We start from the raw sequence: 72,089 nt of genomic DNA, 5'->3' as shown, positions 1-72,089 counted from the left end.
AACCCCCCTTCCCTAACCAGCCTGTCAGACTTCATCTTAACCCCTGGCAACAGTTAAAAACACTGCCTACCCTCCATTTGAAAAACAATCATGGTTCACACTTTAGAAATTAGGCTAAATTTAGGGCTACAATTCATATTCATGGCCTTTGAAAAACTCTCCTGGCCAGTGGGAGCAGTGATTAAGGACAGCCCCTAGTCCCTGTCCTAGGTCCCATTGGGGCAGGAGATCAGTACTGTCTTCTGTGCTTCCCCAAAGCTGAAAGCCTGCCTAAATGTATTTCAAAGGTGATTTTTCAAAAGTCATGCTTACATGGTGATCTTGAGTTTTTGTGGTGAAGAGATTAATTTTGGCCAGTTTGACCCTAAGAGCCAAATGGACTTTACAAGCAGTGTCTACAGTGCTATATAAAGTCTTTGCTGTTCATTTGACTAGACTCACGCTGGCCTGGGAAACATGCACATGAGGCCAAGCGTGCTGCCTGTGAAGAGGCGCTGGGAGCCTCCATGTGAGACTTCCTCTTGCCCATGGGGAACCACACAGCTGGATCAATAGGGGCTGAGGACACCCAGGGAAACACAGCCACTTGCTCTTAAGGAAGACCCTCCAGCCAACCACTGTGGTTACAGCTTTAAAGAAGTTGGAGAAATTTATCTGAATCCACAAATCCCAAGAAGGAGGTGAGAGCTGTGTCATGAAAGAATGGTATGTCAGTTAACTTGCTGACAAGCAGGAGGTGGGAGGACTGGAGAACTGAATGTACTCAAAACTTCCTCGAGTTTCAGGTAAACACCCCCCACTAGCCCAGCCAAAGTGCCTACCTGGGCTCACGGCAGCCCTAGGGGAATAATTAGGAGCTGTTTGGAATGACAGTGTCAGCCCCTGTGGACTCTGTTTCTGCTCTGCTCTCTTCCACTTGCAAAAAAGCAACTGCCTCACCACAGACTGGCTGTGCCCGCTTCCCAACCCTTCTTGGTCCAGCAGAACAGGATGGGAGACAAAAATATGCCTGAGAGGCTCTGGGGATGGGGCTTTATCTGCTGTCTTCATAGTAACAACTATCACTGAGTTCTCATTAGGTAGCAGGCCCTGAGTTAAGCAATTGATCCACAGGCTTGACTAAGGGCAGAGCTAACATTACGCATCAGCCGGCAGCTGCCATTCTTCCATTCCCTTGTTCATTCACTGGCTTGTCTCACAACTGTGTATAGCATCTATCGCTTTTCCTTGGTTACAGGAATCAAGTCTTTTCCACATCTTTATCTCCCGCAGAGATTAACTCAGGGGCTTGCATGTATTGTTGGAAGTGTTAAGTAAAATCCTCCACCTGTGTGCTGGATGTGATTAACTGTCTGCTACGATCACAGGTGATCTTGCCTTTTCCTACTTGATTTCGCTGACCGAGGTCAAAGATTGGTCCCTGAGTCTAAAGAAGCTGTTTCACAGGCTGGCTGTAGCCCATGACATGGCCCAGAGAGGGAGCTTAGCCCAGCAAAACTGAGTAGTGGTTGTTGACTGGCCAGCCGATCAGATCCTCACTCCTGGGAAATTTGAATTAGAGGTCTATGGATGCCAGCCCATCAGCTGGTGGCCGCAAAAGTAGTGGAAACAAGTTGGGTCACAAATGTGGTAGAGTCTCTAAAGTGACCAGCAATGGCTGCCCACATGTAAGTCTGGAGCTGTTATATGCTTGAATGATGTAACCCTGAGGCTTTATCTAGCTAAAATTTCATGCTATATTTAAGAACAAGTTTGTTCTTCTATAACCATCATACAAAGGTATAAATACTGTAAAAGAGTTTGGAAACATAAACCAAAATTAAAAACTGCCATTTTTTAGCTGAGCCCATTATTTTGAAGTCCAGGACAAAGTCTCCTGGACTCTCCTCCCTCTCCTCCCCCACCTAATGCTGTGGTCTCAACAAGATGGACTGAAATGGGATCTCTGGCCATGCCGGCTGCTCTTCCTAGACCATAGGCCACTGCCTTATTCTCTAGAGGAGCTGTGGGTTGAGAAATAAAGCTCTGTTTGGATAAGTTGTCCCTCTGTTTGACCAGGGAGGAGTGTTCTCAGGTTGTGCAGATCCAACATGGGGTCTACCATGCCCACCTAGTGCTAAACAATAAATGCCTTGTAACATGTAGGTGCTTTTTGTCAATATCTAGGTAATTTAATTTTTTCTAATGTGCATTGTCTTTTTCTGTCCTCATTATAGTGTACTTTTTGCAGATGAGAAATTGTGCATATTTAATAAATCTACATATGTCCATACATAGCCATATAAGATGTAAAAATATTTACACAACGAATATTGCCTACAAATGTCACATGATAACCTACATTCTAGAAAACAAAAGAAGTCTTGCATTCAGCTAATACCATGAAAAGCTAATACCATAACACAATTTTGTAATAATACATAATTGTCTCTCCATAATCATTGTGGATTTGAGAACATCCAACCTAGATGCAGTTAGAAGAAGTAAAATGTCATTGAGTTTCTGTTAAAATATTTTTACATAAATGTTGTCCAGAAGACACAGCAGTTCCTGAAAGATCTGAACACAGGTTGGTGGAGCCAGGCTAGGACTTAAAAGTGTGGGATTGTCAAGAAACAAACTTGGATTCCAGCCAAGATGGAGTATCAGGGACCAGATTTATCCTTTCGCATAAAACAATTAAAGAAACAGACAAAATATATGAAATGAAGGTTTTGGGGACATTGGACAATCAGGCAGCAAGACAGGGATTCCTGAGAGAAGGGAAACATAAAACATTAGCCTCATGAACTCCCTCAGCTTCCTGCCTGAGGAGAAGGAGAACCTCAAGGGGCTTGGTGACCTCCCAGTGTTGAGCAGATAGACTTGGACTCTAGGGAAGCCAAGGTCACTAAAATTCTCAGGAGAGAGTTTCTGAGAAAGCTGAAGTGGGAAAGAGCTCTAGAGGTCTTCAGAGGTTCCTACAAGTCTTCAGTGGAGTTCCAGTCAGCACGTGCATGTGAGGAAATGATGTAAGGCCAGGAACAGAACCACCAAGCACTAGATAACAGTAAAAATATTCCACATATTCAGTAGCAAGTTTTATGTGACTTCAGTTTGGGAAATTTAAAAAGTATCACTTTCTATTTGATAAATAAAGATGACAAGTTAATGATGAAACTTCCTTCTGCCCCGGCCACTAGGAAGCCCAAAACCAAGCAAAGCCCGTATGACACGCATTCTATATACTAGCCTTACTCCAGGTTTAATCTTGCTTTTGCTGTTCTTGCTTCCTGTCTTAGTCAGTATGGGCTCCTATAACAAACAACAGTAGACTAGGGGTGGCTTATAAACAATGAAAATTTATTGCTCACAGTTCTGAAGGCTGAAAGTCTAAAATCAAGGCACCAGCATTGTTGGGTTCTGGGTTCTTGGTTGCAAACTGCCAACTTCTTGTATCTTCAATGGTGGAAAGAGAACCATCCCATTCATGAGGGCTCTTATGACCTAATTACTTCTCAAAGGTCCCACATCCTAACACCATCACAATGGAGATTAGGATTTAAACATGTGAGTTTTTATATATGAACATATGAAACATATGAACATTCAGACCAATGCACATCCCTTAGTCCCTATTTTCTCTCTCAAGAATATCATTGGATTACATGTTTTTGAAAACTACCTTTTAAAATAAGGTGTTAAAAATAGTCAAATCAGGACTCATATTTTGAAAAGAAAAAAACAGTTTTGACTTTTGGTAAATCCAATGAAACAAAGATTAGCACTGAAAGTATGTCTAAAACTTTCAGGAATGATGGAAAATAGTAGAAATGTACAAGATGTTAAGAGAGAGAATAAAATACATAAAAGGAAAGGAAGACATATAATTTCAGAGATGGTTTTGATAGCACATTATCAATATCCACTCTACTTGCTAGGGCACATTGTCCAAACTCAAGGCCAAAAATAGGGTAAACTGAGCGAGACAGGAAAGCTTGGGCATGGGTGAAGCCCAGAGATGGAGTAGGAGTCAGAATGGGATGGCAGTCAGTCAAAGGCAAGGCTCAGGACTGGAGTGAGGACAAACCGTGGGTTAAGGATAGAAGTCAGGGATGGGGTGGGATTATGTAGGGCACATGTGTTAATTTCCAAAAAAGCTAAAAGTTGGAAAAGGAAAGGAAAGTCTTTCTTCATAGTAGGACAAAGAAAAGAGTGGAGTTAAAAACTCAATTGATGCTAAAACTGGTGGGTGAGAGTTTGATGAAGAATAGGCTACTTACAGAGTCTCCAATAATCTCCCCACAAATTACAAATTAATTACAAAGGGAAAAACAATGACTTCACAGTGGAGGGGGGAAAAAGCAAGCATCACATTATCCGAGTGATCAAACATCACATCACCAGTAACGTACCTCCTGATGTGAGCACTAAGGACATGACCTCATGTCCCAGTCCTGTGGGGGTTCTGACAAACCTGCATAATCTGAAACTAATAGTGGGGAAACACTAGACAAACCCAAATTAAGGAATATTCTCAAAGTAACTGGCTTCTACTTCTCAGAAGTAGAAAGCATTAAAGGCAAAGGTATTAAAGACAAAGGCGGGCTGAGGAACTGCTCTAGAACGAAGAAACTGAAGAGACATGACAACTGAATGCAATGCATGATCCTGGGTTGAACCTTGGAGTGGGAGAAATAGTGATGCTAGACATTTTGGGGTAATTGATGAGATTTGGATATGGACTGTGGATTAGGTAATTATATTTTATCAATGTCATATTTCCTAACTGTAATAATTTGTACAGTGATTATGTTCTCAGGAAATACACATTGAAGTATTCAGAGGTAAAGAAGTGCAATGTTTCCAACATATTCTCAGATCAGTCAAAGAAAAATATATAAATCTATACATATACATACATCACAGAGATACTCTGGGCTTGAAACAGTAACAGACAATACTTTGTATTGTCTCCCTCTGGAGAGGGGCTAATGCATTTTTGAAAAATGCAGTATGTGAGCAGGAGCATTTTGGGGAGTATACGAATGAAAAGGACATGGATGTGGATGCTGGGAAACCAATAAGATAAATTATAGCAGACAGTTGCCATAAATTGTTGCCTAGCATTCCCTCCCTCTTCCTGTGTTCCAGTTTTCTTTGGGAAATCTCCTATACAGCATTATGTATACTCTTGGTGCTTCACTAAATTTTGGCGTCTGCCCCACTATGAAGCTGTGAAGATACAAGGATAGATCCTTCCTCTCCCTTGGTTCCTACTTGTGTCCAAACCTGGTTTCCAGCCATCCTATATCTTTGTGAGCTTCTAATGGCCTTTCTATAAATCTCACTTTTTGCTTATCAAGAATCAGGATCTATTGCCTGGAAAGAACGAGCCCTAACTGACCCATCCACTGTGTGATAGGCACTGTATAAGGTGTTTTGTATGTATTGTCCCACCAACTCTCAGAGCCATCTACCAGCTTCATGGGGAATACAGGCATATAAAGATTAATTGGTGGTAGCAAGAACCACAGAATCCATTTGTCTTGGTAAATTGGGAATTTAGGAATTAGGATTAATCCTCACCAGCCAGGTAATAAAAGGGGAAGAAGCAGTTTGCAAGTTTTCTGTCTCCAGTGAGACAGGAAACTTCTGTCTGGTGAGACAGGAAGAGAGAAGGAATAGATCAATTCATCATCATAAATTAAACTTAATCTTTATAACAAATTCATGCTGGGAAATCTGTATAACCATATGCCAAAGGATGAAGCTGAAACTTTATGAAATACCATATATAAAAAGCAAATAAAAATGGACCAAAGACCCAAATTTAAGAGCTACATAACTCTTAGAATTAAACATATGTGAAAATCTTCATGACCCTGGATTAGACAATGATTTCATAGAGATGACACCAAAAGCAAGGGCAATAAAATACAAAGAATATTGGATGTCACCAAAAAACCCTTGTGCATCAAAAGACACTAAAGTAAACCATGTAAACATCAACAGAGTAAAACAGCAACCATTAAATGGAAGAAAATATTTGCAAATCACCTGAGATGGTATTAATATGCAGAATATATAAAGAACTCCTACAGCTCAACATACTAAAGGGGGAAAAAAAAAAACTCAAACTATACAATTAAACATGGGCGAAGAACTTTGACATTTCTCCAAAGATGCATAAATAGCCAATCGGCAACATGAAAAGATTTTTAACATCATTAGTCATCAAAATGAAAATCAAAACCACAGTTAGACACCATTGCGCACCCATTAGGATGGCTATTATTCAAACAAACAGAAAAATGTTGATGAGGATGTAGAGAAATTGGAACTCTCACACACTGCTGGTGCGAATGTAAAATGGTACAGCCACTGTGAAAATAGTTTAGTAGTTCCTTAAGTTGAACATAGAATTACAATATGACCCAGCAATTCCACTCCTAGATGTATACCCAAAAGAACTAAGACAGGGACCCAAACTTATATAACTATGTTCATAGCAGTGTTATCCACGATAGCCAAAAAGTGAAAAAAAACCCCAAGTGTCTATATCGATGAGTAAATGGATAAACAATCTCTGACATATACATCATGGGAATAATATTTAGTCATAAAAAGGAATGAGATTCCTACATATGCTACAATATGGATAAAACTCGAAACCATTATGCTAAGTGAAATACACAAAAGGACACATAGTGAATGATTCCACTATGTATATTTATTTATGATTTCACGTATCTACAAAATACCTAGGCTAGGCAAATTCCTAGAAATGGAAAGTAGAATAGAAATTGCTAAGGGCTGAGGGGAGGAAAGAATAGGGAATTATTGTCTAATGGGAACAGAATTTCTGTTTGGGATGATGAAAATGCTCTGGAATTAGATACTGGTGATGGTTAAAGAACATTGTGAACGTACTTAATGCCACTGAGGTTTATGTTTTAAATGGTTAAAGTGACAAATTGTTATGTATATTATACAATTAAAAAACATCAAAAAGTAATAAAGCTGATGAGCTCTTCTCTGAGAACTTAATTTGGGTGGTTAGTGTTGATCAAATATATTTGAAAAAGATAGTTTTTTTCCAGCTTGAGAATTAAAAAAAAAAAAAAACAGGTTATTTTAAATCATGCTGGGAGATAAATCTAGTACATTTTAACCATTAATATTCTTCAACTTATACAATAATTTATATTTTTTCAAATTTCTATTTGCTTTATCTTTTCCCTGCAGCACAAGAACGTGATTGGAACGATTGCCACCAAGTTTGGAGGCTTAAAGTTGTCTAACTTAAAACATAGGCTCTGAGGCAAACATGAAATGTACTTTGGTGCTCTCAGAAGCACCTCAAAGAGATAAGCTATCATTATGCAGAGAGGTTGAGGCCCACGTGTCTGCTGCTGGTGCACAGGAGCAGAAAGGCAGCCAACGGTTTCCACGGGGAACTGCCCACTGAGTCTCAAAGGCAGAAATGCAGATTGCAGGTGTGGATGGCAGTGGAGAGGTCTCTGACAGGGGCGGCTTTAGCATATTTCGGGAGGCGGGGGTGGGGGGTAGGGGGAGTGGGGGGTGGGGGGGGGGTGACAGCAGGGTTTATTTAATATTGGTTAATAATTCTCCCCAGCAGTGTGGGGCAGGATAAGCAGCAGAGCAGCAGAAAGATGAAGTATCCAGTGAGTGAGCAGAGCCCATGCTGCTGGGTTTGGCTTTGCTTTTTTTTGCTCACCACTTACATTCAGATAATTTTTCTGCCAAAGAATCACATTTACTAAAAAGAAAATATGGTATGGTTTTACCTCGTGTCCTAGCCACAATTGGTAGAAGTTGCTACTTTAGAATGAGAGCAGAGCGTCATGGGTGAAGGGAAGATTTCTGAGAAGACAAAGGGTCCTGCAGTGTTTACATCTGAATTATATAACAAATGGACTTTAGAAGCAGCTCAAAAATATGCACATGATGATGATACATCTTAAGACAGTCATATCAGAAACAAGCTGCTGTTAAATCGGAGGCTCTATTTTATAATGTTTTTGAATTATGAAATATATGTCGTCCACCATAAAGACTTGGAACATGATGAACTATCAAATACTTGACTGCTTTCAGCTCTAACTTTGCCTCCTGAATGTTAGTATTATTTTGTTTTGGCTCGGAGGGTGGTGATGGCAGAGGAGGTAGAGCAAACAGGAAACCTCAAACAGCATTTCATGTGGTCCCCGCCTCTCTGCTCCCATGCGCTCGCCTTTAAGTGCACAGTTCATATTAGACCACAGCTCCTGGCTCATGCTGGCCAGGTGCTAGCCAGGCCAGCTCCGTGGGGCTCAGCCAAGTTTATGAAGGACGTCTTCTACGTGGATCCATGGGTCTGCCAGACCACTGCCAAGGCACTTCACAGCCCGTATCTCTTTCAGAAGCTCCCGAACACTCCACTCAGGTGGGGTACATAACACATTTTTCTGACTGGGCACCATCAGCCAAATTATTTAGACTGTTAGGCTTGGGGCAGCACTACACTGGGGGGTGTATGAGGGAAGGACAACTTCTCCATGTTACTGAAAGGCCACTGGACTTGAGAGTAAAGCTGATTTGAGGTAAGAAATGTCACATAACGTAGAGAACACTTGAATAGCAAAGATCAAGAGCAGGCTTTCTTAGGGATATACAGTTCTCAGCCCTCTTAAGGTGTCTGAGTGTGGGAAATCCCTGCTAAGACCAACATCCTCTGTGGCTTCAGCCACCTTGCCTACCTTGTTCACCTGTATGTTCTGCTTGGAATTCTTCCTACTTAGTTCTGCCTATGCAAATCTAACCTATGCCACAATACTGGGCATTTCACTTCATCCGCAAAGATGCAGGAACATTGACCTCTTCCTAATGTTTATGAGTACTTACAATAAGGCCACCTCATGTCCCTGCACATCTGCTACCAGCACTTGTTCAAAGTGCACAGTTCAAGTTAGATGGTCTCCTGAAGCATACATAGGGCCACCTCATCTTCTGCAGGAGCACACCCATCACAGGCTTATTCTGCCATGGAATGCATATTGGACCCCATGGTAACTAGGGTTGTTCGCAAGTATTCTGGTTTGTTCCTTTCAGGTCACCTTGAAGTTAGTTAGATGTGACTTGCTTTGACTAATGAAAACAGTCCAGGTAGAGGGAACAGCTAAAGCAAGAACCTGTTAAGTCCGCAGGATTTGAGAGAGAACAGGGAAGTTCTGGGTACAGCCAGGAACCAGTGTGGCTAAAGCAGAGGAAGGGAGATGAGTCCGAAAGGTCAGAGGGACCAGATCATACAGGGGGCTTTGTAGACCACTGTAAGGACTCTGGCTTTTATTGAGTGAAATAGGAACCATCCCAGAGATTTAAATAGAAGATCTGAGGAGGAGCACAGGAGGATGCAGGCATTCTCTGGGGGTGGAGAGGACACTTTCAGTATGAACCTTCCAACTTGATCTTTAATGCTGAGGATTTTTTAAAGCTTCTCAGGTCATCCTATTTTGCTGACAGGTGGCATGTTAAGAACCAATGCTTCAGAGAATAAAACTAACGGATACTAAAAGGGAAACTTGTAATCCTCACCTTAAACCTTTTTCATTTCTTCCTAATTGAACATAGAGGTGACAACTGGCAACTGAGTTAGATCATCTCCTTTCCCTCATACTTTGGGGGGACATAATAGAGGGAGAACAAAGAGAGACTTGACTAATCTACCACCCAGGGATGCATTATTGACTGCTATACAACCCAAGGGTGATCTGTGGGGACTAAATTGGTTAGTTCCAATTGAATTTCAGAAAAATAGAATTTTCTTAACTTAAAAAATACATTCTTTTTTCACTTTAAAACTGCCTTTTTGCCCTTAGTATTTATCTCCTTTTCTTCCCCTCCTCCATAGTCTTTTCTTCTTCCTTGTCATAAATAAATAAAAATACCAACTTCATTAAATGACTTCAAGTTAAAGTCCAAGAAAATCAGATTCTAAGATTAAAAAGTACAACTACTTTCACATTCAAATTTTTATACCTGAACAAATGATTTTTGAACATGAGTTTGATCTTCCGCCCAAGAAAACTATCAAGACAGTTCCGGTTCCAGCAGATTTACAGAACCAACTATGTGATCTTCAAAAATTGGTACTATCTTCTTATCTCAAATTATGGAGACTTGCTTTCCAGGAAGTTTCCTTCTTGGAGCCCTGCTCCTCCTGAGGTGAAGCTTTTATTGATACTGTGATCCCTGTCAGATGCCAAATCCATCTGGTTATAAAGTTGGAAAAAACTCTCTGAAGGTCAAGTTGAACCAGGAAGACTAGTGACAGGTACTGTGGAGCTGACCTCGAACAAGGATACTTATACATGCATCTGTAATACACTTTTAGTCATATTGTCATAAAACAGTCCAGTTGTAAAACTCAGGACAGAGAACATGGCAAACCCTTATATGGTATCCAAGGATGCAGAATTCAACACCCTCACATTTTTATAACAAATGTTTGCAAAAGTCCTAAAGCAGAATGTAGTCTGGGAAGTTATATATTTAAAACAAAACCAAAGGGAAAAAACAAGGTGAGCATTCTGATTTCAGATATAAAAGTAAATACCAAGAAAGGAGAACACCAAGCAAGCTTCCTTTCTGTGATCTAGGCACAGAATCAGTTTCATTGCCCTTTTTAAACACTAAGACCTCTCTCTTTTTATTTTATTAAGGATCACTACAGCAAAGAGTCTGTCAAAATACATCAAGAATAGCAGCCAGTTATAAAAGTTGAATTTACAAAATTACATGAGACTTTTATTTGCCTGAAATGACGTTTCAAAAACCACTTCCCATCCAATCACTAGAAAATTTTAGTTATGTTAGGAATGTTCTGGAGACTTTGTTTTAAAAAGCCTTTCAATTTTGTTAGTAAGCAGTTAATATATCATTGGCTAAAATAATTAAGAATAATTCTTTGATAAGAGTAAAATAGATATATAATAAAACCTTCATTTTCTTCATTAAACAGAATGTTTATCCAAGATGTGTTGAGAATCCACAAGACAGACAGTCCTGGAATGTTTTCAGAATGCTAATGTAAGGTACACATACAACCTCTTTCATCTATAACAGTCACACTCTTCTAGTGAATCCTTTGATTTTTAAATATCAGACAATTTTAGTCAACTGTTACCAACATGAATAGCAAAATATAATACAAAAAAGATCGTTGGGAAGGGTGTAGCGTAGCTACAAGCTAAGTGAGAGTCTGATTGTCATCTAGAACAAAGTTAGAGTACTTAGCCACCTTTACCAAAGAAAGACTTTTCTGAGCTATTAAGTGATAACAAGGAAAAGAGAAAGACGAGTACCTCAGTATTAGTTTCTCTGTAAGTAATCAAGGGGAAAAATAACTGAAATAAAAAATTTTTACTCCCCCCCCCAAAAAAAATCTAGTTTCAACTTTCAAATGAAAAAGTACAAAAAATGAAAAGAATCACCTTGACAAGTGAACAGGTACTAGTTACACAAAAGCCAAATAAATCCTTGTTTGTCTCGACTTTACTTAGTTCTAAGACCTGCTACCTTTGGTTAGGATGCCTCGTTATTGTGTTTTCATTATACATTTTACAACAAACAAAATAAGCTCCTGCGGTTACAGTTCACTTACATCACCAATTCAATGTACTCTAAAACCCCTCTAATTGTGCAAGCCTATGAAATAAGTCACTTTCAGACAAGAATGGACACAGGTAGTACAACCACTTATCAGAATTTGCAACGGAAGGATCCTAAACACAAACACATGCACGTCTACTAGGAAGCAGGCACTATACCAGGGATACTAGGTAGAGAAGTCCTTTTCCAGAGCACTCCCAATTCCCAGTCTCAACTCTTCAAGGGTTTAAGAAATGTACATCATCTATAAGAAGACAATGAGCAGCATTCTTGCCAAACAGGAACTACGTCTGGCTTCTGTATTTCTGGAATGTTTTCATGAAAAATAACCATTAATCCAACTTACTGACTTTTAATAATCTTCCTGAAGTTATAACAGGACAGGTCTAGTTTAGACTGTGACTATTAGATCTACCTTTTTAAACAAATTAACCAAGTTCAATTGAAAAAAATTCTCTTAAGGACTCCTAATAACTAATTTCAAATTTTCCAAGTTTTTAGCCACAACAAAAATACAGCTTGCAATATCAATCATAAATACACACACATTATGCAATTGCCTGTTTATTTAGTGGCACCAGTTTTGCAAACTAGAAATTATTTCTACTTTTCATCTCACATATAATCTGCAACCATTCACAGGCTGAATGCAATTTCTCCAACAGACTTGAAAACAAAAAGTACATTCTTAAAGTTAGAACTGAATTCACATATTTTCTTTGGACCAGGAAATGGTACATAATACAAAATATACATTTAAGGAATTTCTTTAAAAGTTTAGATCGTATAAACTGCAAACAGTGGGTACGTTACTGTGGAGAATTTTGTTATACACTGTTTAGGAAAAATATTTCTGTATTTGTATTAGTTTTACAGTTATAGATTTAAAAAAAATCAATCTATATATAACGCAACATGCTTTTAACATGTAGATGGTCTCTCCACTCATAACATTTATACAAATTAAGTCATTTCAAGAGTGAAACCAACCAGAACTGGGGCATATTACTACAAACAAGATATTCTCCTGAAGGTATGCCATTGACTTAGTCGAGGGCTAACCAGGTAAGACAATTGTTTCTATGTTTCAAAATTCCCACTAGTGGGAATTAAACTGTTAACTGAATGAACATTCAATTTTGGCAACAAATACAACAAGCTGAGTTTTTTCATGGTAGTTATATTTTAGAAATCTCATTAATCCTGTACATTGGTGGCTGTTAGATCCTATATTAACATTCTGTTATCATTAAGTAAATATAGAATTCCTTGGAATTTGAAGTGAATTAAACATTTAATGAACTCTAATACCACGAAGCTCAAAATCTTAAAACCTGAGTGAGATCTGCATTAAATGTGTTGTAAATATATTGTATTTGCACTAGGCAGTTTAGAAACATTCTATTTCCATAACTCTTTTCTGAGTTTCAAAAGTGGCAAAATCAGTGAATGTTATCCTCCAAAACTAGTCCTAATACTTTTTTTTTTTAACCATTAACTACTCTTCTTTTCCCTAATACAACCTTTAAAAAGAGTATTTTAATATCGGATTCCATCACAGGCCCATTATCTAGCTCTTCTATGTTTTAAAATTTTGAAACAATTTCTTAACATTATTTTGATGTCCTTGATATACTTCTTATGGCTTTGCAGGAAAAAAGCTGATGCCTTCTTATTATGCTATAGTATGGGATTTTAACCAGGGGCCCCTGAACAACTGCAATATTGTAAACTTGGGGGAATTATGTACATTATACGCATTTTCCTGGGTAAGGAAGTTCCCAGGATTCATAGGTCTCCAAGAGCCTGTGACCCTAAAAAGGTTATGAACCATTGCTATAATGAATTTATGCCTAGATTTAATTATTACTAACTTTGTTTTGCAGGTACCCAATCTCCCACATAAATCTAACTTCAGATAGTACCATACAAATGCTAATGTTACTAAATGCCCCTTACTGGATCAGGACTATGTAAGAAGAAAGGAAAAACTCTGAACAGATTTTTTAAACATTTAGTTCAATGACAAAGCTCTTAGAACAAAACTGGATTTTGGAGCAATAAAAAGAACAGAAGGGTTGGCATTCATTTTTCTGTCGTTTCCATGCTGAAGTAGTAGTATTTTCTATCATTTCCCTTGCTGGAAAAAGCAAATTATGTGAAGAAGCAAAGGTGGGTTCTTGCTGGTTTTAAGTGATGCAACAGTTCTTAACCGACAGTTGCATCCAGGGAAGACCTTCCTCTGGCTTTAAAAATTAAGTGATCCTCCTCTGTCATCCGCACTGGCATCTCCACACCCCTCCACCTCCCAAGTTTTCTTCTTTCGGGGCTAGTTTTACACAGTTATTAATCAGCTTTAGTGATGTAATGTACTCGGGCTTTTTTGCTCAAGGAAATGGAATTGGCCTGTTTCAGTTTGAAAAAAGAAACAGAAACCACCAAGAGGGTAGTAGAGGAAATGAAGCAATATTTTGTGCAGAATAAGGGCAAAAAAGTTATTTTGTTATTATATCAATTTAAACTAACTTTCCTCCTCGTGTAATACAAGTGTAAGTTGTCAATGACAATTTCAACATATTTTAGTTTTTCTAACTGACACACCCCTCCCTACCTGCTAGTAAATCAGGATGAGAGAAGCCACCATGAGTTTAATATATACAGCAGGTTAAAGGGAAAGAATCTGTGCTGAGGTGAACCAAAGTGGAAATGTTCATTTGACAATGAAGTGGAACCTAATGCCTCTTTATCATTTCTGTACGTAGCATTCTATCAGTAATAACTAACACTTATTATTCTGACCAACAAAACAAGACAGTATGATACTCATAACATTAGAAAATACTCATGGCACATTACTGAAGGAAGTAAAGTAGAATTAGGCTTCTAAACATCTAAACTATAAAGAAGTCTTCCTTAATCTTAAAAAAGAAAGAAACAAACAAACACACACTATTAGAAGACTAGAGGACTCAGTCAAAAATGGTCATTTCACCAGCAGGATCTGCAAGCAAAGTATATGAAACCTTATAAGGTTCTTTCAAAGAAAAACCTCAAATAAGAAACACTTATATACTGCAATATTGACATAACATTTTCTAATACCAAATCCTAATACTGTACAAATGGCAACCAAAACATTTTAAAGGCTTAAACCTCTCATTTAAACTTTATGAATTTAAAGTATACACAACATTAAATTAAAAACAAACCAAAAAAAACCCTAACCAATTTAATCATTTCTTTCAGAAATTACAAATTGAATTCTCATATGAATTTGTCCAGTAAAGACAGGCAGTCAAATTATTTAAATTGGATATTAGCACTGGCAGTGTGTTTTTAAGAACAGCTTTACTTAAATAAGATACATTTAGCTATATATATATATATATATATTTTAATGCCTTAATCTCAAATTCTACCAATATTTTCAAGGTTGGAGAATTCTAAGAAGTCCATTCCTTATTTCTCTGACTTGCTGCTCTCAGCAGGAAAAGTAAAGGCTGTTTGCTTAAGGTGATCAAGTGTACTGAACAGACTTGAGCTTCATCAGTCCAACTTTATTCCTATGCTGAACAAAATTTTCTTTTGAATGAGATTTTGAACTTTGTGGAGAAGAAAATAAATAGAAGTTTTCAAGTTAATAAAGTACAAATGAGTTCTTTAGGGCAGAGACATGCCTTATTCAGACTGGATGAGTCATCCAGTTATATAACATTAGCATACATTAGATTATAAATTCTACTCAAATGTAAATTCCTTGAGGGCCAGGACCTATTCATTTCTTTATAGTCCAAGGTGCTTAGCCTAGAACTGTGTTCTGCGGATAACTACTCAATATGTTTGTAGAAAAGCTGAGTTATATCTGAATTAATACATGATCAAATGGGTGATCACTAAAAGTACCACTATAATTCAGATAATTTGAATTACATAATTTATTTATTCTTTGACCCAAATATCTTAATGTTATGTAGTAAAAAAAATTAAGTGGCTGGAGCAATACACTAATTGCATAGTATTCTAGAAGCAAGTTAATGCATTATAATTAAAAAAGTTTGAAATAGTTCTAAAGCTGAGTAAGAAAAATACCTCTTGGATTTTTAAAAGTTAATGCTAATATTGAGAACTGCTTCTGTTATCTGTAAAAGTATATTCCCTAAGAAAGTAGAAATTAAGAGAGTTTGCCTTGCTAAAACAGTGAGAGATCAGTGACAACCTTTAATGTTAGGGTAACAAGAGTGCTATACAAAATGAATTTCCTATTAAAAGCAGCAAATTGGGTTCATCCTATTAAAACATGTAAATGAAAGTACATTTTTAATACTATATTATCATCACACATGAACCTTTTCTCTTCAAATAAAACAACATACAAAAAAATCAAGAAATTTTGAGGCATTGCCCTGAGATGCTAATTAGCACACAAAAGGGGGTGGGAAGTCAAGGATATAAGTGGTACAAAAATGAAGTGCACAATAGAGGTGCAAAAGTGCCTTTTAAAAGTGTGGTTGGTTCCCTATCACCATCATTACCTTCAGGAACCAAGAACACACAGTCCGCTGTTGTAATGTATACTTCCTTCCTGTATTTTTATAATGAAAAACTGTATCTAGTATGGCCATTGACTCATGTGGAAAAAATCTTCTAAAATCACACTTACTACAGTTTTCTCTCACTTCCAAGCCTAATTTCAGTACTAATAACTTTAACAGAGGAATATGTTAACCTCTTTGTTATTTAAAGACTCAAATAGAAAAGGCTCTAAATATGGTGTGATGGTTTGAAATATAGTTTTCCATCATATTTTTCACTTGTGATTGAAGATTTTGCATTTCAAAATCTAATTCAAGATTTTGAAATTCCTACAGCTGAAAACGTGAGGCTACTTTAAAAATTAAGGACCTGGCTTCTTGTAACAGGGATTGGGTTTTCAGTACTAGTATGCCTGGTAATCTATACTAGAAGCACTGGTATTCATTAAATGCACATTTAATGCTTTCAGAGCCATAATTTAAAACATTATCATACTTCGCACTCTACCACAGATTTACACATTAAGCATTTATTTGTAAGTTAAGTACGGAATTGTTCTGTAATTCAACTGTTATGAATTTCTAAATATAAATAGCACTTGTTTTTCTCCATGCTAGATTAAAATATAAATTAAATACAATTAAGTTACATTTAATCACCTCACAAATAAGAGGGATATAATGAAAAGATTTTGCTGGTATGTAACTACTTAAATCTGAGACATTTCACATTACTTTTCTCACTACTCTCCTAACTTTACATTAGTGTTAATGCTATATGTACAAATATGTATATTTCCAAGTTATGGAAAAAACAAAACAAAATTGATTATATTACCTTTTATACACAAAGTTTTGATTTTGTATTCAATGTTGTATTTTAATAGTTTTCTAGTGGGGAATCTGCCTACTGGATGATTAAATTACATGGTGATAAATACAATATTCAAACTAAAGAGACAAAAATACAAAAGCACACACAACAGTAGTCTTTTCAATGTGACAGATTTTAAAACTTACTTTCACATGCTTAATCAGAGGAATTTAAGCCTAAATTATGTTAGGTTATTTTTCTATCTACAATACTTTAAGCTTCGAAAATTATTTTTAAAGGCCAACAACTAAATATTATCGACATGCTATATTTCAAATCACAAATACATCTTAACTACTTGGATTCTAAAGACATGGACCAATTAAAAATCACAGCCAAACACACTCACGAACACACACACACACACCTACCATAGAGTGTTAGATTGTCAAGCTTTGACAATTATTTTAATTAAACAGTAGGCAAATTCAAGCTGATACATATCTTAATGAAAAATAAGTAGCCAGAAAGAACCCCATTTTAAAAACAGATTAAGGAACAACAGAGGCTTAAATCTTTTAGTTTTTCTAATGGAAGGGAAACAGTTCCATCTATGCCTTGAGTAACAGGATTTTCCAATTAAGAGAGACTAACATCTTTTCCCATGAAAATCTTCTCAGTTACAATGGCATGGTGTTTTAAAAGGGCAGAGTAAAGGAGGAATTACACATACATGATTAAATTTCTTGTTTGTTAAATCAAGCTTTATTGATAAAATGGAATTCAGAATATCTTACTAGGAACAGCAGCAGGCCCAGCCAATCATGATAGCAAAAATGTGGCAGTCTCCTACTATAGGTAGGAAGCTGCTGCTTATCAATTAATAATTAGATGTAAGGACTTGTAAAGGAGGTGCAAAGAATCAAGGCATTTTAGCCCCAAGATTGATATTCTTATGAATATACTGTATTACCTGCAATACTCATGGCAACAAGTATAGAACCTAAAAGACAATTAAATGAAAGGACCAGCTTTATCAACAATGCCAATCCCACTGCCAAGAACATTAGATAGGTTTCAATAAGCTCCCTGGATGTTCGGCTTTATAAGCTTCTAGAATTATTCTCCATAATCAATGTGCACATTTGAGCATCTAGCTGACATGGTTGTTGCTCTCCCTGTCCCAACCCAAGTCCAAACACAACATGACTTGAATGGGGGCTATATATCTGTTGCATCACACAAGCCAAACATTTCTTATAACGTTGATAATGATTTAAAGCAGTTCATAATTAAATATGAGCGTTTTGTACAAGGACAATTACACTTTACAAAAAAACAAAATCATACAACAAAAGTTGCTGGAGTCTGATTTACAACATGAATTATGGTTTGAAATCACGTTTACATAAGTCTCAAATTTACAAAAAAAAAAAAAAAAAAGAATCAGTTCTGGGCTGTTGTACTGCTGAAGTTCTCTGGTGTAATCACTCTCACCCATGTCATATGCCCTTCTTTAAAGTTGAGGATGGATGTTTAAAAGGTTCAATGAAGTTGAGCTGTACTCTCCTTTGGAGGCGAAGGTAAACTCCATGGCTAGAAGAGCAGTTTTACCACATATCATCAGTTGATGCAGAGTCCTTTATAAAAGGGAACAAAGCAAAAGGAACTAAATGAAAGCTTAGAGGTGCCAAAATACATTACTTTCTGGATAATGCAGAAAGATAAGGTTTTGTAAAGTTGACTTCAGAATATAAATGTTTTTAAAAGTATATAAGTATGTGTACATGAAGTATCAATATTTAATCTGTTCAAAAAACTGTTAACCCTTTATTTTGGAATAAAATAGTATTTGAAATATAATTTTATCAAGAGGTTGACCAAATATATTACTAAGCCAATAAAACTACTAAAAATTTTTAATTTCCTTTAATAAACCCCAATTTATTTTTATACTTTATTGCACAAGTAATATGAGATTTGAGGTGGCTTCTTAATGCAATATATAAAATATTTCAGAGCTGTGCCCAAGTGATATGAAGTTACTTTTCTGTAAACACTATACAACAAGAGAACTGTAACAGGAAACTTAATTGGAAAATATAACACTGTCTATTTATATAAACAGAATTCTCTACTTTAACATGTCCATGAAGTATATACTTCAAGGTTCTTAGCAAAGGTATTTCCAACCATAAAACCTATTTAGTACAGATGGACATTCTGAAGTTCTGTTACAGCTCCTTATAAAACTCAGAATAATTCAAGATTACAAGTAGAAATATTATTCCCAACTTGAAAAAAACTGGGTGGAGGCAAACCTTCTAAAGTAGATTGCTTTTAGAGGCTTAAAAAATCCTGAATAATTTAAAAAGACTTTCATTTTTTTTGAGAGGCTAGCCACTCACCATGGTTATGTCCTCAATTACTAAAACTATGGTGCAGGCAGAGTTCAGAGCACTCAATCAGGGGTGGGAGTAAGAATGGGTGCAGTGAAAAGCTCTGCAACAACAGGTACGAAGGATATGCATTTAAAGTAGAGGAGAGGGTAAAGCAGAGGGAGCTAAAATGCTACTTACAGTGTCATCATTTTTGTAAGGATTCAGTCTATTGTAAACAGCTTCGATTACATTCCGCCTAAATTTTAAAAAATGCAGAAAGTTAATTCTTCAAAGCATAAAACTATTTAATAACTCACAGCCAGGTGTTCATTATAATGTAAAAGATAATCTTACACTTAGAAATTATTTAGTTCTATTTCTTACTGTCAATAAGTGAGCTTCATTTTAAGATACTTGGGGCCCAATGTTAAAGAGGTAAATTTACTCTAAAATGTAACATTACACCGACCCAATTAATAGAAGACTAAAAGTCACGTATTTTTTTTTTTAAATCAGTCTCTATGGTTTTCTATTTGAACTAGCTTAAGTGGTTATGAGTTAGCAATGATGATGCAGTTCTTAAGTTATAATACTAATATATTCTGGTTAAGCTTTGAACTAGTTTTGAAGTAGAAGTAACTGACTTCGATTGTAGTAAAATGATTTTTATATATTTTACACTTAAATTTGTGCTTTTAGTAATATTTTTTTTAAAAAGTTCTATTAAAATTGAAATGTGAAATATAACATTTCCCTGACAAGTCTAAAAATTGGTTTTTGAATAATATTTTGTTTAAAAATCTGTAGTGGTATTTATAAGTTAAACCAATTTGAAGCAATTTTGTAGGCAATCATTTCACAGAAGGTCATTTTGGAAAAAAAGATTTCCAAAAAATAAAAGCTTCAAACAGGAATTTTTACAATTACTATTTAGAGTAATGATTATAAAGAACATGGCTACACTTGTGGAACATGGCTACACTTGTGGAATACAGTGAAGAATCAAGGAAATTAGTCAAAATATCTTTGTAGGTCATTTATATGAATATCTGAGGTAAAAATGTTTTAAGTCTTAAATTATAAAATAGCTTAGTCTCCACTTTAGTTCATAAAGATTTAACTTTAATATTTAACACAGATTAGTCTAGTTCTATGAAATAGAGTACAAAAGAAAAAGGCAAGAACTGCACCCTCGTACTAAAACCCAACCAACAAGCAATCAACAACTAAAAATATTGGGAAAAGTTACATGTAGAAAAATGGCCCAGATGCAGGAGAAGAAAGATGCTCATCTCTGGGCTGTTAAGTTATCCAAGGATTGACAAAATCAAATTATAATAGTAGGAATAATAATGACATAATTTTGTACTGCCATGTAATTTAGTTTTAAAAATTCTTTCACTATGGGGAAATAAATGTAACCCAATCGCCACTAAAGATAGCCTTCAGTATAATTAGCTACAATGACATTCTGATACCTATTCTAAATATGCACCATAGAGCATTAAATACTGAAAAACACTGAACCACAAATTAAACATTTGAAGACACAGATAAGTGCATCAATAGGTAAATACACATTTGATCAACAAACACTTAGCATTTTCATGTACTGAGATAAACTGTAAGAGTATGTAGAAGGTAACTTACTTGCTTGCCAATTCACCCCCTGGTGGGAGGCTGGGGATATTCTCACTCGCTAATGTGCGCATCACATGGACTAAGTCAGGGACGCCTTCCCCCTGCTTCTTTATGATTTCTGGGAATCAGAAGTACTTTTTTTGTAAGTGCTATCCAAATTTAATAATAAAAAAACTGAAACAAAGATAACTTAGGTTTTTAAAGATGGCGTTTACCACATCTGAGATTTTCTAAACTGGTATAAGAAAAATAAAATCAAGTTGTCTTTTGACGCACAAAATGACATAAAAGATATTTTCCTTATTAACTGCAAAGAATAAAAATAAGACAAAAACATGAAAACAAAATTTCATGTTAAAATCAATGTAATACATAATCAGATATATGTGTGTACAAATGAGAACATTCTTCTTAGATGCCAATTACTTACTCTTGAAATGAACTCTCTTTAGACTAGAAACATGTTACCTGAACTTTGCCCTAAAAATACACTTCAGATTTTTTAAAACAATTTCAAGATTTGAAAATAATCCTTTAAGTATATGGGAATTTACTGATTACACACTAATGCAAATCATTTTTACACATGTTTATATTCACAAAATAATACTTAAGTAGAATGTGCAGATTAAGTTATGTACTTCAACACCATTCTCAGTTTCATTTTTGTCTAAAGTCTCTTTAAACAATACATAATACCATTTCCTTAGTTGATTATTTGAACAAACCCTATAAAATGGGAAAAAATTTAAATTTCATGACAAATTAAAAAAACTGATAAACCATACAACTGTATTTTAAAGTATTAATTTCAAAACATCCAGTTATTAAATGGGTATAGTGATACGATCTGCAGCGATGCCATGCAGATACATATTGTTATTCACGCCACAGAATACCAACAATCATGTACAACTTAAAAGGACTCTCAAACTATTCACTTTAAGTACAAGAAGTCTTTACTTGGAATTTTAGCATATTTATTCTAAATGCAATCATGTCAAAGGTATTTGTGTAAGTTATATGTTTGAGTTTTGTGCAATTTTTTGTTTTTTCAATGTTTATACTAAGATATTTTCTTTGTCACCACTTGGACAAGAAAATTATCATTCTAGTTCTCAATCTGTAAATACCTTTGAAAATAACAATGCATATAAAGAACTTTCATCCTTTAATCAAATATCAAAATATTAATTCATCATTAAAGCTACATACTAAAAGACAGACAATGCTACCCATATTTTTTAAATGGCTCAAACTATCCTTTTATAATTAAGGCCAAATTTCACCATCTATTATATTTTGCCTTTTTTTTTTTTTTTTTTTTTTAACCAGTCTTAAATCTGAACAAAAAGCAAGGATCTCAGATTTGGTTTGCCAAGTTCCTTTATTGTGTAATCGTTAACATCTAGCATATTTATTCTACATGGTTCTAATGCTGAAAATCTGCTGTACAAAAATAAAGGGATTTGATGTTTACCTAAACTGCACAATTTCACAATCTAAAGCTGTATTACACTTTAACATACAGTCTCTGCTAAGCCAATACAATTATTGGATAGATAACTAGACATAATAGGAATGAACACTGATGATAAATTCAATCAATGATGGTTTCAGGTCTAAAAAACATTACCTTGAATCGTCTATATTTGATGTATCTTACATCTCCTTTGTCAAAATATAAATTAGGATATTTTAATTCTGAAAACAATTACAAGATGACATATTCTTAAAATAAAATACTGTAAGGATTTCAAAACTGTTAATATCTCCTAATCCACGTGGGATAATACATTTAAACTATCTGACCATTAATGCTACACTGCTTTGCTTCTCTCTGCTTAGGAAAAAAAATAATTTTAAGAAATAATCTTTTAGTTGCTCTTGAACTATATATTTTAATTAGAACTGTAAAAAGACTAAATGCTTTTTGTTAAAGAATATATATGTATAGAAAATCTGTTTCACAAACTTATATACAGACACACATTTAACTCCTCCCCATTCCCCCCACCAAGTCTGAGGGCTCCTATCAATTATCTCCTAATTAGCAATTTTAAAGCTTAAGCAGTTGATAGCAAAGATTTAAAAAGTGTATGTATATGTGTATTCTTAAATTGGCTTAGAAGGACCACAACCTTGGGTTAGGGTATGGTTTAAATTATGAGTTGAATTTTTTCAGAACCCTGGAGTCATGTATTTTGAAGAACACAGATACCAGGAGAGCTGAAAAGCCTCTGTCCTTTTCTGTGGTGTAAACAGAGAAGCCAAAAGTATTCGAAACAAATAAAATGAGATTTAGTAGGTCACGGCAATTTAGTGAAGTCATGTACTGAAAGAAAAAGGTATTCGATGTCTGTTTTGGAAGCTAAATGCAGTATTTTTCATTTTTTAAGTCATAACTTTTATAATGCAAATAGTTACATTCTATGCTTTAAATAGTTTTAATTAATGAAATGTTTATTCTTTAGTTGCAGTCTCATCAACTCTACCTCAGTAAAAAATATATTTATGACATAATAATCTCCAACTGAATGGTGTAAGTGTAATAACACTACAACATCAAAAATAGAGAATTAATGTAACTGTTCAGGTGGCACTTCTGGCTTGATGGTAAGCAATATAAAACTTAACAGTATAATATAAAATTATAATATCTAAAGAAATAATTTAGAATTGCACAAAAACTTAAGAGTGTATACTAAAAAGTGGCAATTCATTTCTAAAATTTGATCCCATTTCATAGTAAATAAAATTAAAATACTTATTGTTTCTTTAAATCAATAAGAAAAGATGTACATTCAAGTTAAAGTCCTAATAAATTAAATATTGACTTAACCCAATACATATTTTTCTTAGGGTTTCATACTTTTCCACTAACCAGTAGTTTGAACCAATGTGCTATGACATGGTACCATTCTAAATATTTTACTTTATTATGTATAAATAACTTATATTGAAATGATTCATTTAAAATATAAAAATTCTAAGACTCCTGGTAATAATGAAGAAACAAAGTCATTTGAATAGTATGTCCAATGAATGAAATAGTAAACAGTACATACACATATTACTAGATATATCACTATCAAGTATGGGAGAACAAGAGAAATATAATAGTAACTCTAGATAGTATTGCAAATCAAAACCATCATGATTCTAATGTCAGACTGTTTAAAACTGATATCAAAAGGTAAAAAAAGGAGAAAACAAAATTAAAGTGTGTATTAATTTTAATAATACAGGCAGGATATAATAGTGCATAGGTCAATGCTTACATGCTATTAGAGATCTTTAATGTGCAAATTAATGACGAGCAGCCCAAAATGCATTTTAATGCTATTATAGGCATGTCAAGTTTTTCTACATAAAGAAATTGCATAATTTATATGCTTACTGAATATATGCAGTAAACTGGAATTCTCTGGGGAGACTTAATATTTAGACCAAGTTAGTAGCTTCATCAAAGATCATTTAAATTTTTTCAAATAATTAAAGGAATTACATTTGAGAGTTACAAACATCTTTTTAATTGTCTCAAAGTAATTTGCAGAATTCTGACAAATATATTCCCGGAATTCCCAACTTATTTCTTGATCTTATTCAGCATTTACATTTCTGCCAGATAGAGACCTCGTATGTCTTCTATTCAGGTCTGTGTTGTCCAGGTGAGGCAGTTTAGGGCTTAGGCAAGAAAGCCTTAAAACAACTTAAAATAAAATTTTAAAAGCTGTGGTACATGAAAACTGTTAATAACCAGGCTGTGATCTTCAAGTTATTAAAAACAAAAACGAAAAACAAAAAAACAAAAAAAAACAAAAAACAACCCCCCCCCAAAAAACCCTAAAGATCTTAAATTCATATACACAGCTTTACAGAGAAAGATGGCATTCAAATTACCATCATAATCTGTTTATAATTAAACAAACCACAAATCAGACTTTCCTGACATAAAGTTATTCATGCCAGTGAATTCATCAAAAATTTTAAAGCATACAAACACTTGAGCCTTTAAACAAAAGTATCCTAAACAGAATGTACAGGGCAACACTAGTTACTATTTCTAATATAAATGTGATAAAACAATCACAAACATCTAAACAGCTACTATAGAAATGCCTTTCCCAGTTTTGTACACTAAACACTGAAAGACATGTAACGATCTGAAAGCTAAAATGTTATAGTTTGGTTGTGTTGAGGTTTTTCTTTAATAAAGCTACTTATTTTTTGTTAAATGATCCACCTTCTACTCTGCTTTCCAGGTACTTGTCCAACTCTGCCTCCTTCTTCACTGCTTCTGGTGATACTTTGGGTGCATTTGGAAAACAGATCAATATCACACTCATGTTGTCTCGACTTCCCTGGGAAGAAAAAAGTGTGAGAAAATATTTTGGTTTTCTTTCTATTCTTGAAAGCACTGAGCACCTTTACAGTTACTCCAATTATAATTATACTTGTTTCAGTGAACACAGTTTTTTAAGGAGAAAAAAATACATATTTGTGGAGAAGGCACCCCCCCACACACACATCCCCCGATACAAATACAATATATATAGTACACAGTATAACCAACACACTAAAAAACAGGAGAGAAACAAGACAGGTTAAATTCCAATGTAATAATCATTTTAAAAAATTCTATAAAAAACATTCCTGAACATTTACTGGTGGCCTACTTAACTTGAAGTGACACCTAAACACAAATACACATATATAGACATAATTCAGTGAAGTAGAAAATTCTAGTGGTATTCCTCACATTTACATTTAAAATAAATTATAATAAATTGTGAGGCTAGTTTCATAAGAAATATGGAATTAGAAGTAAAAACTATATATATAAAGTTTATAAACTAGGATTTAACTTTCATAATTCAAAGAAATGGACTTAACTTTTGAAAGCACATTCATTTTTAAAGACACCTAGATATTCAGAAAGCTAAAATTAAAATACTTGAATTGATATTGGACTCCCTACAACTCCCCTTCCTATTAGTAACTGGAGCTAATGTTTACATTTTAAGTCTTTAAGTTCATCCCATGGGAACCTTATCATATGCCATTAGTTTAAGCAAAAAATGCAAAGAATTTAATATTAAAAAAGAATCTTGGGGAAAAATTGTATAAAATACAGCAAATGATAAGGTATGGAATAAATTTTTAAAATAGAGTAGAATGCAGAAGAGAAAAAGTAGAATCTCAGTCATAATTTATTAATATCTGAATCTGACAATCCTCTTAAGAAAACAGCTTTTAATTTAGCTAACAAGTATTTCTCAAAGGTTACAGAATAAACCCAACAAGTCGGTGCTACTTTTATGCATACTAAAAGGGACATAAATTTCATTGTTTTGTTTGCCCCAAATTCAGAAATTAACAGTGTGCTATTAAGTTGTGGCTCTGATTTTTTTTTTAATAAGTGTTGGATATTACATAAACTTGATATGTGTTGGATGTTACATAAAACTGATTTCTAAGTATAATCAGATTTTAATTAAGAATTTAAGTAGCGCTGGCAGTATGCATATAAAACTACAAAGATTATGTTGACTTTCTATCTCTGTATGTTAAAAGAAAATCAAATATATAGCCTCAGAAGAGTTTTATAAAGTTCGTTTTAAAAATATCAAAGAATTAGTCAACAAGCATTATTGACAAAATAACAGGGTTATAGAACACTAAACCTAAGTTAAGGGCTTAAATTCTAGCCTTAGTGATACCAAAGAAGTAAACTATATAACCCTAAAGAAGTCATTTTTAACTTAGCTCTAGGATAGGAGCAGCATGTAAACAGTATTTGCTAAACTAGGAACCTCATATGTATCCATTAATAATCCTATGAATTCGATACTATTAACTCCATTCAATAGCTGAGAGAGGTTGAACAACTTGTTCAATACTGTGGAATATAAAAATAATAGAGATAAGCCTAGACTCCAGGTCTATGTGACTCAAGTCGCAGAACTTTCTTTGGCTTCAGTTTCCTCTGTAAAATAAAAATGCTGAGCTGGCTCATCTACATACACCATTTCATTTGATCATCCCAACAATGCCAAGAGACAAGGTATTAATATTTCTTACCTTTTTTTATAATTAAGGAAACTGATTTTCCAGTTTAAACAGCTTACCTGAAGTCACACAGTCTCATACCAAGTTCTTCTATTATATCACACCAAATGATCACTAAACGCTTTGTTGGTACTTCAGATTCATTAGACCATAGTCTTGAAGTACTAAATATACTGATATATCACATGGTAAGAATATTAAAATTCTAAAATGCTTTTCATTTACAGACACTAAGGCCTAACTCCTCACCGTCCTTTGTAAAACATTCACTTAGATATAATCTTTTTACCTTTGATATTAACAAGCTCAAGTAGTCATGGTTATTAAAATACTAAACATTCAGATTATTACTCTTGGGTATTTGATAATTGGATAATTTATTACTAAAAAGTGTTTCTATAATTTCACAACTGGTGAAGAGTAACCTGCAGTTGTGCTAAAAACTTATTTCTGAGAACTACTGTTTCTAAGATGATTAAATATTAGAGCAGTAATTAAAGTGGCAGTAAATCATTTTATCTCTTTTTTTAAAAAAAAAGTCTAGCTACCTTATACAAACAGGTGTCGACTACTTCATTGCAAACTTTCTCAAGGTCATCAGTGACTTCAAGTCTGGATCTTACAAAATCACAGAGCTCTTCATTTCCCATAACATCCCAAATACCATCACATGCAAGAATAATGAACTGATCATCTTCTTCAGATCTTTCAATATCATGGACTTCAGGCTCAGGTGAGACAAGCTGCTCTGTAGGACCTTTTCCATGGACACATTTGTAATCAAAGTCCCCAAGGGCCCTCGATACAGCCAGAGAGCCATTCACACGCTGAATCATTACAGAACCACCTGCATTCTGAATTCGTTCTTTTTCCAGTGGATTACTTGGTTTGTGATCTTGTGTGAAGAAGTGAACTTTCCTGTTCCTACAAAGTAAACCTCTTGAGTCTCCACAGTTAATGAAATAAGTATGTTGAGGGGAAATTAAGACACCCACAGCTGTTGACCCACTTCTATCTGCACCATGTTTCTTCTCTGACATGACTCTCATGTGTTCATCAATCTCCAGAAAACCTGTTCTGATTCCATTCTTTACATTTTCCACAGAAGGTGCTCCTGCAGACCCTTTAAAATCCTGGTTATTGGTGATGTGATCTAATAAATGCTCACAGCAGTATTTGGCAACCTGAGAACCAGCATGCCCATCATACACAGCAAAGAATGACCATGTTTCCAGTCCACTTGGCAAACCAATCACAGCTGTATGTGCATCCTCCATTTCAACTCGCCAGCCTTGCATGCTGCTTAGCCCATATCGCAACCCATTACCCTGCCCCTGGGCATTATGTTTTTCCATCTTTGGCTTGTCTAAAAATGCTCCCATTATGTCTTGATCCTTTAGGTCTGCAAAGGAAGAAAAACAAAAGAAGTTAACTATTTTGTAAACAAAGTACATATCCAACACCTTTTTTTAAGAGCGAAGGAGATACAAAGAAAGCTTTCATTAAAAATTCACAACTTGTTATAAGTAGACGCTCACTGTATTGCTGACTTGGAAACTGGAAATTAACAAGGAAGAATTGGGGGAAAGATTGATCAGGCACAGCCCAGAATGGGCAAAAGGCAGAGAGCACTAAAGCATTAGGATAAAGGTAGCAGATCTGACACTATCTCCAAGGCACAACTGCTTGGGTAGAAAGACTTGACAGTGACCATCGACTTACATGAACCAGGCCAAGCATTTAAGGATGCACGTGAATTTCTTAGGGAATCTCAGAACTGAGTTGTATATGTATACAAGTCAAGAAAAGCAAAATGAATTCACAGGACATACCAAAAGACTACATATTAGCTGAACATTCAAACTTTCCAAAGTTTGATTCTGAACTACCTAGTTTTACTTCTACTTCATCAACCCTCTGAAAAAGTAAAAAATGATCTACTCACAGTGGTCCAAATTTGCACTTTGCTTTAAGCCTCTGCTCATGTCAGTCCCCTTAACTAGAATCCCTTGCATCACCTCCATACTTATACAAAAAGTATACCCATCCATCCTTTAAAGTCTAGCACAAATTCTATCATTTTCCGTAAGTTTTCAGTCTTTGATAAAGCCAGTAAGTTATTAAATTACTATAAACAGTCTAGCCTCAATTTTCAAGTTGCAAAGTAATTATACATACATCTGATGAAGATTATATATAACAAAATTTATCTCCTGGCATTCTATTAATCTAGTGGTAATAACATGTATCATTATTATTACATTCTATGACCATTAGGTAGCTTAATTAACATAATTCTTTCCCAATAATCAAAAGCTAAAACCTCTGATCTAGAATGGGTAGGCCTATACAAGGCAAGGAGACAATTGGTCAGGATTTAGGTTGGCCTTTACTTGAGTAAAGGAACATAGAGACTTGGGATCCAAGTCATCAAATGAGTCATATCTGAACACAAAGCAATCTGAAAAAAGAATGAGATTTAATGGAGGTGAAGGGGAGATAAGTAGTAGGCAGTAGAGATGGGGAAAAGTACCTATGTTAATCAGGATGCAGTTATGATACTGGGGGATTAATGACGCTGGTGATGCTCAACTCTATGAAGCTAGGAGAGAAAGGGGAAGAAGAAAAAAACCCTTAAGGAAAGAAATAATTTACCAGCAACCACTCCCTGTTCTTTTTCCCACTAATAACACAGGCAGAAAGTCAGGCTGATTGATGCGATAAAATAATCAATCTCCTGCCTACTCTGCTGCCCTCTATTACAATTCCGCTAATGGAAGGCAAATAATGAAAACTAACCATCATTCATTCCTTATGGTGGTATTCATCGGATTACCTTTCTGACACCAAGCTGATACTCATTATGGCTAGGGTGAGTGTTCTGACTGAACAAAGGTTAACATAATGACACATTAATGTTTAAAAAGAATTCTAAAAATAACTTTTACAAACAAGCATTACCTCATTCATTCTCTTCAACAATCCTCTAAAGTGGGTAATAATATTATCTCCATTTTACAGATGAAGAATCTTAACGAGACTGTCATCCTCCATAAGTGGACTACTAAAGAATATTTTATTTAGTCAAATTATTAAATTGGCATATATCTAGACCCTAAGAGGATTCAATTTGCCCATATAAGTTTAAGTTAGTTTCTGAGGGAAATTCTAGTTCTCATCTAGTCTTAAATCTATTCTGAGCACATGCTGGGTCTCATTTAATACTAGTATTTTCAGTTCATTTGAACTTTTCAAAGTACTATAACAATCAAAAGAGTGAATTCATCAATGATATAACCAGGAAATCTGGTGAACATTTTTGTCTTTTAAAACCAAACTAACTCCTAAATTGAAAAATTCTAAGGCTGGGCCACAAAGTCATTCATTAAAATTTAACTACTGTGTTTTATTAAGCAAAACTGATCTCATAATCATCGCAGGGTCTTGAACCTGGTCATGTGGTTTCATGCCCTCAAAAATCATCCCATATTATAAAGAAGCTCTATATACAGTATTCCACTGTTAAGATTCCTTAGCAACACATTAGGTCCAAAACAAGAGTTATTCAACTGATAATTTGGGCAAAATCCTTTAGTAAAAAAATCAAAAAATAAAAACCTCTGAGGTTTTTTTCTGTTTACCTATGGACAGAGAGTCTAATATAGAACACCACCAGGCTCCATAAACAGAGGACAAAATAGACATGTGAACAATATGGAAAAAATTATTTTCTCTTAGCAATCGATATCATAATTCTTCTTAGGGCAAGCTCTGCTTTTTCTGAGCAACATGACTTTGATCAGATATGCAAAAGTAGGGGGTAGGGATCAAAGGATGTACTCACATAACCAAAGATCACTGCTAAACAGGCATCTGAAGGAGGGGAGATGCTGGTAACTGAAGGACCTTAGTTTGATGAGCACTGAGATAGATTTGGTATAAAAATTGGGGAGGAAAATCTGGAGTAAATTTGCATAAGAAATAAGAAATCTAAAGGTTGGGGGAAATCCAGAGGAAAAAAACTGTAAAGCAAGAGAGACTAAGTAAATAGCAAGTTGCCTCATCTCTGTACCCCTGGGGGGAAGATGGAAAAAAATGGAACGCTAGCAGAATAGCAGCAGTGTATAACAACATGGCAACATTCAAGTTATCTGCAGTGGAGTGTGGGATGTAAACTCTCTACTACTATCAAATCTTTAGTATATGCCACATTGTCCACTAATGCTTATATAAATGAAATAGACTTTGTCATAGGTAAGGACAAACGGTCAGCTGACCTCTGGAATACACAACATAATATTAAGCAATGTATTATGTAGCTCGGGTTCAGTAAAGAAACACATCTCTGCAACATTCTGCAAAGGATAATTTAGGGTACACAAACTACTTTTTACTTCCCAAGCTAAGAGACATGGTAAATCACAAATCGTATTTTATAATCCAAAGCAGCCATCTCAAAGTTATCTATGGTAAATAAATAAGCACATGAACAAAACTTAATAGTAATTTGAGGGGGAAAAAAAAGGCTAACCTGTGGGTAAATTTTCTCCTATTTGGGGTCTGAAATTTCCCATGGATCATTACTTTAAAAAAAGATTGCATGTATTTACATTTACAAATTTTATTTTGATAACATATAATTATTGTCAAAATGTAGAAAATCTATTTTACAAATGAGAAGGTGTGGAGAAATAGAATGATTTGCCCAATTCACAAAGGTAGTCCAGCAGTAAGGCTATGAATAGGACTTATGTTTCTGGCCTTGCATTCCAATTCTCCTATATATGCTATCCCACATACTTAGCAATGAAGTAATGAAAATCTAAAAACATATACTTTTAAAGACAACACACAAGGCAGAAAGGTAGGAAAGACTGTTGCAGAACAAAGCTGAAAGTGCCCTTAGTGCCATTTCTTTCTCTGTCTACTCTACATTTGTCTTCGTTTTCTAAACTTCCAAATTACCTAAGATAAATAACCCCTACCTCCCAAAAATAAGGAAGGAAGGAAAGGTGAAGAAAAGAAAGAAAAGCAAGAAATCTAAACTTTTTTTTTTGGTCTGGGACTAAAAGAAAACAAGTGAAATAACTGCAATTTCTGGCAAAGCCAATTTCAAATACTCGGGCTAAATAAAATAAAATAATGAGCAAAAAAAAAAAAAGAGGACTTTTTTAACTGTCAACTGAAACAAAGGCACTCTTGAAAGTAGGTTCATGGAAATGAAGAACAATTACTGAACTAAAAGTTTCAGTAGAGACAATGAATAGAAATTGGGGACTACAGGGGTGGGGAAAAAAAAACACATCAGATCACCTCAAGGAATTCTCTTAAAATTCAGTTCCTTCCTCATCTTGCTGATTCCAAACATATAAAACCCACCCACATCTGTACCCATCCTATCCTCATACCTGTCTGTTATAAAAAAGGATCTGTCCCCTCACTTGAGATAAATCCCTCTACTAAAGCTTTGGAGTCCATGCTTCAAAGGCACCTATATGACTGAACATGCAATGTCTTCTCAGGAACCCTATACTATTATCCTCTATTTATCGCTTATATTCCACCTCTCCCTCTCAATCGGAGTACAACTTTTAAAGACATTCAAATGTCACTCATTAAAAATACTTTTAAGTCTTTATGTGACTCATTCCCCTTTAGTTAGTTCTCCTTTCTTCTCTTTACAGTTCAGCTTCTTAAAAAAAAAAAAAAAAAAAAAAAGTACTGATACTCCAAACTGTTGTTAGGCCATTTCACTAAAACAAACTCTCACAAGTTGCTTAATCCAATGAACGTTTTTCACAGCAACATTCAACACAACACTCTCTCTTGAAACATTTTTCTCGTTGGTTTTTCAAGATGCTATACACTCCCAGCTTTCCTCCTATCCCTACCTTTTCCATCTTTGTCTCCTTTGCAGGCCCCAATTTCATCTCCCAAGCCATTAAATATTGACATTCAAGGCTAAACGCAGGCCCTCTTCTCACTCCACAGTGGCTGCCTCAGCGCTCTTTCACATATCTGCAGCTTTTGCTAGTGAATGGCACCATCATCCATCAAAGTGAATAGAAACCGAGGACATATCTTTCACACCTCTTTCTACTTATCTCCCATTAGTCTATCATTAAGTCCCATAGATTATACTTCCTAAATATTTTCAAATACGCTCAATTTTTTTCTCTAACACTTTAGTCTTCAAGCTATCATCATCTCTCGCTGCATTATTCTATACTGGCCTGCTATTTTGTCGTCACAGTTTTGCTGGCCTCCTCCAATTCATTCTACAAACCAAAGCCTAAGTAAACTATTCAAAATACAAATTTTGAGGGGGAAGGTAGATGAGGAGAGAGGGGAATCTTTAAATTATTTCAATTAAAAAAATAAAAAATAATAAAAATTTAAAAAATTATTTCATTGATAACAACAAAAAAAACCCACCAAAATACAAATTTCACCACATCACTTCTGTACTAAAAGTGTTATTCAATGGCTTTCCACTGTTTTGTGGGGATAAAGAACTGCTTAATATAGCTCACATGAAGGCCCTGAGTGGTCAGGTCCCTACCAACCTTCTCCAGATTTGTCTCAGTTCATAATGTCCCATTCCTTCTCTACTCAAACTATAAGGACTTTCTTACAGTACCTAGTACTTGTCATGCCTCTTTCCTGCAAATAAAATAAACAAATGCTACTTCCGTTACCTAAAAAGCTATTCCCTCATCCCTTATTCTAGTCAATTCATATTCTTCAGATTTTAACTCAAGTTATCAATTCTTCAGGAGAGCCTCCTTGAAATAGCCTAGGTCAGGGGTCTCCAAATCCCCAGCTGTAAGGATCCAGGCTGCAAAGCAGGTGAGCAGCAGGTGAAGAAGTAAAGCTTCATCTGCATTTGCAGCCACTCCCCAGCTCTAGCATCACCTCAGCTCTACCTCAGATCATCCATCAGGCATTAGATTCCCATAGAAGCAGCAGTCCCTGGTATCAAAAAAGTTGGGGATTAGTACCCTAGGTCAATTCCACAAAAAATAAACATTTGCTGATTAAATGAACTATAGAGCTTATAATCAAATAACAGAAATTTTCCCTCTGCTGAAGTGTTCAAACTTGATAAGGTCACTGAACAGTTAGCATGATTAACTGCTAAAAACCCACACCTAGTTACCCACAGCTGAAGAAATTCAAAAAAAAAAAAGAGGAAAAAACTATAATGTAAGCTTCTAAAATCATCTTGGGTAATCTTCAAAGGAAAAATATCATATCGGTATTAGCCATCACAACTATAAATCTGAACCCTATAAACAGTGTTCTGAAAGTAAATATTAATGAACCTAGAATTAAATAATCATCTAAACTATATTCATTTGTATAAGGGGAAAGGAGGGCGGGAGATATTTTTAAGATACAGAAGGACTCAAAGTATATACTCATACCTTCTTTATAAAAAATTTAAGAAAAAATGTCAGCCAAGCAAACATCTTACTATGTTTTAAAACTAAGTTAAAGTCCATGACTTGTCATTAGTTTAACTCTTTAATAATATTACAGAAAAAGTTAGAAGGAAGGTGCTTCTTAAAAGTAAGAATCTAGAAAAACAGAATCCTAAATATATAAAGTAAAAAGAACTTGAGAAATTGCCCAATTATCCAATTTAATACCAGGAGACATTCCTTTATGTCTTTAAACTCCTCACATCAACAGCAAAGCATATATGAAACATCAAAAAATGAAATATTTTTTATAAGATTAACCTTAAAGTTAGAGTATCTATCCGATGTGACTTTGGACAAGTCCTTGAGCTTAATGTCTAACTTTCCTCATTGATAAAAAGAAAAAAGCAACTCTGATTAACTGTACTGTAACAAGGTAATTGTTCTGGAAGTGAGAAGACTAAAGTTCTAGGAATATCTAGGTAAACGCATTAGTTAAATAATACTTTAGTCTAAAATCATGTTGCAGAATTCCCACTAAAAAAACTCTTATACTCAACACCAAGAAGATTATAAAAAATAGACAAGATTATTTTACTACAGAAAAATTAGCTTGTAAGGAATGTAAAGAGAAAAAAGCGGCTACCAACTAGGACTGCAATCTGGTAGCCTGAATTTGACCCTCACATATAGTTAGTTATCTTCTCTCCCTGAAAAGAAATGGGTTCTCCAGAGTCCCTACTACTAGTTATTGAACACATGTAGACTGTTTCAACTACTCTTCTGCCATGGCATCTAAGTTTGCATTATTTGGTAAAGAGAATAATACCTGTGATTGTAACAGCATACAATCTGTGAGAATTTAATCTCATTTTTCACAATGTGGCCACCTCATCCCAAAGAGCAAAACAAAAAGATACCTGTAGTAGTCTGTATAATGACTCCTAACTTTATTGGGTCCTAATCCTGTAAATGTTACCTTATTTAGAAAAAAATCTTTGCAGATGTGGTTAAATTAGAAAACTTTTGATTGGGAGAGGGAGATTATCCTGGATTATATCACTCTAAATGCAATAGAAAATGTCCTTGTAAGAGGCAGAGGAAGATTTAACACAGAGAAGGTGATGTGAAGACAGAGCAAAGATATTTAAAGATGACAGCCTTAAAGATTACTGTGATGTAGCTACAATCCGAAGAATGCTGACAGCTACCAGAAGCTGGAAAAGGCAAGGAAAGTATTTTTCCCTAAAGCCAGTTAGCACATTCCTGCCGACACCCTGATTTCAACCCAGTGAAACTGATTTTGGACTTGACATCCAGAGTTGTAAGAGAATAAATGTGTATGAAAAATAAGAAGCTAGAACATGAAAAGTATTAACAGAGTGAAGGAAAAAAAATTAAGAGATAAAAAAGTTACTGTAATATTTTAAATGGCATGAAAAGCAATAATGAGGAGCAAAGAACCTACAGAAAATAATCTGCAAGGAGTAAAAAACAAAATTAAAAAATCATCCAGTATGCATAAGAATAAATTGATCAGAGTTGGTGGAGAAAAAAATACAAACAATACAGATCCAACAGTTGTAAAAAGAAAATCAAAGAGTGAAGAGAAATTCAAAGACTGAAGAAATTAATACCAAACTAAGGGAAAATTTGAACTTGATAACTGAAAGCACTCATCATGTACTAGATAATTTTAGTAAAAACTGATTAACACCAAAGTATAATTTGGTGAAGATAATGAATTTCAAGAATACAAGAATTTAGATAAAACACGACCAAAAAAAACCCCCTAACAAAAACAAATCAATCTGGCTTCAAATTTCTTTGCAATGTTAGGTGATAGGCAATAATAAAGTAATGCCTATAAATGCTGAGGGTAAAGGAGGATATTCCAAGAATTCTATACTCAGCAAAACTGGCATTAAATGTGAAGGTAACAGAAGATATCATCGAATATGCCAGCACTAAAAAAATGTATCATCTGTGTACCATTCCTGAAAAGCTGTTTAAAGACAGATTAATGAAGATGTTACAGAATGCAGGGCTTTGCCGTAGGCACAATATACCAAGCAAATATATTCAAAAAGAAATTCAGGGTTACAATTTTAATTTCAGACAAGGAAAGCACAAGGAATTAACCAATAAACAAGATTAGTTGTTTTTTAATTGATAAGGGTGTAGTCTAAAATTATAAGTTAACAAGAATTTTATGTGCTAAATATTTTTATGCCAGATAATTCACAGCAAACCTATCAAAAATACTATATGATGAAACCAAGACTATACATTCTGTTCAAACATGCTTAAAACAGTAATAAAAATCAAGCATTTATGGGGATTTATATTGGAAAACAAAAGCTTTAGAGTTTCCCAACACACTCCCAACCACCTTACCCAGGGGATCGAAAAGAAAAAAAGAAAACAAATGATATAGACCATATTACTGACTTTAATACAATAACAGTAAGTATTGGTAACAATTTAAAAAAACCTTTAAGCATCTTAAAATTGCTTTAAAAGCCATGCTTCTAATCAACTTTGTATTGAATGTCTATATTTTTACAACAGAATATTGAGAATCAATGAGAAAAACCGCATATTGAATTCTATGAGATGAAATCTTTCTCAAGAAAACTCATACTCTCTTAATTAAAAAAAGTAAACATCACTATATTAAGTATTCACACAAAACCTAAGGAAAGTTGAGAAATATATTATGAAAAATTAATGTAAATATGATAAATTACATGAGAAAAATGAGCAAAATAGGTAAACCACTAGGTTAGCCTAATTGAGAAAAACTATTATCTAAAATTAGAAACCAAACATGTTATACTTACCTCACAGATAGAAAGGTGTTCTTTGTTGTTGTTGTTTGCCTACAGCACCTGGGATTCCTAGGTGGTCTCCCATCCAAGTACTAACCAGGCCCAACCCTGCTTAGCTTCCGAGATCAGACGGGGTAGGGCTTGTTCAGGGTGGCATGGCTGTAGCCCTTTTCTTTTTTTTAAAACACACTTCACAATTCTTTGCTAATAAATTTGAAAATATAGAGGAAACTAAGAATGATCTTGGAAAACTAATCATTAAATTTTTTTTTCAAGAAATGAGAATAAATACCAGTAATTCTGGATCAAAATGAGAAAGTTATCAAAGAACTATCCTTCAAAAAAAAAAAGTTCTAGGGCTCATGAAAAACACAAATGAAAAGGCTGAAGAACATTCCAGTTTAAAGAAGATCGAAGAGATATTTACAAAAAAGTATAACGTTTAATTGTGCACTGGTTTTATATATTTGTGTGTGCAAACAATATGTGTGTGCACACAGAGTGGGGAAAAAAACAAAGCTCATAAAACAAATTTGTCAAAATGTTAACAACTATTAGTCATTTAGGGAAATACAGACATTCACCGTATTCTTTTTTTCAAATTTTCTGTAAGTTTGAATTGTTTTCTGAATAAAGTCATTAAAAAATAAAAGAGCAAGACAACTTCATAATCAAGATCTTTCAAGCCTTAAAAAGAACATATAATTCCAAATTATCTAAATTACATCAAGAACAGAGAAAAAAAATCTTCCCACTTCTTTTTACAAAAATACCATAATCCTGATATAAAATTTGACTAAACACTAAAAAAACCTATAGTTTAACCATATTCATTAATACAGATGCAGAAAAAAAACAAAGTAAAATATAAGCATTCAATACAAATCACCAAGTAGGGTTTATTTTAGGAATTTAACTATAAGTCAACATTCAGCAATGTTAACGTTGCATTTTAAAAAGTTCAAAGGAGAAAAGCCATATTTTCATCTCTTTATATACTAAAAGAGATCTAATAAAATTAATTCCCCAATATAATACGTATTTCAAGCCACACAGGAAGCTCAATGATTAAAACAATTCCCAGGAAAACAAGAACAAGGATACCTGCTCTTACCCCTGTTATTTAGCAACATCTAGAAATAGGGATCGATTCAGTAAGTCAAGATTTAAAAAAAAGGCATAAAATTATCACACGAGATCCAATTATTATTTGCAGATGACAATGTGAAGGCAAACTCAAAATCTAAGATATTATTAGAAAGAAGACTATAGAAAATCATAACAGACTAAGAAACCTATTAACAATAATCACTTAGAAAATAAAAGTATGTCTAAATAAATAATTAACAAGAAATTATTATTCAGGACACCTTTACGAAAGAGACTCAAGATAAAAGACATTCCTTTTTCTTAGCTAGGAAGAGCTGTTACTGAAAAGATGTTTCTCCTCCCTTTATTAATCAATAAATGCAATATAATCACAGGTAGGTCTTTTTGTTCCCAGACTGATGAAATGATTCCAAAAGTTATATGAAATAAATGTTTAAGAACAGCCAAAATATTCCGAAAACCGTGAGAATTGCCAAATCCAATATAAAAAATGATTCAAATTATGGTATTTAAGAGGAAACTGATCAGTAGAATAGAGTCTAGAAAGAGAGCTGTGGGAACAAAAATTCAATAAACAGTGTTAGAACAGCTGGCCTATTATTCCTGCCCTCCCATGGAGGGTAGCTGAATCGCTATTGTACATCTTAAAATAAATACCAAGTGATTAAAGATTTAAGTTTGAAATACTAATAATAAAATCATGCAAGTACATCTAGGCAAATATTTCTATAACCTTATGGTAGAAAAGGACTTTTTAAGTGTCAGTATGACATCAATGGCAAAAAAGCGAAGACTGACTTCAAAGGCATAAAAAGTGACTCCAGAGAATAAAACCTCTGAACTATAAAACAAAGCTCATAAACTTGAATGGCAAGTATTTTTTTAAAAGTAATTGCAATATATATGATAGTTAATGTTCCTAAAATAGACAAAAGGCTCCTTTAAGACAATAAAATGAATACTTTAAAGGAAAAGAAATGGACAAAGAACTTGAACAGGTAATTCAATTCATAAAAGAATACAACTGGCCAATAAATATATGGAGCAATGACCCATCTCACTAGTCATTAAACACAAATTTATTTTTATACATTACTTCATCAAAGATTAAAACTTTATAATGTCCACTATTAGCAAAAGAGTAAAAATATATATTTCTTGTAGAGAGAAGAGTAAACTGGCACCTTTCTGAAGAACATGTATAATATACATTAATTTTAAATGTTGACTTCTATTTAAATGATTTTTTTATATTCACACTTTGAAGTGCTCCTCTGTTTCAAATTTATTTTAAAAATAAATTAACTATAAAATGTAAAATTACAAATATCAAGCCACCTTCTAAAGATAAACTTAAAATACGAAGCACTTTGTGAATGTGAAACTGTGAGACTCCTGGGCTCAAATAACAGAGATGGAGAGAAGTCCATATTCTGTAGGGACAGTAACAAGGACTAAAAATGTCCCTGAACAAGGCTGGAATAGACCCCAGGCTCACTGAAAATGAAAGTATGTGCATGGTGAGCAGAAGTATAAATCTTTTAGCCTGTACCTTACTCTTGGGGAGATTAAGCCTGATCCTGATATTATCAAGAATCAGGGGAACCGAGCCTCCAATATAAGACATGGTTTCACACTGGGCAGCGTAGGGCCAAGATGCAGGCACATGCAAATCACTGGATAAGAAAGGTGAAAAGAAAACAGAACGAAAAACATCTGTTTAATATGAGGCTGCAAAACCAAACTCCAAAACAGACAAGGAAAACTAAATTAATAAAAATTAGCCAACAAAATCATTAATTGCAGGAATTCAATCTAGAAGAAAAAAATAATATGAAAATAACTTAAAATGTGTTTAGGCTCCTTCTAAAGTTAAAAAGAACAGTAGACATGAAGAGAGGAAAAAGAATTTAATAAAGTTGGAAATCAAACCAGAGTAAGTGGCTACTAAAGAGAAAGAGACAGAGACAGAAAGCAAAAGAACTTGAACATGAGAAAAATATTCACTGAAAAACAAACACTGAAGCCATGTTAAACTCTAGATGAACAAAGCCAAAGTATCAGTGAATTGGAAAATGATACCTAGGAAACACCTAGAACATAATGCATAGGTTAAGAAGAAATACCGGAAAAGCAATATTCAAATAAATGAAGGCTAAGAAATTTTCTAGACCTAAGATGAGTCTTCAGATCAACAATGTATTTCAGTACACCTACAGATAATACAACATACACTCACCTAGGCACATCATGGAAATGTGTTCAGAAATCGAGAATGGTAAAACAAATACTAACATTTATATCATACTTAAAATATGCAGGGCTCTGTCCTAAGTGCTTTACATATATTAATGTAATTATCACAATGATATAGATATTATTTCATTTAACTCTATTTAGAACTTGTCCATGGTCACAAAGTAACAGTGGTGCCAGGAGACAGAACAGGAATCTTTTTAAAAACTACCAGAGAGAAAAATTTTATACAAAGGCCTAACAATTAGATAGAGACCAGATTTTTCAGAGATCCAACTTGGCTAAGTTTTATAATACAATGAAATAATATCTTGAGGGTGTTTATAAGAAGGGGGGGGGAACCTATTAACCAAGAACTATTTATTTGCTAAAAAAAAAAAGAATGTGTAAAATGTACTTTCAGACAACTAGCCATCCTCTGCTAGCTACTTAAAAGATTACTAAAAAATACCTTTTAGCAAGAAGAAAGGTGAACTCAGGAGTGAGATACAAGGAACAGCAGTATTACAGAAACTGGCTAATTAAATTAGGTATTAACTATAAAAAAGTGAAGGCTTTTTTATGCTATAGAAAGGGGAAATAAAGTTGTAGGCAATTATACAGATGATGGGAAGGATGTTTAGTGTTAGATCAAACATGAGCTTATAAAAAAATCACCAAATATTCTAGGAACAAGCTGCCATGAGGAGGAGTAACATATAATAATATAACTCATTAAGACCTCAGATAACTGGAATTAATGAATATAATAAATAACTATGTATGAAATGTTTAACAAGATTTTTCAAAAAAAAAAAAGCAACAGAAAAATGAAAGAAATTATTAAAAAATTACCAGGCAAATTGAGACTACCACTTTAAAAAAAATTGTTAATATTAAAAACTCAAAGAATGACTTAAATAATGGATTAGAAACAAATCAGCTGAGTTGAAGGATGAAAAAATAATGTTCACTTCAAAAAAACCTACAACCAAAGGACAGAAAGGGGAAGGAGAACAAAACCTTCCAACAATACTAAGTAGCTCCACCACAGAAGCAGGAGCTAAGAAATTTAAGATGTGGACATTGTATACCCTGGAAGCCTAGGAGCTATAACATCTCTGTTCATGTCAACTCCCTGCAATGGGCTACGATTAAGTACTCTAGACTCTACTAATAACACAGAATCAGAAAACATCAGCAAAATAACAGTACCTTAATTCTATATAGTAAAGCTTAATCTCATTTAACAAATGCTCTTCTGGTATTTCATTTTTTCTAAATATATGTAAATCATAGCAATCTTTAAATTCTCGCCCCTAACTTTAGAGGTACAAATTTCTTATAGGGTTCATTAATTTGCAGTTCACAGGGCCAAGGTCTAGGTTTTTTCCAGTGCAAGGACCGAATTTTCACAGGTTTTTCTGGTTAGATGTTCTTTTAATAAAGCTCAATCAGGATGTGGTTCCACAGTGCAGCAGTTAGCATGTCTTCTTTACAAGCAGCAGGTCCTGGGTTTGTGCCCCAGTGGAGCCACGGTCCACAGTCGATGGCCACACCACCCTGAATGAGCTGGATGTCTGATCTCGGAAACTGAGCAGGGTCGGGCCTGGTTAGTACTTGGACGGGAGCCCACCTAGAAAGACCAGGTACTATAGGCATAAATAATAATAATAAATAACAATAAAGCTCAATCCTATAGTCGTCAGTTAACAACTATTCTTAAGCTTCTCCTACAATGTAAGTAATCTATGAAACAGGTATGAAGATATACAGTTGACTCTTGAACAAGGAGTCACTGACTCCTCCACGTAGTTGAAAATCTGAGTATGACTTCTCCCCTAAAACTGAACTGCTGTTGACTGGAAGCCTTACCAATAACACAGAGTTGATTAGCACATTTTGTATGCTACATGTTTTATATATTGTAATTTTATGAAAATGAGAGAAAATATTAAAATCATAAGGAAAATACATTTACAGTATTTACTGAAAAAATCCACATATTAGTGGACCTGCAGAGTTAAAACCCATGTTGTTCAAGGGTCAAATGTATATGCTGTATATGGAGTTCTTTTGTAAAGAAAGGAATACTTATTATTAAAACAAATTATACACACAGATATTTTGTGAACTTGGTTTTATTACTAAATTCATTTAAATCAGATATTTTGTTAATAAATCTCAATTGTTCTAAAAAAAAAAAAAAAAGGTAACCTATCTTCACCACCGGCTCCTTAAAAAAGCTGTATAGAAAATACTGTAGGCAATATGTCTGAACAAGGAACTGAATACAGGGTTTGAAACATATCCAAGAGATCAAATGCAGGCGCTAACAGTTCCTAATAGTCTGTACTCCCCTCATCCTAAATTTCCAGTTTGCTTATGAAAGGACTTAACTCATTTTAAAACTATGTAGGATTCTGGCTCTCTTAGGGCACTTCTACTGACTGTCCCTAAAAATCTCACTAACAGTTCTAATCCAACCAGAAGGGTCCTGATTTATCAACTCAAATAGGATGTTCTTTGGCGGTGGCAACTTCTCAGGGGCTGCACACTGGCTAACTTTAGACCTCTGAAGCAGATGGGGCACCCAGAAGAGGATTCTGCCTCTCTAAGGAAACCCCAAGGAGACAGTGCCTTTAATTCTCTGTAGGAATTCTCTGAAGAATAATCTCAAGGTGAAATGGGTTTCCTACTCTGAAGATCTTCAAACAATCCAAAAGACAAAGGATGACACATGACTGTAGTTTGGCTTCAAAATTCCTACAGAGTTCTGGAAAGATATTAAGGGTACTAATTCTCATCAGAAAATGAAATTATCATGTATGCTTCACTGACATATGACTAAAATTCAAAATTCAGAACTGAAAATTAAAAAAATTCACCTTTCTTATCTTCTATTACATTACAAGGTCTTTGCCTTCTATTATTTCTTCCCTCTAGGTTTTATTCTCTTAAACAGCTGCCAAGTTTTATTTTTCTGCCCACAAATTCAGTCTCCTTGCAAAATTTACATCATTTCTATTATTGCTCTTATCATCTTGTACCTCCCCATACTGAGTAATCTCTTCTTCTATATTCCCTTTCTTGCTTTTAATTCTTCCTCATTCTTGGGTTTAGGGGAATGAGAAGGTAGAGTTCAGGCAAGCCAGCTGCAAAGGGAACCATTTCAGTAAACTCAGCAAATCTGAGTTTTAGAGGTAGAAGAGAAATGGCTACTACAGCAAAATTTTAAGGAAAACTGAGGGGCTACTGAGCAACCCACAGTGAAAAACATTACTAAAGGTGAGCACTAATAGTACATATTGACTGAAACTGTAATACTAGTGAAGAGCCCGATTCTTGGTTTAAATTTAGATACGGTCTCCAAAGCATTGAATAAGTTTTCCTGGTCGAAGAAAAAAGAGAAAGCAACCATTATTTAAGCTATAAAAAGAGGCTAAATTATTCATACCTGGCTATTATCTCCAAATATACATAAGACATTGATAAAGGCTAGAAATCACTGATTAAAGTTATCGGGATTCCACCAATATAAAATATCCCAAAGACAAAAACCTATAGAAACAGAAAATAGAAGAGTGGTTGACAAGAGCTGGGGGGAGAGAATGGGGAGTGACTGTTAATGAGTACGAGGTTTCTTTTGGGGTTGATGAAAATATTCTAAAATTAAATTGTGGTAATGACTGCACAATTCTCTGAATATGCTAAAAACTACTGAAATCTAAATTTTAAAGGGGTGAATTTTATGCCATGTGAGTTATATCTCAATAATGCCATTTAAAAAGAAAACTATGGTTTTACATGGTTTTCTCTATCTGTATTTTATTTTATTTTACATAAAAAGGTTAAAAAAGATGACTATAGATTATAGGTAGTAATATGGAAGACATTATATTGGAATGTTTTCAAAGATTAAGTTACCTGAAAATTTCTCAGCTGTTCAATATTTCTTTATCTTATAGCTTCAACTAAATATTTATTTCACTCTTTCAATTAAATATTTACTTAACCTCCTCCAATGATATCAACCAAATGAATTCTAATGCAAAAGACTGTTACCAAATTAAATATTCTAACTTAAATGCCCTAAATTAACCTTAAAAAGGAAATTTCAAAAGTAAACCAAACTGACCAATGGAACCAACCAAAGTAAAGCAGATAAAGCTCTTCTATGCTAAATAGTATTTCCATAAAGCACATGACTCGGGTCACTTTTTTCTACCAAAAATTTAAAAAATAATTAGTTTTCACTGAATTAGATAAAAATATACAAGCACCTCAGCCACAGTTTGCAGATATTAGTAGCAGTTTCAATTACACAAAATGTGTGTGAGACAGAGCTTCCCACTTTTCATGTTTCCTTCATGTTTCATGATTTTTAATGCATCACCATCTTCTAAATATGTGCTGGGATCTGAATTACATACTTGAGATAGTCTTAAATTTCTACAAAGGTATGCACTGTACAATTTTAAAAAGTAATCTTTAGAAGTACATAGTACCTGAAAAATATCTAAGTTAAATTTAGTTGGAGGGGTCTAGTGACTAGAAAAATTAGACACTGACCTATTTTCCCTAACAATTATAGCACAAGCCAAACACTGAAAAGATTTAGAGGGCATAGAACTATCTAGTTTATAAAGTTTCCTAAGAATGTTTTGGTATTCACAATCTTAATTTGCCTCATCTGTTAACTCTTTCAAATTTCTCAGTTTTGGATAACTGTGTACAAACTGAAAAGTGGATTCAAATCCCAGTTTGCTATTTGTTAATCCTTGCTTACATGAGGATTGAGACTCGGACTGACCCAGAAAACAGTAACTGACTTTCTCAGCCAGTCTACCCTTTTTTCTTTTTCTTAAAACAAAATGCCTCACAGAGAGAATTTCTAAATGTTTGCTGATAACCTCATATATTTAATTTCAAAGAAGAGAAAATAAAACATTAAATGTAAATATGGTAAAAGGTTCACTCACTTACAAAATATGTGGGGATTCTATTTGACACATATAAATGCTCTGCTTGAAAAAGGACAAAAAGTATTTGTCTTCAAGAAACAGATTTCTGTCCATAAAGTCTAACATTTTTAAAACAGAATCATTCACTGAATCTATAAACTGTGATATGAGATGCTTTATGTGTATGGAAAAGGGTGCTGGGAAAGAAACAGAGAAAAGGTGTTTTTTTTTTTTTAAGTGTAAGTTCTAATAGTTTTACACACACACACACACACACTCCTCTCTCCTATACTTGATTAGCCACACCTCAACTGACATGGTCCAAAATGAATTTCTCAACTCCCTACCACGTCTCCTACTTAGTTCCCTCAGGAAATAAATCTACCATTAGTCATGAGCTTACAGAATCCTCTATTTTCCTTATCATAGCACATAAGACCCTGTAAATGAATTCTCATTTTAGATTTTAAGATCTATTGAGGGAAGAGATCACATCTTTTTTATTTATAGTACTTACCTCTTAGTGACACTTGATTAATATGTAGGGCAAATGACTGATTTCTCCCTTGTCAACAGAGTCAAGAATTCTTTTCTACCCAAGTAGTCCTATAGAAGTTGACCTACAAACTGTATTCTACCATTTTCACTTTGTTATTCTATGGAATACATACTATTATGTTTTTAAATCTCTACAAAAATATAATTTATTTCTAATAAGAAAATACTGGACTCTAAAGCAAATATGCAGCTTACAAATCAAAACTTCATTTTCAGATTACTGTTCATTAATGACTTTTAAGTTTCTCAATGTCATTAGATACATTCTATTGAAAAATGTCATGTAAGATATACTGGAGGGCACAAAAGAGAAAATACATAGTTTTGACTAGAGGTTAGAGCTCATACATTCTCTTTCCCTGAGCTATTTATTTATCTGCTCATTCATTCAACATTCATGAATGGGTAATTTTTTTAAAAAGTTTCTTCTATGTGAGAAGCAAAGTATAAGGTCATTTAGACACAAGGAATAATTTCTGGGAACTAGGAAATTCACTTTCAGTGTATTTTAAACAAAAATATCTTTAACTTAGCCTGAGAGTTTTACTATAGAAAATGAATAATCCTATCTCCACTTAAGGAGCAACTTATTCTACTGACTAGCAAACCAGTACAAGATCACACTAGATGGCTTAATAGGCTTAGAGTATCAGGAAGCATTTATACAGATAGAGAAAATGAAGATGACAGATATGGAGTAACACAGGCTTAAGCTGTGGGTTGAGCACAGAACAAAAGCTGTCAATTCTAAGATCAGCCCCTTGACATCCAAAACAGCCTTACAGACTCTCAGCAAGGATAATATTCTACTGTTTTATAAAAAGTGAAAATTTTATTTACTACTTATTTACATTCTGAAACATGATGTCATATTGCAAAGATGTTTTTCTAAAGTTTGGTTAAAGTTTATGATTGTTTGCAAAATAAAAACAAAAAATAATAGTCTTTCTTTGCTTAGCCTTACCATTACTATTTTCATTTCTGAATTCTATTAATAAAGGTAAGTAAGCTGTACTTCCTACGTAATGCCGAATTTGATGCATTTTTTTAACCACTCATGCTAAAGCAAAGGAGCAATGCTAAAAAGCCAAGACAGTTAAAATACATGATGATTTCTGTTCTTATTCTTTGAAAAAGCATGACAGTTCTTGAATAACATATTTTTTAAATTACAAAAAAAAAAAAGCCACCTACAGCATGACTCAAAACAAAAAACAAAAAACCTTGTTTATCTACATCACTGCCTGAAACACTGATCACTGATGAATATAAAGCACAAGCTTAAACTTAAACTGGATTACACATGACCAATGTGCTCTTATAGTCTACTATATTTCTGGCTCCCATTCAATTTTCTTTGTCATGTGTTCATCAGAAAATGAGCAGGAGCAGGGAGACTACAAAGATTAAACAATCATATATTGAATACCTATTTAAACCAAATGGTCTCTGCTTTCAAAGATTTTTAATAAATCTTTCTATTAAAATGTTCTATCAATAGTATAATCTCTATTGTAAGCCCAAGTAGGTAGCTTGTATTAAAGACTATCTTCTTAAATTCATTAAAAATTTCATTTGACTAAAGGTAAAGAACTAATGAAATCATTTACGTCAGTGGGTTGCAAAGTAAGCCATAAGGCAAAATTGTGTATGGCTTGCAGTACTAGTTGAATGATAACTATATCTCATATGCCTTTTTATATTAAAAAATTTTATAATTCTTCTTGGTGAAATGTTCTAAAGGGAGCTGACATGACAAGTGATTCTGTGCTTTTCAAACTTAGTGTACACTTCCATCCTCATATCCCAACTCAATCACAAGATTCACTTTCTGGGTGCAATGAAAGTATAGTCATATCCTTCCCATACGAACATTTTCTAAGCTATCACAATTGCCAACAGGTTTTCTTTTAGTAGTAGCAATAAAACTGCAGTGATGCACATATTTATTGCTTTGAAAAGTCCAATGACAAGTGTTTGGCTTCTGTAGTTAGCTGTCAAACTTTGGATGAGTAACTTAACCTCTGTATCAATTTCCTCCTCTATTAACACGCAGGCAATAATAGTATGTATCTCACATAGGTATGAAGATTTAATGAGATAACTGAAAATTCCTATGATAATGCTTGGCATATAAATGCTCAATAATGTAACTTATCATTGTTACTAGCTAATGTCAGGGCTAGATAAACTTAAGAGGCACACAAAGAATCGAATCCAAAAAATGGATCTAAGTAAGCAGCTACAGACTGCCTATATAAAACTACCTATTTAAAAATTTTATGAAAGAAATTTTACTTTGTATTTTCTAAATATTAGAAATAGTTTAACTGTTTGACAAGGCTGAAAGTTTAGTTTATATGAACACAAGACTACTCATAAATTAGACGTTTGTTCAGTTCACATTGCATCAGTTGATAGTTATTTCCCTTCTTTAACTAATACATTGTCTATTTACTGTGATTCCACAATTTCTCTCCGTTTAAAAGGATATCTAGTTCATAGTATCTGCAAATTTAACTCTGGAAAGAGATGCATAATTACGAATATCCTGTTAACCTTGGAAGCCCAAACACAGGAAATTAGAATGAAACCTTTAGGTCCAGAATCAGTCAACTAATTTTCCAACGTAAACTCTCACACATTTCAGATTTGTAGAATCTTTCTCTAGGTTTATCCATAAGTGTCTGCTCCCAGAAAGCTCAACTTCTTCCACCATCGTCTATAGTAATCACTCCTGCTCTCAGGTAGATTTTGCCTAATGCTTAACAGAATATCTGAATGTCTACTACACGCAAGGCACTGTGCTAGGCTTTGGGTATAATAAAAAGTTATCGTATTCTGCCCTTTATAATTTAATTGAACACAATTATAATTAAAACACAAATACCTAGCAGTAAAGTATATGATTAAAACAAATAATATAATAGACACTGCTCTAGAAGTACAGAGAAAACGAGAGAAAATACTCTGGTGATCAGAGATGGTTTTATGGAATAGGAAATGCTATAAATGAGCTTGATAAAGGAGAAAACAGAACCTGGAGAAGGAAAGGCAAGAATTCCAAGCTACCAATTAGCATGAGCAAAGATCCACTGAGAGAAAAGTACAGGGTGTGTCACAGATGGCAAGTGTACCAGTCTGGTTGAAATAGATTAGTCCTAAGGTCCAATTATGGAAAGTGTCAAAAGCCAAACTAAGAATTCTGAACTTTATTCTAGAAGCAAAAGAAGTCACTAGTATACTGAACAGATAAATATGATGAAAATAATATTTTAGAAAGAATTTTATGATGTTTATAGAATTAGGAAGGGAGATGCAGTACAAGATGCTGGTAGGAAAGACCAGTTACGAGTTCTAAAACTATGGTTTGGGTATGAGGTAATAAGACCGGAACTTTTCCAATTCTTCAACTTTAAATTACCAGGACCCACGTGTAAAGCTTCAAGGCCTTTTATGAAGACTCTTTATTTCTTCCAAACAGGAAGAATTGAGTTAGTTAGAATAATTTCGTTTTCTTACTTTCGTTTACTATATAGCAGTATCTTCTTGCCCATTTCTAATCATGACCTGTTAACTTCTCTTCAAAAGACCAACCCTTGAATTTCCTTCACTTTTCTAGTCTGAACATATGCCTTTGCTTTATTACTTTTTATTCTCTTTTTAACCATCTACTCCTACCTAATCATTAGCTCCACGACTTCTCTCCAGCTTCATACAAATAAATCTATTCACACTCAACTTCCTCTTCCAGTACCCCTTAACTTTTAATCTATTCAAATACCAGTTCTATATACTCACAACCTTTACAACTTCTTCTAAAGTCTCTATTCACTTTCTGATAATTCTTATAGCTTCCAGGCTCACTGCTAAATTATATTCAAAGACAACCATCTCACACTAAGTCTCTATTCCCCTCTAAGAATCTCAAGATTTCATATACTAATCTCAAGATTTCATAAGTAACAGCAGTCACCATATTTCTTTGGTACTTTCTTCATGGTAGAAAATGTCAAGTGCTTTACGCAATTATCTCGTTTAATCTTTAAGACTACCTTATGAAAAAGCCTTTTCCATCAACAGGTAAAATTGAGTCTCAGAGAAATCAAGTAGTAACTGCCCAAGATTACCCCACTAAAAAACTTTATCTTTCCCTCTCTGCAGCCTTCGATGTGGCTCTACTACGTGTACTCAGAACATTTCCCTTAGTTCTTCATTAAGGATATCAACCCTTTGCAAATTAACATTGATTCCATTCCTCAATTTGAACAATGATAGTTAAAGATATAAAACTGTTTAGCTCTGCCGATTTTTGAAACTTTTGAATGAGAATATGAGCTTCTTAAATCTTTTTTGAATGTTTTAGAAGAGATCCTTACATAAGAAGACAACTAAATTTATAAAGACTCTCAATTCAAGGAATCTGGATCAGAAGTATTAACATCAGCTTTTCAAATTTTGACTATTAGGAACAATAGGGAAAAATCTACTCGAATATTTTGAAAATATTTTATATCTACACAGATCTGATCCTGGCATGTAACCTAGGTTCTCCAAGCCTACATTTCTTCATTTGTCAAACAAAGATAACATCATATATTTTAGAGAGCTGCAGTGAAAATTAAAGCCTGACACAAATAAATGGCCAATAAATTATGGCTTTTATTATTCACTTTCTTCTGATCTAAAAGTAGTTTGGTCTCATAGGATTTTTAAGTCAAATCATATCAGCCACAAAAACTCTTAATGACTTTCAAACAAGCTCCTAAATACAAATATTACATAAACTTGGTCAATGGATTCCAAATAAACATATTAAGAATTATAAAACTCAAGCTCCCTCCTTTATCATACATTTTACTCAAGAAATGTTTAAAACACTTCTAATTTTATAAACACAATGTCAATAGCCTACTTTATTAATATATGCTAACATCCAGTACCTTTACCTCAGTTTCCTACAAGAATTCTAAAGCCTATTATGTTTTAGATAAAGGTATATGGAAACTCTCACCTCTCATTACTGTTTATTTTCTCTAGCTCCTCCTACCTGCCTCAGCAAAAGAAAAGCTAGGTAAAGAGATTATCTAGATAGCACACAGATAGCTAGGACATGCAAAGGTCAAAATCATCAAGGAATATATCCTGAAGACTCATAATAAAATACAAAATTGTTACTTGTGTAATACAGAGCCCATTAGGTATTATAAAGAGGAAAAGAAAAATATTAACCTTCTGATTCAGATATAATTTAACCCAAGCTTCTTTCATATAAGGTGGTTAATAATCCCTGTGGAAAGTCAAGGAATTTATATATCCTGGCTAATAGTGAAATAACAAGTGAAGCAACTGAATTTTTAAAATGTTGACATCCAACATTCTTTGAAATGGAAAAGAGAATATATTCAAATATAAAGTTATCCAAGGTATAGGAAAACAGAAACTTTTACCTAGTTGCCTTATAACACCTTCCCCCCTCCCCCAAGGTCCAAATATTTCACAGGGCCACACCTTGTTTTATCTTCTTCCTTAACTCTTATAGGACTCCATTTGAGTTGATATTCTTACATGACTACCTTCTTCCGTTGATCTGATTAAGAATGAAAAGTAGTCAAGAGTACCACTTAGGGTCAGGGGCCCAGAGGCAAGAGTTAGATGATCATTAGGGGTGATCATCAAAATATTAGCTTATAATGAATTATTTCTCCATGATCACAGACTTACACCTTAAGAAATTAATCCAGTTCTCTTCAGTGAGCATCTCGGGATAACAAGCTCCCTGTGGACATATATGTCAGTTTTGAGTTTTAAATTATTAAACAGATTCATAGTTAAACCAGAATTGGTTACATATTCTATCAGCCATTATAATAAACGGTTCTAGGTGTAATGTGAACCAATTCAAAGACTGTAGGTTTTTAGTAACTGCTTATCAATGTTTACCATATGATAATATGATGTTGCTATAGATTTCTTTGAAAAAATTAGGTACTAGAGAATAAATTTTCGAAGGTTTATTAATAAGATAAGCAAGACCCAAGTAAACTCAAAAACCTTCACGTGTTCTTAAAATGCCTTTCACATCAAACTACCAAGGGTCCTGTGATTGTTCAAATGTGTAGTCTCAACCACCCTTTGTCTACTGTGGAATTTCCAGACTTCTCAATCCCAACAGAAAAATCAATATAGGCTACCTACAGGAATATCTTTCCTAAAGAACAATCACCAACTTAAAATTCTTTTAAATAAAACAAAACCTAGAAAGATAATCAGATTAGAATGCTGAAACATTTGAGTACATACTAGGCATTTGGTCAAGGCATACTGAATAAACAATGTTAAGAGAATCAAAAAATTTAACTGGACAGTACATTTGATATTATAATCTACCCCTTTGGCTTTACCGATTTGTAAGCTGGGACTCAAAAGGTTAAAGGACTTGTCCATGGACACAGATATTTGGAGCACAGCCATGTCTAAACAATTTTTGTCTCCTAGTGCAGTGTTCCCTTCAACAGTTTATACTGTAATTATGGTCATCACTTCAGCCCTTCAAACTAAAATATAAACAAATGCAATCCGTGTTAAAAATATATACACACACATACATATATGCCATGTAAAAAAAAATTTGATGACAACATTCAATCATGTTATTTCTAATATAGTGAGGTACCTAGCCAAACTTTACCAGTCTTAATATTTCTCCCATAACGACTTCACTAATATGAAAAATGTTTAATGATATCAAACAAAAAATGTCTTAAGCAACTTCCATGTGCAGTTCATTATAGTTCTGATGGGACTACTCCAACTTGCAAGTTAAAAGTAATCATCCCTACATGACTGAATATTTAATCAGATAGATGAGTTACACATAGCAGAACCATAACATCAGGCAAGGAATGTTACTTTGTGCTTCAATTTATTTACTGGCAAAGGAAACATTACATCAGTAAAGGTAACACCTATGATTAGAAAACTGAAAGTAAGGTGGGTCACTAGTCAGTTTTCTAATCTGTAAAGAGTTACAGAAATATAATCTTCGAGAAAGGCTCAAAATGTAAAAAAGATAAAAGTATAAAAGTGAGTGAGGCTGTTACAGTAAAAGAGTTGAGGAGCAAGTCCTGCTGGACTACTGAGAGCCCCTAAGGTTCGGCAGAATACTGTCTACATAAATAAAGTCCTCTGACTCCTCAGAGCTCTTTGCATCTAAACAGTGGTTATGTTTAAAATTCCAACGTGTAAGCTGGAAAGGAAGAAGCCTTTTCCCTCAAAACAATTTTTAAAATTTCTAATCTTACAATATAAAAATCATTTACTCTGGGAAAATAATACCTATCTTCCATAGATTTTTACACCTCTCACCCTCCTTCCAATCACTTCTTAAAACGAATTCGGCTCATTATTCCAATTGCAAAAAAAAGGGGTTGGAGGTGAGAGCGGCACATAGATTTCTCGGTTTGAATTGGAATATGATCTCTATGGATTTCCTAAGTACCATGCGGTGCTTGAGAAAAAGGAAAAACAGCTCAGGTGATGAAAATTTCAAAATGCATCTAAAAGTGTGGTTGGTAGATGGCTCTCCACAGCCAGCTGTCTTTCAAGAAAATATTTCAAGCCTACAAGCAGAACAGAATCATACCTCAACGAAGCTCTAACATCAAGAACTTTTACCCACACAATTTACACGGTTAAAGAGATGAGAAAAAAATCTGTGTGATTTACTTCAATGGATTTGTTCGATGCCTTAATAATGAATGAACTGGAGGCATCACTGGCTTGAGTTCTGAAAGAGCCTCACTCTCAGCTCTGCCCCCTATAAAACTCGAAGCAAATTCTACAGAATTTGGGTTTCCAGGCTAAGTCCGGTACAAAGGATGTCTTCTCCCGTCTTTCTCCCGGTCGCCACCCCCCAATCCCCGGGGTCGGAGGCCAAGGCAGCCAGGGCAGCGCGGCCGCGAGGGTGGGAGCGCCGGGAGTCCCCATCCTCGCCCAGGAAAAGTTCCGCCGGCCGGTCTCGGGCCAGGCCGCCTTGCGGCTCTCGCCCGCGTCGCCGAGGCAAACACCCAACCCGGCCCAGGAGACCGGAGGGTCGCGCCCCCTCCTCGCGTCGCCGCCACAAACACCCCGCCTCCGCCTCCCCGCCACCGCCCTCGCCGAGCGTTAACCCCTCGCCGTCCGCCGCCGGCTCCCGGGAGGAGGCCGGGCCAGGGGGTGGAGTTGTCGCGTCTCCTCCCGGGAGCGCCAGGGCAGACGCCCGGCTTGTTTACAGGCCCCAGGCCTGGCAGCCGCCGCCGCCGCCGCCGCCGCCGCCGCGCAGGCCCACGCCGCCCGCCCTCGGCCCGAGTGTCGCGCTTACCCGGAGCAGCCGCAGGCGGGCAGGTCCCTGGTCGGCCGAGGCGGCGGCGGCGGCGGCCGGGGAGGGGGCGGAAAGGGGGTCACCACCGCGGCGGTCGGCCAGGTCAGGCAGGGGAGGGGGCGGAGGAGGGGAGGAGCCGGGCTGCGTCCGGGTCCCCGGCTCTCGGCGCTCTCGCGGCTCAGATCATCCGGGCGTTGGAGCGGGAGGCGGAGAGCGGGTCCCAGAGGAGGAAGAGCCGAAGACTCATCGCTTTCGCGCCCCACCAGACTAGCGCCCCCCCACCCCCCCTCCCCAACCACCCGTTCCCGAGCTGCAGCTTCCCGAGCACCCGAAGCTGCGGCCCGGGCCGGCGCGGAGGCCACTGCTCCCTCGCGCGCTCCCGCCCCTAGCGCCGCTGCCGCCGCCGCCGCCTCAAGCGCGTCCCCGCGCAGGCGCGCTCACGACGGCGCCGTGCTGACCCTCCCCCACTCCTCCGCCCGCCCCGCCCCGCTGGCTGAGCAGCCGCTAGAGTTGCGGCCCGGCGGAGCAGCTGGAGAGACCCGGATGTCGTTGGGCAGGAACTGCGCCGGGGGCCGCCGGGGGCCGGCGGGCGGGGGAGGGGCGGCTGCAGATGACGCCACTGTCCTACCCAGGTTTTCTAGTTTAGTTTCCCTTTCGGCCTGGGCTCCTGGGTGAAGCTGTCGGGAGCATCTGAATCCCGGATCAGACCCGGGACCGGAGCCTTGAGCCCAGGCGCTGGGGACTAAACAGAGAGTGAGACTGTTAGGAATTCCGGGAATCGGAAGCCTCTCCAACCCGGCAGTCTGCCGAGCCAGGACTCGGAAGCTCTAAGGCGTCCCGGCCTCCCGCCCCAGCTCTTCCACCTGTCTGCCAATAAACACCACAGTCGCCGTGAAGACGCCATCCACGGATCCCCTAAGACCGATCCCGGCCTTTCGACTTATCTCGAGCTCAGTTGCGGCCTGTTCACGGCTTAGCTACTGCGGTTCGAACACGCTCTGGGTCCCAGGCCCCCTCCCCCAGGACTCCACGTCTCCAGAGCCATGCTCCCGTAGTGACCCCGGGAGGCCCACGGAGGTGCCCCAGCCATACACTTCGCGTCCCCAAAGGCAGTAACACATGCTAACCATCACCGCCCACCCTCATACACGCACTGGGCACATGCTCAATTGCTGGTGGGTTTTCTGTACAGCTGTAGCTCGTGGGGTCCCACATTGTACTTATGTGCATGATTCTGTCACAGGGGACCTCTAGTGAGTGCAAAGGAACGGAGGATTTCTCAAAATCTGGAGGATACTTAGAAACGTAACAGCTGCTTCTATGAAGAGTTAGAAATGAGCTAAACCTAATTGAAACTGCACGTGCAGGCGGCCAAAATCCAGTTTAGCTAGCTAGACTAGGGAAAACCCGACCCACGCGGTTTGCAGACGCCGGGGGATAGAATGACAAACCCTAGCAGGCCAATGAATCAGAATTGGGGAGCAGTACATCACCAGCACGGCTTCCCATTGGCTGGGGTGCCTTTCCTTCTTGTCAGAGACTTAACCTGTTCATAGATTTGACCTACACCACATTTTCAGGAACAGAAGTTTAAAAGAAAAATACGTGTTTTAAAAAAATGGTTTTGTATATACAACAAACAAACACATCATTGTAGAAGAAGACTACTTCAAAAGAACACAGAAAATATTAGCCAAATTTTGTTCTGACCAATAAAATGGTCAATTTGTGGTGAGGCCTCTCCATTTTACCTTAGGAGCTCACTGTAGCAAGTTGTACTCTAGTGCTTTGTATCTCCTAAAACCACACTGTTTCCCCAGCTCAGATCAAAAGCAACCTATTGTTTTGTCTTTCTGTCACCAGCAAACATTTAGCTGCTTTTAAAGCTGTGAAAACCATCTCCAATTTTTTTCAACATAACTTTCATGAGAAGGTTCTATTCCTTTCACTTTTAGGCCTGGGAGCTAGTAACAGGATCAAACAGTATCACCAAATGGTCACTGGCAGGCCGAATCTTCAAAGAACCCCGAAAATTACTCTACCGTATGTTTTGGAGGTTAGAATTTCTTAGAGTAAGATGAAGGTGGCTCATTTCCAGGTATAAAAAGTAAAAATAAAATTCACTTCTGTATTTGGTCTAGTATGTGAGGACACAATTCCAAATTGCTTCTCCACACACTTGCCAAAAAGGAAAATTAGATCAAAGATCTTTGAAACTCTGCCTTTAATGGCATCCTTAATACTTCAGACAAGTAACAGCATGATTAGCATGCTAGTGGATTCATTACCATTCTGAAATAGAAAAGCCCATGTGGCAACCACTATTGGGAGTGCCTTAGAAAACAAATTTTCTTATTCATAAGGCAGAACCAGGATTGCTAATAGCAGTAATGGCATTAAACATGAAGGTCTTGCCTGTCTTTCTGCTTCCTTCCTTTAGGCATCCATAACTTTCTTCCCTCTCCTCTACACTTGTAGGAGAATCTGGGTCACTTATAGCAGAAGAGGTAGAAAAATAGAAAATATGAACATAGAGATTTTTAAGGCGTTTGCACAGTGTACCACAGACTACCAGTAAAGCTGTGCCTTCCTCTATTTCTTATTTCTGGATAAAGCTTGTAGAGACATTTTGGTATAAACTAGGAAACTCAGGGGTTATAAGATTAACATTTTAAAATTTAGAACAAAGTTATCTTAATATCATCTGAATAAATATGCTTGATATTATAATATCCCCTTCCTTATTGTTATACTAAATATTATGTTTCCTAAATATTATACTAAATATTCCCTAAATATTATACTAAGAGCAAAAACTATTTTAAAAGGGGTTGGGGTGGGGTGGGGGAAGGACATTGAAAAAGAATGTTAAAAGTTTTCTCTTCTTGAACTACAAGGCTTTGCTTGGGCCTACACACATTAGGGATGTTCACAGTTTTTCTGAAACATTGCTGGGAATATACTGCCACACTGTATTTTAGTAGTTTTTATAGGTATATTCTAAAACTATCCTACTCTTCTTTGGAAATCTGTTTGTATTTCAGTTACCAAAGAGGAAGATTTTCTGAAAGATTGACTTTCAAGTCCTGAATTTAACTGTATGCTATTAGCTTGGGGTGAGGACAGGGGTTACAGTGAGGAGTCTCAGCTTAGTCTGGTCACTAATACTCTCTCCTTTTTTCCCCTACAATTCATCATTTAAAGAAAGGGTTAACATTCCAGGTTCACCATTACTATTGCGAATCCAGGAAAGTCACCCCTGAGAGAGTCTTGCTTGGGCTTCTCAAAATAAATCTCAGCAATTTAAGTTCTCCCTCAGGGGAATACCTGAGAATCCCCCTAACCTGAACCATTTATCCTTTCACACTGAAGCCAGTCACTAGCCAAAAGTTACAAAGCCAAGTAGAACGTAGGTTCAGCTCTTCCTTCTTCCTCCTCCACTACCTGTTTCATGTTTTTTTCTCACAAACATCCTCTTCATTTGTCCTCCTCTTCTCTCTTTTCTTTTTATCGCTCTTCTTTCTTTCTTCCGTTCTCTTTTTATCTCCTTTACCCTTTTCCCCATTCTTCTTTTCTCTCTTTTTCTTAGCTTAATCCAAGTTATAGCTTCTGTTACTCACTTTCTCCTGAAACAATACATATGAATAGACAGTGCCCCTAAACTAATTTCGTTGAGGGGTGTGTCCCCCCTACTCCAGTCCTCCTTCCTCCATTCCTGCACCCTCCCACCATATCAGGTCATGAAAAAGTTAGCTGTTTAGAGAACTGTCATAGAATGAAAAGGGTTAGAGAATCCGGTCTTGTGTGACATCACTGAGGAAACCCAATAGGGTGGGGCAGAGGGAAGTCAGCAGTCTTCTGCTGCTGTTTGGGCTTCCCCTGGGCCTTGAGAGAAAGTGAGCCACCACGAGCTCCACAGACCAAGCCCTGGATAGTCTTTATGGTCAGTCCTTGCCTTTAGAGAACCACATATGGCCATAGCCCTACAACGTTAATGCGGCTCTTGTCAGACAAGTTCATCTGTTCAACACATAGTTATTGTGTGCCAGGCGTTGTGCTAGGTACTGGGGTTAGGTAATGATATCAATGAGCAAAAGCCCGGCTCCCAAGGAGATGATAATATAATGAGGGATATAGACAAAGAATCAAACAAATAAATAAGGAAACTGCAGATTGTGATCAGGTGTTCAGAAGAGACTTTTTTAAGAAGTTAGCATTTGAGCTGAAGGATGAGAAAGAGTCAGCTTTGCAAAGGATCAGGGGAGAGCTTTCTAGAGGATCAGCACCAGCAAAGGGCTAGGTGCAAAGAAGAACTTTGGCAGAAAACGAATTTACACAGCAAAGAGAAGTTCGGCAAACTCAAGGCAAATGTTTTATAAAGTTGCTCAAGTTTAGAATTTCAATTTAGGATATTTGGATACTTAATCCATTTTACAATTAGGAAAACACCTTGAGCAGAAGGGTATAGTCCATACAAAATAATGTAGTGAATTGGTCTGTCCCAAAAAGCAAAAGCAGCTTGAAAAATCAAAATTAAAAATCAAAAGACCTTTATATAACTACTGAAACTAAGAAGCATTCCTCAGTCCCAAGGAAAGTTCTCTCAGACAATCCAACAGCAGCTAGAAATGAGTAAACTACATGCTTTGAAAAAATACTTCCCCTCCCCCAATATAGATAGCTGTTCTTAATGAGTAAAGACTAGCAAAAGTTTGGACTTCTCAAGAACATTTTTTTTTTTCTGGGTAATTACTATCTCATGTGGGCATCACATAAGATCTCAAACTAAAACATACTTTTGAAAGCTGCAACACATTTTGCATCCTTAACAATGATAGCCTGGTTGAAAACCAGGGATGAAAAAACCATCATCGAAAAGGCTTTTTTATACATCTTGCTTTTCACTGCCACTTGGATCAACCAATTTAATCCTCCCAACAAATCTTGTCGATAGGCTAGGCAAAGACTGTTGTTCTCATCCTTAACAAAAGAGAAAACCGAGTGTCAGAGAGATAGTAACTAGCCAAAGTCATCAAAAATACTGACTGGCACCCAGATTTCCCCCTGTCTTCTACTGATCATCCCTTGCGTTTACATGCCAGTGAGAAAAACGGCAAGGAGATTAAAGGGGTAGAAAGAGCATGTCCTGGTGTGTGGAGCTGGCTTGTACTATCATGAGAACAGACTGGTAAATTTTTAGGAATTTGCCAGCTGTTTTTTAAATACAGCCATTATGAAAAATTAAATTATGCTAATTTCCAATTAAATAAATTTTACGCAAAGGTAACATATACTTAAATTTTACCACATCCAAATTATTTTACTATATCTTACTATTATCTATGCTTGTGATTACTTATACATATTGTGTATGTATGATGAAAATTCTCTATAATATGTTATTTCACATCTCTTCCCAACACTGGTTTCAGTGACTTCACTTTGGTAGCCTGATATTAGCCATAGAGGGACTGTTTGCACCTTGCAAATCAGCAAATGCCACAAATCAGGACTTGACTTATTGCTTTGTTGATTGTCTAGATAGACCTAAGAAAGTGATAGAGAAAGTGTTAGTAACCCAAATTAAACTTAAAATGTATGTTGTGTCTATAATTGTTACATGATGAACAGCACAGAAACATCCAGTTCAGGAAAAAAGTCACTTACATCATAGATAAGTATGTTCCCACATAGTACATCTTTGTTTTTTCACCTTTATCTTAAAATATTAGCCAACAGGCATGACGAGCTACATTTGGAGAGTTAGTTGCTAAACATTTACCAGCATACCACTGGAGCAGCCTCCATTGTGTCAAGTGGGCCACTTACTGGCCCTGTGACCTTATTAGCCCCTGTTTCATTCCATGAAATACTTTCTCTCATGATGTATTATGAGAATTAGAAGGGATGAGGTGCCCTTGACCACCACGTCTTTTTTCCTCTTCATCAGTAGACCCCTCTGTCATTAGAGTTTGTATATGGATACATATTTTCTTAGTCTCCCTTATAGCTTAGAGTGTCCCAATCTATGTGCCAGCACACACTGATATGTCTTGAATGGGTTATAGATGTGACAAGGTATTGATCCCTCAAGCCCTTGGGACATCCAAGTGAGGTTCACCTGCTGACCCCCTGAGATGCTTCCATCTGGCTCTGGTACCCTTTTGTGTCATAAAAACATCATCTTTTTGTGTCCTGATGTGAAAAAAGTTGGGAAGCACTGGCTTAGGGCATGGGTAATATGATGCAATTTTGACCTATGGAACCCAAAGGAAATAACTGGGATGATGGATGTGGGAAAGATTTTCCTCCCTAATGAAAAGAGTCGCAGAAGAGACAATGCCTTCTTCAACCATATGTAGTTATGTCTATATGTGAGCCTGGAACTTCTGGTCATCTAGCAAAGAACCGAAGTAATGTGGAGAAGAGGAATGATGGCAAAAGGCTGAGTCATTCACATTATTGAGGCATTGAGCCCAACCCTGGAATTGTCTACCTTGGGAACTTATTTTCAGTGGGGGTAATAAATATTCTTCATTGTTTAAACCACTTTTATTTTTGTATTTGGCATTTGTAGCTAAAAGCACCCAATCTCTGACACCCAGTGAGTGCTCAGAAAGGTTAGTTAATCACCAAAACAGATCCTTTGCCTTTAGAAAAGCTACCATGGTCAGATGTGTACTGAATACATATTTGAGGGATGTGGTCAGTACTTAGATTTACCTTTAATCTTTATTTGATTGTTACTTTCAGGAAAGTATAGTAAAAGCAATAATTTGTAGTAAAAGCAGTAACTGAAAAATGAAGTCATTTTAAGCTCGATACCAATTCAATACGGAGATATTAATATGCATTTTCTTTAATTGCAGGATCTAGACAAACTAGAGCTCTATCATAGAAAAAGGTAACCAACTCCCTTTGTGTTCTGCTGAGTAGAACTAGAACCAATTCGTGGTAATTACAAAGAAGATAATTTTAGTTCAATATAAGGGGAAGGGAACGACCTTGACCTAGATGTGCCAAGCTCCACACCAGGCCACTTACGAGTATTATTTAATTTTCACAATAACTTTGCAAAGAAGAAACAATTTTTCCATTTTACAAAAGAGGAAACTAAGGCTGAGAAAAAAGCTCTTTTGTGGATCTAGGACCGTCTAATTTCAAAGTCCCTACTTTTTCTGTTGCACAAGCTGATGGACCTTCTTGATGACTTGCTCTCTCCTTGAGTCCCTTTCCAGTGCATTTTCCCATCCAAGGAGAAATGACATCTTTACTGAAGATGTCTTGGTGAGATGAGAAAGGAGCTCTATTGTGCATTACATAGCAAAATATTTCTCAAGCTCTGTGTAAAATCATCACTTCTCTTAGAGTTTTACTTCCAGCTATCACCTCCTCTACTCTTCTGTTCGGTCCACTTATGGAAAACTTTTCCCTTCCACTCTAACACACTCTCCTTTCCTTTTGGCACACTCTTTAAAAATCCCACTAAGCAAGACAATGCGCATTGATCCCATTCCACATATCATTTTGAGCCTGTCATCTTGCCACTGGTACAAACATGGCAGAGGCCTCTTTGTAGAGAAGCATCAGGTAGTGGGAAGAAGTCAGGTTAACATGAAAGACTGAAAACTCAAGGGCCTGTGGTTAGGGACCAGGTAGGCCTACTATAAATGTGAGATGAGGCTTAGTGTCGGGGAGGAGTGTCCCAGGCAAGAGCAAAGGCCCTGGGTGGGAGAGAGGCTGGTATGCCAGGGAACAGACAGAACTCTGGGATGTCTGGGGCATAATAAAGGAGAGAGAGAGAGTGCTATGTAAGCAGGGTACCTACTTATAGGCCACAGTTAGGATTTTGATTTAAAGTGTGATGGAAAACTGCTGGAGGTTTTTATGCTGGGGAGTGACATGATATTATTTATGTTTTGCTCTTGCTACAGTACGGAGAAAAGATTTTAGGAAAGCAAAAGTGGAAGTAGAAAAATCCTTTCATGTCAGTTTCATAAAAAATCCTTAAAGAGGAAGCGAAATTAGCTTTCAGGTTTAAATGGCATAGAGTGATTATATTTTGATGGTAGAAATGTGGTCTTTTAGAGAGCTCTTGTTACTGGGGCTCATGTTTTCATTATCTAGAAACTATAATTAGGTATTTTGCCATGATTTACCTTTCTTGGTAAGTTTAGTAAAATGTAGTAAGGGGTACCTTACAGGAAAGACCAAGAGTCATTAATACCCATTTAAGCAGTTCAATATAGGTGAATGAATACTTATTGCCCTTAAAAATATATTCTAAGAATCTCTTTCTTCCTCTCCACTCACTGCTCTCCAAAAACCCATCTGAAGGCTAAAGACTAAAATTTTACTCAATAATTTATGTCTTGTACCCCCAATGAGGATGGTAGTTTAGGTGTCCTTACCTAAGGCATACAGTTACATCTTAATATGAAAGTCTTTAGATCTTTTGCAGAGTCAAATTTTAATATTTGGTAAGCAAGTTACCTTGACAAGTGTTGGTAGAATAAAGTAAAAGAAATTTGAGAAGGGATTTAGTAAAGACCTCAATAACACCAAAGATGAATTCTATTTCTTCTACAACCATGCCAAGGTTCTCTTGCTCATGAATCTATGAAAGAAATATATACACTTCATATATTTAGTCTTTTCATTTGCTATTGGGTTTTCTTCACCTAATTTAATGGTTATATGTAGGTATTCTTCGAAGTAAACCTAGAATAGGCCTTTGGCAAAGGAACATGACTAATTTTATGTTTTATCTTATACTAGTACCTTGTAGATACCCAAGAAATATTTCATAATAAAAGTTATATGACTGCTATATTACAACTATAGAATCTGTACATTGATAAGCCAAACAATAATTTGTACTTTTAGTGCTAAATTCAGCCTATGCACTAGATGGTGTAAATCATAAGCTGCCATTGGAAAGAATAATCCACCGTTCAGAACCAAGTACTGATTAAGAACCTGCCATATATCAAACACCATTAAAAATGGAGAGTAATGCAAATAATAGCTGCTGTAATATATTAGAAACCTCCCATTTATCAAACCTATATATCATGTCAAGTCTATTCAAAATCTCTGTTAGAAATAATTCATTGTTCAAATTATGTTTTGTAGCAATTATAAATTCTTGAAAGAAATATTCGATAGAATATATGCATTTGTACTTTTAAAGAACCATATGTACATCTCTTGGGGGTCAGTAAATGTACTCACCTTTGTGCAAGTAGGCAAGACATACAAAACTCTTTTGTGTTGTCAGTCACAACAAAAGCATGGAAAGGTTAAGGGGAACATTGTGAGTACTTGAAACATGCAATGCCAAAAGAAAAATTTGGCTTGAAATAAAATACCAGTGATTTATATGGCTGGTGAGTCATGTGTATCATATCTGGGTTATGTACCCATAAACACTGGCTTAAAGGCAGTCACACTGTTTAGACTGTCATCGTTAAACTCATCATCACATGTCAGTCCTGCCTGAATTTGAAAAGCAAAAACTAAAATACAAAAACACATGGAGTTGACAATATATAAATTTTCTGCTGTCCTATGTGTGTACTCCCAAGGGCAATGTTACAAAAGAATATTCAAAAGCCTATGAAATGCTTCTTGTAATTCCATCTAATTTGGATTAGCCAGATCCTTTGTGGTTATTTAATACTTATTTGAAGCCTACCGAGGGGAAAAACTTCTACTGACTTCTCAAGAAAATGCTCTAGATGATGTAAACCTTAACCCCCACCTGTGACAAGAATTAAGTTAGTAAAACACCAAATATGGAATATGAGTCAAACTCTATTAAATATGGCAAAAGGTGCAAATAATAGCTACCATTTATTAAGCATTTCCTGTTTACTAGAATATCTTATAGTATCTAATGTAATCTTGACAATATCCCATCAAGGTAGCAGTTATTGCTATATTTTGCAGATGTGAAATGGAGGCTCAGAGAGATTAAGTCACCTGCCCAAATTAGTAAAGCTAGTGAGTGAATTGAATATGAAGCCCATGTGATTCTAATTGTTGCTGTTTTTATAACATGAAACTGAAGTTTAAAATATAATCTTGGTGTCTATTTAAACATCAGGCTATTCAAAGAGGGGAGCCAGAACACAAGGTTTTAGCCTTGGCTCTGATGCTATGCCAATGTGAGCAACTTAGGAAAGTCATTTAAACTTTTTGAATTTCAAGTTTCAACATATGTAAAATGAACGTTTTGAACCAAATAATCTTTATAGTCCTTTCCAGCTTCAACCTTCCACCACTGTAGCAAGGAAATAACCCTCACTCTGGAATTGGACTTCTATTTTCCCCATATTCTGGTAACAATTATCACATTTCTTTAGGGGGAACCACCCCTCTCTCTCTCAATATATATTTTTTCTCTGACCTCACAATCTCTTACAAGGTTGAGTGTAGGAACTAAGTGGACCAATTAGAGTAAATCCCAAGAATTGTTTGGGATTCTTTAGAGGAAATTCACCCTGTTCCTCTATAATGGCAGTAAGGATGATAAGAGTTTGGAGCTTTCAGGGGCATGGCTAACATCAGCTCTTCCTCTGGAGGATTCAGTTTCTTGAGGCAATACATTCTCTGTTATGTTAAATCAGGTTTTCTTTCTGTTGGTTCATAGAAGTCACAATAAAGATAATCTTTGAAGAAATGGGCTGGATTTGCATTGTAAGGAGACTTTTCAGTAGGGGAAAAACTATGCCCAGAATCCTTGAGATGCGAATGACCTCCTTAACTGAATTGGAAGTAAAGTGTGAGGAGGCAGTTAGATCAGGAAGGAAAAGTAATGTGAGACCCATTTGCCAAAGATTTTGAAAACCTCCAGGAGGACTTTAGATTTGACGGTTATGTCAGATTTATTTTTTGAAAAAGGCCTTTATAATATTTCCTGTTTCACCTCTCCTCATCCAAACATTGCCATTCTTCCATGAAAAGGTGAGAGAAGATCTAGATTTTTCCCCCACTGATTTTGGGTGAATCTTCGGAACTTCCTCAACAAATCAAATGTGATTAAAGTGACATCGCATTACTTCCAAGACTAGGTCATAAAAAGCAATATTGTTTCTATCTGGTTCTCTCTCTTTCAGGATGTTTGCCTTTGGAACCACAGTACCATGTTGTGAGGAAGCCCAGGTAACAGGGAGAGGCCATGTGTAGGTATTCTAGTTCATAGCCTATATAAAAAGAAAGAAAGAAAGAGAGAGAGAGAGAGGGAGGGAGGGAGGGAGGAAGGGAGGGAAGAAGGAAGGAAGGAAGGAAGGAAGGAAGGAAGGAAGGAAGGAAGGAAGGAAGGAAGAAAGGAAGGAAGGAAGGAAGAAAGGTCTTTGTACCCAGTTCCAAGGAAGCAGCCTCTAAAACCTTGGAATTTCCCAAATGATAGGAGTGTCTTTGTTATTCCTTACTTTCCCTCATCCTTTATGCTGATGAGGTGACTAATGGTGGACCCTTAGTTTAACAAATCTGATGATTAAGGGAGAAGCTGACCACACCAAAAGACCAACCATGTGATTAGAGGGTTGGGCTTTTGAATTGAGTGATATTAGCCCAAGGTACAGGGAGGAGCAGGGAGTTGGAGATTGAGTCACATGGCCAGTGATTTAATTAATCATGCCTATGCAACAAATGAAAACTCTGAACACTGTTGGCAATACTCTGTATATTGTCACACACTGATGTTCTGGCAAGCCCAATATGATAAGTGTCCTTATAAGAAGGAGGCAGGAAGGGCAAAGTCAGAAGAGATGTGATGATGAAAGAAGAGGTCAGAGTGATATGAGGAAAAGGCGTCACAAACCAAGGAGTACAGGTGGCCCCTGGAAGTTGGAGAATGCAAGGAAACTAATTCTTCCCTAAAGCCTCCAAAAGGAATGGTGCTACAGACAGATATTATTTCTGACTTACAGAACTGTAAGTTAATAAATTTGAGTTATTTTAAGCCACTAAGTTTATGGTAATATTTTTACAACAGCAATGGGAAACAAATGCTTAAATAGAAGTCCCCCCTTATCCAAGCCTCCTCCCTCATGGAGGCCTGAAACCGCAGATAGGACTGAACTATACACACACACACACACACACACACACACACACACCCCAAGTTTTTTCTTATATATACAAACATACATACTTAAAGAAAGAACTTTATGGCTTCTCTCTGACATATCAGAAATGCCAGAATCACTACTCTTGTGCTTTGGGGCCATTGTGAAGTAAAATAAGGCAACAGGCAATCTGTTAACCCAGAATGCTATTAAGTGACTAATGGGAGGGGAGTGTGTAGAGCGTGGATACGCTGGACAAAGAGGTGATTCATGTCGAAGGTGGAAGTGAGCGGGATGGCGCAAGATTCCGTCCCGTTATCCAGAATGGTGCGCGGTTTAAAACTTAAGAATTGTTTATTTCCGAAATCTCTCATTTAACATTTTTCAAACTGCTTTTTCTTAGGGCTATCAAAAGAAAGTTCCACCAACTGGCTGGCTCAAACACCAAAATTTATTGTTTTACAGTTTGGGGACCAGAAGTCTAAAATCCAGGTATCAGGAGGGCCATGCTCTCTCAGAAGACAGTAAGTAGGGAAGGATCTGCTCTAGGCCTCTCTTAGCTTCTGATAATTTCTTGCTTTGTGACAGCGTAATTAAATCTTCATGTGGCGTTTCTCCCTGTGTGTGCCTGTCTTCAAATTACCCCCTTCTATGAGGACACCATTTATACTGGACTAGGGGCCCACCCTACTTCAGTATGACCTCATCTTAACTTATTAGATCTGCAAAGACTCTGTTTTCAAATAAGGTCACATTCTGAGGTACTAGGGGTTAGGATTTCAACACACAAATTTTGAGAGGACACAATTTAACCCATAATGGGGATGTAGGTCCCAGGAGACTGAAAACAAAGCTTCTCAAGAAGATAGAGTCAGGGAGGATAATAATAACACCTACCTTTTGTTCTCACAGGGACTCTCTAAGGTGGGTTTTTAAAATCAGCTTCACCCCAGAGATGAGGAAACTAATGCTGAGAGGTGCTAAGCAATTTCACCAATTTCACACAGTTATATAGGGCCAGGTTGGGTGCATAACCATATTTGTCTGGCTCCAAAACCCCCAAAAAGGCTCCAAAACCCCCCAAAAAGCTTTTAATCACTTTGCTCTGACACCTCCAGGAACTGTCAAAAGAGCAAAAGACCTTGTTCGTAGGCCCAGTTCTGCCACATAATAAGCATGAGACATTCAATAAATCATTTACCTTCTCTAGGGCTTAATTTTCTCTTCAGTAAAATGAGCCTAATAATAATATATGGGGAAATACAAGTACTTCATAAACTGTAAAGCATCACGCCACTGTAATAAGTGTTATTAAGAGCAGCATCAGCAGAAGGCAAAGACAATTAACATATTCTCAGTGGAGAATGTTGATATACTTGTGTTCCCTAGGTTTTTAGAGTTTGTGTTGCTTTTATGACTCTTTGCCCTCCTTTTGTGAGTCTTTCTATCAATCCATACACCTATCTTCTAATCCTTTCCCCAATTCAGACCTGAATTTTCTTTTGTTAACTACCTGCCCAAGCGTACAAAAGAATTCCAGGTTATTGGTTTTGTTAAAAATCAAGTTTTCTAAGTTTTACCATTGGTTTATCGAGATGGTTCTTTGGATAGTTGTGAAAAAAAAAACAAGGTATTTAGTTCAGGCTGCTATAACAAAGTACTGCAGACTGGGTGGCTTATAAACAACAGAAATTTATTTATCAGAGTTCTGGAGGCTGGGAAGTCCAAGATCAAGGCTCCAGCAGATTAGGTGTCTGCTGATGGCCTGCTTCTTGGTTCATAGATGGCCATTTTCTCACTGTGTCCTCACATGGCCGAAGGAGTAGGAGAGCTCTCTGGGGTCTTTTATATAAGGGCACTAGTTTCATTCATAAGGACTCCACTCTCATGACCTAATTGCCCCTCAAAGACTCTACTTCCGAATATCACCACTTTGGGGCTTAGAATTTCAATATATGAATTTTGGGGCATGCAAATATTCAGTCAATAGCACACAGAAAATGAAATATTAAATCTCTTCAGAAGTTCGTTAAATCTTCCCTGTTTTTTGCTAGCATATCTATTACCAAACTGCAAAAAGCAAACATACAACCAAAAGACCAATTAATGTACCTGACAATTTCATATAAATATTTTTTTTCTAACTTAGCTTTTGTTCACTTTTTTGATATTGGCAAAAAAAAAAAATACATGTTTGTAATGAAGAATTAACAGACACACAATACGTACAAAAACAATAAATCTCACCACGACTCTCATAGCCCATATTTCTTTTCCAAGAAAAAGCAGCTATTAACATTTTAGTTATAAAAACTTGAACTTTTATAAACATTTTGCTTTTAAAACTTATCATATCATGACTATTTTCATGTCTTTTAATATTCTTTAAGAACATGAGTTTTAATTACTATATCATATTCTATGCAGTAGATATATTACAAAATATTTAACCAATTCCCTGTAGTAGAATATTCAGATCATTTCCATGGTTTTGCTACTTTAATCAGGGATTAGAAGAATATCCTTTTAGTCAAATGCACACATTTCTAATTTTCTCTTACGATTCGGCCTGAGAAGTGAAGATACTGGGTTAAAAAGCTTTTGTTATATATTACTATATCAGCCAAACCATTAGAAGCCATTGCAGAATTTGCTGCAAGGTGTCGTTGGGCAGCCTACAAATTTGTCAGGAAAGCTAGAGCCTCAGGCTTAGAAAGTGGGCAGGAATGGAGGAAGGCTGTGCAGCCAGAGACCCACCCATGGCCATTCCACACATCTAGTGCAGTGAGGACTCCTCTGTTCTTGCCACTGAGGCTGAACGAAAGCCACACTGAATGAGAGGCATCACTACTCTGTAGCTCCTCGAAACTCGATGTTACTACTGCGGCCAGAAAGAGTTCTGTTCTCTCCCAGCTTCTCAGCATGACAGGCAACAGGCACACAATCTTGGGTCATCACATCTGAGTGCCCAAGCCTAGGGACAGGGACTGAGGGTAACTGGTGTACATACCTTCTATTGAGAGAGATGAGCCCTGCCTTCTTCCAAGACTCACAAGGTGGGAGAGCCCACTTACTGCATTTGATAGGCAAAAAATAATTCCTTAGTCTTATTTTAATTTGTATTTTTTTTTATTTGCTAGAGATGATGGACTTTTTAAATAGACCTTTTGGTGTTTGGCGATTTTTCTTTTGTTAATCAGACTATGAACTCTTTAACAGCTATCATCTTTCCTCCCATTTGATTTCATTTAGAAATTTTTAATTTTTCATGTAGGAATTTTTAATTTTAGCCTGCAAAAGTTTGCCTATTTTATAAAGTTAAGTCTATGACTTTTTCCCGTTATGTTTTCTTACTTTACTCCTAAATTTAGGCCTTCTCCAATCAGGTGTTAGATAAGCATTCACCTATATTTTCTGGCTAATCTGAGTAAATCTAATTTCTACATCTTTAGGTGAACTAGTCAAATTGTCATAAAGTTACAGAAGGGAGATCTACATCCTAGATTGTAGGAGGAATCCACTAAAACTCAGCAGCGACTATTCAGGTGCTCTTTTTCCCTTTGCTGCTCCTTAGGGTAAGTTGAAGCCCACTACAGAAACTGTACATTAGGAGCAGATTGGTTAGTTAATAATACATTCTACTGTGGCCATACTTCAGTCAGTTTAAATGTTGCAAGGGAGTGAAATAATAAAGAGGCTTTTCATTTAGAGTAGTGGAGTTTTTTTTTTTTTTTTTTTTTTTTTTTTTTTTTTTTTTTTTAAAGGTGTGCTACTATGTAACTATCTGACATCTGGGTCTTTATGGCAAAAACTCCTTTTACTCTCAGAATATGTGTGGATAACCCTCAGAGTTGGGGGATGGATGTAGTAAAATATTAAAGAGGATTTGGAGGACATTAATGTTTCAATGAAAGAAAGTGAAATACTCTATTACTTTTTTATTGACCTGGAAGAAGGTGCTTCTGGATCACTTGCATGTTGCTGTTGATATTGTAAGAGTTGGTAACTTGCTGAGTAGGAAGAATTGAAAGTGGGCAAGTGTGGGAAACGCAGCACATAATGCTCCAGAAGGGCAGCAGGAGTTAAACATTTGCAGGGAACAAGTGCAGCTAGGAGTGCCGAGAAAGAGGCACAAGAATTAAAAATCACAGGATTCACTTTAGGAGAGTGTGAGTTATTTTAATTGCCTCCTCTTCACCCATCAGTGAGAGAGGGATTCCTGCTCTAGCATTATGGGTATGGCTGAATACTCGACACCTGACATTGGACAGATGAGATCAACAGCAGCTTATTAATCATATATACTTACAGCCTGGGGGAGAAGGACATGGAATGCCATGCAGGGCCAAATGGGACTTGTACTTGGGGACAGAGTGAACAAACATGAGCTGTGGGAGATAGAGTTTGTAGTATCAAGAGAATGTGGTACCCCTAATTCCCACAGGAGGATGTGATTGGCTGGTTTGAATAATTCTGTGAGCTGGCAGAGAGCTGAAACATGCAGCTCAGGGGTAATCAGGCATTGTGCCTGGTCCGTTCGATAAAGAAGGTTATTTGGCTAGGAGACCTATCCACAAGAACAGAGTAGGGAGGGGAACTTGGAACTAGGCCAACCAAGGACTTGAATTTTACGAGATATCAAGGCAGCACATAATATTGAGCCTTAATTTCAAGCCGTATGCCACAATAGCATTTCAGGACATTCGTTGTTGGTGGGCTCCAGTGGTTAGAAGGAGAGATAATTGCAGTAGAGAAACTGAGGTCCTGGGTAGAAGTTACTTCATACTTTCAGAACTCATGGACTTTAAAACAAAATGGCAGCAGGAAGACAAATTATCAAGACAGGTTGGGAGTGAGGGGTGAGCAAAATGGGCGAAGGGAGTCAAAAGGTACAAACCTCCAATTATAAAATAAATAAGTCACGGGAACATAATGCACGGTACAGTTAATACTACCATATTGCATATTTGAAAGTTGCTAAGAGAGTAGATCTTAAGGGTTTTCATCACAAGAAAAAAAAGTTATAACTATACAGTGATGGATGTTAACTAGATTTATTGTGGTGATCATTCTTAAATATAGGCAAATATTGAATCATTATGTTGTACAGCTGAAACTAATCTAATATTATATGTCAATTGTATCTCAATAAAAAATAAGAAAAGGAAAATAAAACACATGGTCGGGGTCAAAGGATCCCACCTATGGCAGCAGTCAGGAGACTGCTTATTGCCCTAATCCTGCGCCCAGTATATTGAGTAATGAAGACAATGTCCATCTGTAGCTTAACCTGCCCTCTGTGGAGAGCATATACCCTCAGTCAGTGCTGCACTGTGATGAAAAGAAGAGAAAGTGAATTCCATGGTCCTGGTCCATAGAGAGTCACATGTCCTGTTACTTGGATAATAAAAGCAGCCAGAGAAACTTCCGGGGGCTTCC

General features: G+C 36.1%; 1 protein-coding gene and 1 pseudogene across 2 annotated transcripts; both read right to left on the bottom strand.

Annotated features, from left to right (window-relative positions):
- Window positions 1-12,203: 12,203 nt before the first annotated feature.
- Window positions 12,204-54,877, bottom strand: PPM1A (protein phosphatase, Mg2+/Mn2+ dependent 1A). 2 transcript variants are annotated; one of them, XM_016162390.2, is made up of 6 exons: window positions 54,577-54,877; window positions 27,641-28,494; window positions 25,267-25,384; window positions 21,030-21,138; window positions 19,578-19,635; window positions 12,204-18,638 (listed from the first exon to the last, which is right to left on the bottom strand). In XM_016162390.2, exons 2-6 carry the CDS (start codon window positions 28,472-28,474, stop codon window positions 18,609-18,611), a joined length of 1,149 nt encoding a protein of 382 aa, XP_016017876.1. In that variant the 5' UTR covers window positions 28,475-28,494; window positions 54,577-54,877; the 3' UTR covers window positions 12,204-18,608. The 2 variants fall into 2 exon arrangements, with proteins under 2 accessions (XP_016017876.1, XP_016017877.1); XM_016162391.2 differs by lacking the exon at window positions 54,577-54,877 and adding an exon at window positions 29,626-29,646.
- Window positions 37,396-37,514, bottom strand: LOC118600804 (annotated as a pseudogene).
- Window positions 54,878-72,089: the final 17,212 nt, after the last annotated feature.

The sequence above is a fragment of the Rousettus aegyptiacus genome, unplaced genomic scaffold (assembly GCF_014176215.1).
Source record: "Rousettus aegyptiacus isolate mRouAeg1 unplaced genomic scaffold, mRouAeg1.p scaffold_m13_p_3, whole genome shotgun sequence".
NCBI classification, from domain to species: domain Eukaryota; kingdom Metazoa; phylum Chordata; class Mammalia; order Chiroptera; family Pteropodidae; genus Rousettus; species Rousettus aegyptiacus.
Note: the sequence above shows the minus strand (reverse complement) of the source record. Positions and strands in the feature narration are given on the sequence as shown.

What these genes read in the sequence shown, in the direction of transcription:
- PPM1A (XM_016162390.2), bottom strand. Translation starts at nt 28,474, where the DNA reads ATGGGAGCATTTTTAGACAAGCCAAAGATGGAAAAACATAATGCCCAG. An exon ending in GGGGGTGAATTGGCAAGCAA is followed by an intron (nt 19,636 to 21,029) that starts GTAAGTTACCTT and finishes TTTAAAATTTAG; the next exon opens with GCGGAATGTAATCGAAGCTG. An exon ending in CTTACAAAAATGATGACACT is followed by an intron (nt 18,639 to 19,577) that starts GTAAGTAGCATT and finishes CCTTTTATAAAG; the next exon opens with GACTCTGCATCAACTGATGA.